Here is a 71,490-nt window from a genome sequence, read left to right as displayed (position 1 = left end):
GCCAATCCTGCTGCGAGTGCTGGCCTGTGCCTCAGCTCCCAGGGACCCTCGTCCTGATGCTCTTCTGCTCCTCAGGATCCCAGTGCCTTGTCTGCTGCCAGGGAAGGTAAGAGTTTTACTCAACTCACCGGACCAGCTCCCTGCTCCGGATAATGATGCTGCTTGCGCTCCTGGCCGCTGCTGCTTCTCCACAGTGGAGTGGGGGGGCCGACTGCCACCCCTAGCCTCCGGGATGCCTAGCACATCCAGCACACTGCAATGGGGCCTAGGGGCACCAGCTCTCTGCCCCAAGCCCTGGCTGCTGCTCCCTCTGCTGCAGGGCTGGAGACACGGCCAACTGCCACTGCCTTCTTCTCCCAGGGCCTTCAAGGCTCTTCAGAGGGGTCTCTCTGCTCTCTCCGCTGGGTCAGCTCACCCTAGCTCTCCTTAGACCTCCTGCATTGTTCCCCAGAGTCACTGTCAGCAGCCCCACATGCCAGTTCAGCTGCTGCTTTTATCCCCTCCGGCAGTCCCTCCCTGGCTTGCAAACCGGCCAACCAGGGCTCAGGGTGCCTGGTCCACAACCCAGGCCATCCCCCTTCCATGAGATTGAAAGAGGGATTGAAAACCCCTTCTTTCAATTGACTTCCCCTTCTCCATAGGGCAGGGCTCCCCTGCTCCACCCTTGGGATCACTCAGAATTCACCGGCACTGTTTCTAGCCCAGGGTAAGTATCTCCAGCCAATCTGGTGAGCCCACATTGGCAGTCTGTTACAGCCCTGAGTACCTGTTCTAGATCTTAAAGGCATCTCAAACTGAGCAGTACATTTAAGACACAAATAATTGCTAGCCGTTCCTGAAAATGTAAGCCCTATGCCTCTTCTTCTGGTCTAAAAAAGCAGTATGTCCACCTTACCTACCTATAAAACACAAACCCAGAGCTCTTAACAAAAAAATTACAATAATTACCAATTTCCTCAGCAAAAGGGAAGAGCAACTAATGTTACCTTGAAAATATGAGCAGCTACAATGAATTGTGAAACAGTTTCCAGATAATGCATCACTTATATATGGAAGGGAGAGGGTCAACTTTGCCTTTTATTTATTTTTTCTTTCAACAAAGGTTTACAGCCACTTAGTTGCTCTTCAGCAACGTATGCAGAATTTTCACATGGCTATACTACTATATTTGTCAAGTGACCTGCAGTGTGCTAGCTGATAAAAAGATGGTTGAATTTAAACGGTCTTACTATTTGAGATGTTTCAGGGCAGGGAAACTAATCTTTGGGTATTTTTTGTGTTAGCCAGCTTGGTTTACTAAGCAGCAAGGTTGCCATGGTAAAAAATAAAGGGAACAATACGTGTGAACAAATGAAATGAAACTAACAATAAATCATGACCTTTGGTTAAGGTCATGATCTCTGAATGCAAAACTTCTCTCAACAACAGCATTTAATACAGCCCCAGGAATCCCTAGAAATTTGTCAAATTGTACACAAACTAGCAAAGTTCATTGCTCTATTTTAATTATTACCGTGGTTGTTTAGATGATAAATAAAGTAATTCTTGGAAAACCAATATGCATTTCTTATTAAACCACCTATTGTAAAATGTAAGGCAAATACATTTATTTTTTTTTCTACATAATTAATTTTTCCTTTGGCAGAGGTTCCTAGATTCATAAGCAACAGATTTTTGGGTTCTATTGAGATGCACAAAATCTGGAAAGTATATCTGCATAGTTGCATGTTAACAATATACAGATGAAATGGAAGTAGAATACATCTGTGAATTTCTTATGTTTTGTTTTTAAACGATACACTCATGTTCTAGTGGTGAAATAAAAAAGTTAATAGAGAAATTTCATGACAGCTGGCAATTCTACGTTTTAATTCTCCCCCTACCTCCTTCTGTGTCCACCTCTGCGGTCTACCTTGGAGCCTCTCAGTCTCACTCCCACCTCAGGTACATAAGAATAAATCAGAATGTCATTGGAATCAGTGGAGTTATACTGTTGTGAGTAATGAAGATTAAACACATGGCTGCTTTCATTACAGTGGTAAGGTGGACACTATATACCAGGTTTTTATGTACCTGATACCCTATTATCTTTTCCACAGGGTGAAGTATACATCTGTAACTGAGTCAAGATCCAGGGACAGCTACGATGCCCGGGTGGCCCCATAACCCATTCCCTGCGCTGCCTCTAGGGTACCTTCCCCTTCTTCTCACCTGCCACGCCTTAATGTACTTATTGGATTGAAAGGAAAGCTGCCTAAGAGTCCTAGAGTGAGTCTTACTCTGTCTAATAGCCAGCAGGTCACTTCTGAACACTTTTGGCCTTGATCCTGCCCTTAAGCTACATGGACAATGTCAGCCAGTCTGTGCCTCAAAGTACCTATAAGCCTTCAGGGTTGATTACATGGCTCCATCTGCCCTTTATACCATGCTTATGCCTCATAGGTAGTATCAATCAGTCCTTTGTAGGGATCTTGGCATACTTGGCCTCTGTCCCTTTTCTCTTGCAGGGCCATTTAGCTTAGGATCCACTGTGTTAGATGCGACTTTTGAGCTCCAGCCTGCTGTCTTGCCTTCTTGGGCTCTAGCTTATGCCCTCAAGGGCTTCAGGCCCTTGGTCCCCATCTCTGCCCTGCTTTGGCCGCTGGGCCCTCTGGCCCCAAATGCTGCTCTGCTCCAAGGTATTTGCTCTGAGTATGCCTTGAGTCTGGCCCCATCAGGGCTCAAGGCAATTATGTGCCCAGAGAGTACTGATGGAAACACCAGAGACCACCCATCATTGTCCCACCCAAACTACCAGTCTAAGCCATTACCAGTAGATAAGCCCCCTGGCTGTAACACAAACTCTCCCTTCTGGGCAAACAAGCATCAACAAGAAGGGAAAACAGCATACTGCCACTTTAAAAGGGAAAACCTGCCCCCTACCTCAGGAGAAACAAACAAACACTCAGGGCAGTCCTCACTGGCATCCAGCTCTGGGTTATGTCCCCATAAGCTCCCAGAATCTTACTGGAAGTCCCACGGTAGCTCAGCAGTCCATCAGTCATGCCGTTGCAGCATTCCTAGCCAGGAGCTCCTTCCTGTGCAGCTTGCAGGTTGAGAGCACTTTCTTCTTCAGCTTCCAGGGCCACTACCCTCCTCTGGCTCAGGCCTTGGTTTATATTCCCCTGGGCCCTGCCCCTTTCTGGTCAGATGACTCCATTGGATTGGCTGCAGATGCCCTCTATTTAGGCTCACTACCTGGTCTCCATGGCAGTGCCTTGTCTTCCCTGTAGTGCTCCAGCCTGCAGTAGGTTTCCTACTCCTCATGCAGGCATAGTCTTATTGTACTACTGCAGAGCAATTAGCACAATAGGAACTATGTGTACTTGTGCCCCAAGTTGGCCACTCCTGCTCTAGGTCACAGGTCAGCAAACTGAACCTGAGAATCATAGAAAATTAGGGTTGAAAGGGACCTCAGGCATTCATCTAGTCCAATCCCCTGCTCCAACAGGACTATTCCCTACTATATCATCCCAGCCAAGGCTTTGTCTGCCTCTAACAATGGAGAATCCATAGCTTCTCTGTGTAGCCTGTTTCAATGCTTTACTAGCTCTTAGTGAAAACATTTTTCCTAATATCTAACCTAAACAACTCTTGCTGCAACTTAGAATTATAGAATAATAGAAGATAAGTTTTGGAAGGACCTCAAAAAGTCATCTAGTCTAACCCCCTGCTCGAAGCAGGACAATCCCCAACTAGATCATCCCAGGCAAGTCTCTGTCAAAACGGGTCTTAAAAACCTCCAAGGATGGAGATTCCACAACCTCTTTAGGTAACCTGTTCCAGTGCTTTACAACACTCCTAGTGAGAAAGTTTCCCCTAATATCCAACCTAAACCTCCCTTGCTGCAACTTGAGACCATTGCTCCTTGTTCTGTCATCTGTCATCACTGAGAATAGTCTAGCTCAGGGACAGGCAATTATTTTGGGTAGAGGGCTGCTTAACAAGATTTGGTGAGCTGTTGAGGGCTGCTTGGGTAGCCCTGCTCCTTGACAATGGCCCCACTCCCTGGTCGCCATCTTGGGATCAGAAGTCCCACCCCTAACCCCTTACTTTTGCCACTGGAAGTCCCTCGCCTTGTCTCGCTGGAAATCCTCCTTTTGGGAGGGACGGAGAGGGGTGCCATCTTAGAACCAAAAAAAACCAAATCATAAATTAAAAGTCAAACACCTACTATAGCATATTTTAATTTTATTACAAAAATATTTTTGTCATGATTTGTGTTTCTGTACTGTATACAGAAGTGATTGGATAATAACTCAAAAATAAATTCTTAGTCTTTTATATTGTGTAGGGATGTGGTTGGGGGGATGTGGGTGGTGGGGGTGTTTCTGTGTATGGTGAGTGTGTGTGTGTGTATAGTGGGGTGTGTGTGTATGGTGGAGGTGTGTGTATGGTGCAGTGTGGGGGTGAGTGTGGGGATGTTTATGGTGGGATTTGGGGGTTGTATGGTAGGGTGTGTGTGGTGGGGTGTGAAGGGAGTTTGTGATGGGGTGTTGCTGTCTGTTGGAGCATAGGGTATGTTGGTGGAGTTGTATGGCATTTGTGGGGTGTGGGAGTGTGGCTCTAGAACACGCTGGTCTCTGGAACACATGGTCCTCTCCTGCAGTCAATGCAGGCAACACTCTGTGTGTGTGTGTGGTGTGTGTGTGTGTGTGTGTGTGGCATTTGTAGAGTGTAAGGGAGGGTTGGAGGGGTGTAGAGACCTTCCCTCCCACTCCTCCTATGGCACAGCAGCAGGAGGGGGTGTTGGTGCCTGGCTCTAGCCAGTGCTGCACATTGCAGCAAGGAGTGCAACTCCTGCCTGGCCATCTCTATTGCCAGCACTCCCTGCACTTGCATGACACTGAAGGGAAGCCCCAGGCATGAGAGGGACACCCTAGACACTGAAGTCAGCTAACTTCTCTGCCCAAGCCCAAGGGGTGGGGGCTGTTCTTCTTGCCGCAATGTGCAGCACTGACTGGAGCTAGGCACCAGAGCTGAGCACGAGTGCCGCACTTGCTGCTGCTGGTGCTTCCCCTGCTGCCTAGCAGGGCTGTGCACCATGTGGGGAGTGTGGAAGGAGTCCCCACATCCACAACCATCCCTCACACCCATACCCTGTCCAGCTGACCTCCACACTGCTCTATCCCTTGGGTGCAGGCTCTGCACTGCAGCCAGCCCTAGCCCCAAGCACTCACCCATCTGCAGCCTGCCCCCTTCCCCTTCCCCAACTTCTGTAGCTGCTGCCCAGAGGGAGCAGGATGCTGGGGAAGCCTGCAGCAGCAGCCTTGCCTGACATTAGTGCTGCTAGGTCCTTTAGCCCACAAGGGTGGGAGTGAGACATAATAGGCAGATGTAGGCGCCTTGCTGCTCCCCTCTTGGGTGGAAAGGCTGGGTGGATACAATTCATTGGGGGTGCTGCGGGCTGGATGAAAGTGCTTGGTGGGCCATATTTTGCCCACCCCTGGTCTAGCTCCATCCTCTTTGGAACCTCCCTTGAGGTAGCTAGAGGCTGCTATTAAATCCCCCCTCAGTTTTCTCTTCTGCAGACTAAATTAGCCAGTTCCCTCAGCCTCTTCTCATAAGTTTATCACCTACAAGTTTATCAGGGGTGACCACCAGGATCTGGGGGAACATCTGTTCACCAGAGCGCCCCATGGGATGACGAAGTCGAACGGTCACAAACTCCTGCAAGACCGTTTCAGGCTGGACATAAGGAAGAATTTCTTTACTGTCCGAGCCCCCAAGGTCTGGAACAGTCTGCCAGCGGAGGTGGTTCAAGCGCCTACATTGAACACCTTCAAGAGTAAATTGGATGCTTATCTTGCTGGGATCCTATGACCCCAGCTGACTTCCTGCCCTTTGGGCAGGGGGCTGGACTCGATGATCTCCCGAGGTCCCTTCCAGCCCTAATGTCTATGAAATAAGTCATGTGCCCCAGCCCCCAAACCATTTTTACTGCCCTTTGTGGGACTGTCTCCAATTTCTCCAAGTCCTTTCTGTAGGGTGGGGCCCAAAACCGGACACAGTACTCCAGATATGGCTTTACCAGTGCAGAGCAGAGAGGAATAATTACTTCCCTTGATCTGCTGGCAGTGCTCATACTAATGCATCCCAGTGTGCTGTTAGCCTTCTTGGCAACAAAGGCAAGCTGGGCGCATCTATACGAGACGTGTTACTGTATCGTTGCCTGCTTTACTGCACTGTAAGCACACAAATGCTCGTAGTATGGGGAACAAGCAGGAGGAACTTACTGTTAGCTGACATCAACCCAGACATAGTGGGGCTCACAAAACGTGGTGGGACTCAACATACAACTGGACAGTGAACATCAAGGGCTATAGGCTGTACAGGAGGGATATGACAGGAGGAAAGGTGGGGGTGTGGTGCTTTATGTCAAGGAGGAATGCACATCCTCATCAAGTAGCACAAGGTCAGATGAGGGGCACACTGACCTCCCAGGATCGAGGTAAGACTAACTGGCCTATAGTTTCCTGGGTCCTCCTTCCTCCTTTTTTTCAAAATGGGAACCACGTTGGCCTTTTTCTGGTCCTCTGGCACCACACCAGAGCACCACGAGTGCTCGTAAAGCCATGCCAGGGGTCCCTCAATGACCTCTGCTAAGAGGGAACTTAACGGTGGGGGTCTACTACAGACCACCCAACCAAGGGGAAGAGCTAGACTGGGAAATCTTAAGTCAGCTCACAGAGGTAGTTAGGTCAAAGGACATGGTCATCATGGGTGACCTGAACTTTCCAGACATCTGCTGGGAAGAGCAGTCAGCCAGGTCTGAACGCTCACGTAGGTTCCTAGCCGAAATCCAGGACCTCCATCTAACCCAGGAGGTGCACAGTCCCACCAGGGGAGATGCTTTGTTGGACCTGGTGCCGGCCACGGGCGACGACCTGGTGAGGGGGCTGCAGGTGCTTGACCACCTGGGCGACAGTGATCATTGCCTGCTGGAATTCACCATCCAGTGCAAGGTGGCAAAGGCCTGCAGAAAGGCAGCAGCCCTGCACTTCAGGAGGGCGGACTTCAATGAGGTAAGGAGAATAGTTGGGGAGGCACTGAGGTCCTGGAGGGGATGGGAGTCGGGTGTCCAAGAAGAGCAGTCATTCCTTAAGGAGACAATCCTCCTGCCCAAAGGGAGGTAATCCCAACACAGATCAAAGCGGGCAAGAGGGCACAAAAGCCCCCATGGCTCACTAAAAGCACATGGGAATGTCTCCTAGCTAAAAGGGAGATGTACATCCAATGGAAGGGAAGGGCCATCACCAGGGAGGACTATACCTCAGTTGCTCGGGGCTGCAGGGGGGCAGTCAGGAAGGCCAAGGCGGAGATGGAACTGGGACTAGCTAACTGGATCAAAGACAACAAGAAGTCCTTTTTTTAAATACATAGTGGGTAAAAAGAAGGTACCGGGTAATGTGGGGCCTCTGCAAGACACGCTAAGAAATCTGGTCATCACACCAGATGACAAAGCTAACTTATTTAACAATTTCTTTGCGTCCTAAGCAGGACCGGGTCACCCCCGCCCCCCCATTAGGACCCCTGCAGGCCCCAGGGGAGGTGCACCCAAGCCAAGGGTCAGTGGGGACTTAGTCAGGGAACTTCTGGAGGGACTGGATGTATTTAAATCAGCTGGTCCTGACAATCTCCACCCCAGAGTGCTGAGGGAATTAGCAGAGGTCATTGAGGGAGCCCTGGCATGGCTTTATGAGCACTAGTGGTGCTCTGGTGTGGTGCCAGAGGACCGGAAAAAGGCCAACGTGGTTCCCATTTTGAAAAAAGGGAGGAAGGAGGACCCAGGAAACTGTAGGCCAGTTAGTCTTACCTCGATCCTGGGTAAGCTTTTTGAGAGAATTATCATGGCACATGTCCATGAGGGGCCAGCAGGGGAGATTATGCTTAGGGGAAACCAACACGGGTTCATTAGAGGCAGGTCCTGTCAGACCAACCTGGTGGCCTTCTATGACCAGGTCACCAAATCCTTAGATGCAGGGGTAGCAGTGGACGTAGTCTTTCTGGACTTTTGGAAAGCCTTCGACACTGTCTCTCACCCCGTTCTCATTAAAAAACTAGGGGACTGTGGCGTCGACACCTACACAGTCAAATGGGTCACTAACTGGCTGGAGGGCCGCACCCAGAGAGTGGCGGTGGATGGGTCATTTTCAACCTGGAGGGATGTGGACAGTGGGGTCCCCCAGGGCTCTGTCCTTGGGGCTGCACTGTTCAACATCTTCATCAGTGACTTGGGTGAGAGGGTAAAAAGCACCCTGTTCAAATTCGCAGATGACACTAAGATTTTGGGGGGGGAAGTGGGCATGCTAGAAGGGAGGAATAGGCTGCAATCCGACCTAGACAGGTGACAGGGGTGGGCAGATGAGAACAAGATGGGTTTCAATACTGACAAGTGCAAGGTGCTGCACCTGGGGAGGAAGAACCAGAACCATGCCTATAGGCTGGGGAACTCCCATCTCATCAGCGCAGAGGCAGAAAAGGATCTTGGAGTCATTATTGATGCCAAGATGAACATGGGCTGGCAGTGTGGGGATGCAGTCAGGAAGGTTAACCATACCTTGTCCTACATCCACAGATGCATCTCGAGCAGGTCCAAGGAGGTGATACTCCCCCTCTATGTGACACTGGTCAGGCCACAGTTGGAGTACTGCGTCCAGTTCTGGGCACCACACTTCAAGAGGGATGTCGACAGCATGGAGAGGGTCCAGAGGAGGGCCACTTGCATGATCAGGGGGCAGCAGGGCAGGCCCTACGAGGAGAGGCTAAGGGACCTAAACCTGTTCAGCCTCCACAAGAGAAGGCTGAGGGGGGATCTAGTGGCCTGTTACAAACTAGTCAGAGGGGACCAGCAGGCATTGTGGGAGTCCCTGTTCCCCTGAGCACCGCCAGGAGTGACTCGAAATAATGGTCACAAGCTAGCAGAGGGCAGGTTTAAGCTAGATATCAGGAAGCGCTACTTCACGGTCAGGGCAGCTAGGATCTGGAACCAGTTTCCAAGAGAAGTGGTGCTGGCTCCTACCCTGGAGGTCTTTAAGAGAAGGGTAGATGACCACCTTGCTAGGGTTGTCTGACCCCAGTACTTTTTCCTGCCTTGGCAGGGGGTCAGACTTGATGATCTGCTCAGGTCCCTTCCGACCCTAGAAACTATGAAACTATGAAATTTTTAATTGAAATGGTGGGTTTTATTTTTCTGTCCCTGTATATATGTTATTGTCCTGCAACAGAAGTGGTAAGGGGCCTGATCCCACCACATGAAGCCCCCAGTGTGGCTCTTGCCCCGAGTCCACCTCTAGATGCCTGGGTGTGGCCATGCCACATGCCCCAGTTCCACAGGGGCATAGCACTAGAGGTGCCTGGAGCAGTGCCAGAACTAGACACTGGCCTGGACTCCACCAGCTGGAGGGAAACCTGCCCACACCACAGGAGCACCAGCTACCATCGCCCCTGGGTAAGCCCCCAACTGCTGCAATTACCACAGCCCCCCAGATCTGTGGGGTAATGACAAGAGGCTGGGGTGGTGGCCACCTGCCCCTGGGCTGTGCCCCCTAGGCACCCCCACCCCGCAGCCTCCCATCCCAGGACATAAAAACACAGACTCTTGTGAATAGTTTGGAAACTAGGAAGAGGGTTTTTTTTGTTGGTGGGTGGGGTGGGTGGTGGACAGGCTCTTTTTGTTGGGGATGGAAGGACGAGGGGACTCTGTTTGTTGAGGGGGTAAGAGCTCTGTATGTTGGGTAGAGTGTGGTGAGGGGGCTCTATGTGTTGATGGAGATGGGTGGAGGGATGGGGGAATGAACTGTGAGGGGAATAAAGATGTGTTCTGTGGATCTGTGCTTGGCATGAGTGGTGCTGGGGGTGGGCAGGGGGTAGGGAATCTGTGGAAGGCAGGGCAGGCAGGCTAGAGAGGGGAGTGCTGTAGGAGGTGGTGTACCAGGGCCTCCCACATCCAGTGCCCTGGCTCCTGCTGGTGGGTGCACAGCTTGCCATGGCCTTACTGGGGGACCCACCACTGCTGCCACAGCTCATGCTTCTGCTGTCAGATTACCTTTGGCCATCATGCCTCCTCTGCCCAGGCCTTGCGGAACAACTCTCCCCAGGCCTTGCATATATTGTGCAGTGCACAGGCTGTGACGGTGACTTGGGGGAACCTGTTCTCACCCGCTTGGAGGTGGGCAGTGAGGGAGTGCTAGTGGCCCTTGAGGCAGCCTCCAGGATGGCCTTGCCCACACCAAACAAGTAACCCACATATCAGAGGCTGGTAGGAATGGCCAGCTTGAGCAGTGCCAGGGCCAGGCAGGTGTTGGCAGGGAGGGCCAGGTGCATACTAATGTCCTGGTGCTCCAGGTGGGGCCAGAGCTGGTGGAGCAGGTCTGCAGTTGTGGCCCAGGGCATCCAAAAGGCATTGATCCCCTGTTCATCATGCCAGTTCTGCTGCACCAGGTACTGCCACCAGTGCTGACTGGTGTGGTAGGCCCAGAGGTGGTGGGTCTGGAGGCCCAGGAGGATAATGGCAGTCCCAGTGATGGCGTCTCAGAGCCCCTTATTAATGTCACTGGAGGCAGCTGCTGAATGGCAGCAAGGGCCCTAGGAGGGTGTATGACGGGTTGACAGGAGGGTATATGGCTGTGTGTGGGGGAGCTGGGTGGGGTGAGGCAGCTGTGGGCCAGCCATTGATCAGTGCAGCAGGCCAGCAGGGTGACCAAGGCAGCCAGCAGGATTGAGGGACCCTGTTTCTCACTGCCAGGGCCAGGGGCTGGGGCAGCCATAGCTCAGGGATGCAGAGGGGAAACAAACACAGCTGCCACGTGCTGCCTTTGCATGTGCCATGCTGCTCCTCTGTGCATAGGAGCTGGTTGCCCAGAAAACACAGAGCGGGGCTGCATTTTAAAGATGGTTACCAACTGCTGGCAGCTGGGGCTGGCTTCAAACATGGCTGCCAGGTGCTGGCAGCTGAGGCCAGAGCCTGGAGCTCCCCCCTACTATGATATATTAGGAGTGCATGGCGAGGCTGGAGGGATCTGGCATCAAATTTGATGCTAGGTCCCTGCACATGTAGACGCTTAGCCAAAATCGCTAGTAAATCTAGTCACGCCTAAATGCATGTGTAGATGTGCCCACTGTTGACTCGTATTCAGCTTATTGTCCACTGTAACCCAGAGGTCCTTTTCTGCAGAGCTGCTGCTTAGCCAATCAGTCCAAAGTCTGTAGCAGTGTATGGGATTGTTCCATCCTAAGTGCAGGACTTTGCATTTGTCCTTGTTGGACCTCATGAGAATTCCTTTTGCCCAGTCCTCCAATTTGTCTAGGTCACTCTGAATCCTAGCCCTACCCTTCAATGTATCTACTATACCCCTACATCTTGGCATCATCAGCAGACTTACTTAGCGTACAATCCATCCCATCTTCCAGACTGTTAATGAAGATATTGAACAAAACCAGCCCCAGGACCAACCCCTGGGACCTCAAGCCACTGATCACTACCCTCTAAGCCAGATGATCCAGGCAGCCTTCTGTCCACCTTATAGCCCATTCTTCCAACCCATAGTTCCTTATCTTCCCTGCAAGAATATTGTGGGAAGCCGTATCAAAAGCCTTGCTAAAGTCTTAAAGTATATCACATCCACTGCTCTCCCCACATCACAGAACCAGTCACGTGGTCATAGTAGGCAATCAGGTTGGTCAGGCCTGACTTGCCCTCGGTGAATCCATGCTGACTACTCTTAATCAATTCCTTCTCCTCCAAGTGTTCAGAAATGGATTCCTTGAGGACCTGCTCCATGATTTGTTCCAGGATCTGAGGTAAGGGTGACTGGTCTGTACTTCCTTGGATGTCCTTCTTCCCTTTCTTAAAGATAGGCACTATATTTACCCTTTTCCAATCATCTGGGACCTCTCCCAATCTCTATGAGTTTTCAAAGATAATGACCAGTGGCTTTGCAATCACTTTGGCCAACTGTCTCAGCACCCTCAGGTTCACTGTGTCCAGGCCCATGGACTTATACATATCCGATTTTTCTAAATAGTCCTTAACCTGTTCTTTCACCACTGTTGTCTGTAGTAGTCTAGGAACTGACCTTGCCTGTGAAGACTGAGGCAAAAATGGCATTAAGTACTTCAGCCTTTTCTGCATCCTCTGTTACTAGGTTGTCTCCCTCATTCACTAAGGGACCTGCACTTTACCTGATCTTTCTCTTGCTGCTGACATACTTGTGAAAAACCTTCTTGTTACCCTTAACATCCCTTACTAGCTGCAACTCCAGTTGTCCTTTTGCCATCCTGATTTCATCCCTGCCTGATTGAGCAATACTCTGATACTCCTCCCTAATTGTTTGTCCAAGTTTCCACTACTTCTAAGCTTCCTTTTTGTTTTAGCTCATTGAAGAGATCCTTGGTAAGCCAAGCTGGTCCTCTGCCATACTTGTTATTCTTCCTGTGTGTTGAGATGGTTTGTTTTTGTGCCCTTAGTGAGGCCAGCTCTCCTAGACTGCTTTCCCCCTCAGACTGGCCTCCCAGGGAATCCTGCCAGTCAGTTCCCTGAGACAAAGTCTCTTTTTCTGAAGTCCAGGTCCTTCTGCTGCAGCTATTCTTCCTTCCTTACCTCAGGATCTTGAATTCAATCATCTTATGGTCACTGCTGCCCATGTTGTCATCCACTTCTGTATTCCCCACCAATCCTTCCCTGTTTGTGAGCAACTAGGGTAAAGAAGAGCATAGCCTCTAGTTTGCCAGTACAACACTTGTACCGGGAAGTTGACCCCAACACTCTCCAAAAACTTCTTGCTCACTGCTGTGTTGCCTTTCCAGCACAAATTAGGGTGACTGAAGTTCCCCATGAGAACCAGGGCCTGTGATCATCAGGGATACTGGTTTTCTCCGATAAAAATATCCCCAGTTTTCGTACTTAAAAAATTAACCCCAAATCCACATTTTCCATGATTAAAATGAAAACCACTAATACATAGACCTATATCTAGTGGTGTTTCATTTTAATCGTGGAAAAATGTGGATTTGAGGGGGGGTTTTTTAAGCCAAAAATTGGGGATTTTTTTTTTTAATTGGAGCAAACCAGGATCCCTGTTGATCAGGAAACTTCCACTAGCTGTTTGAAGAAAGCCTCATCTACCTCATTTTCAGCCTGTACCTCTAAGCTATTGCACAGCTTTTACCTAAAGAGCATCTCCTCCTCCTCTTCTTCCCTGCCTGTCCTTCCTGAACTGTAGTCCAGTCAGGAGAGCTATTCCACCACGTCTCTGTTATTGCAACATGGCATAGTTTCATGACTGCGCGATGACCTAGAACCCTATCTAACATTCTACTATTGCTGTTCTGGCTCACCCGTTCAGGTAGAAGGCAGGGTAGATGTGCATCTTACAGACTAACCAAAGTAGATATATAGCACAAGCTTTTGTTAGCAAAAATCAAAAGCTTGTGTTATATCTAATGTGGTTAGTCCATAACGTGTCTATCCTGCTTTCTACATGACTTCAGGCTAACACAGCTAACTACATCTCTTAATTTATTCAGCCCACTAGAGGTCAGGGCTGTACTGCTAAGGTAGTATAGTTGGCCACCAATTAGCATTCATTCTTCTAAGAAGCTGCCACAAGTGATAATTTTATCAGTAGCTTGCTTATACATTTAGAGACAAATGGAAATGTTTTGAAATATTGAATAAATCCTTGTTACTATAATGCAGTGAATGAAAAAAATAAAAAGTCTATTGCATTCAGGTGTAAGAAATAATTTTCATATAGAAAGTGTCATATAGAATTAAACAGAAAAAAATATATCCTCTCTATTTAAAACCCATTTTGTGGTTAGCAGAGAATTATATCCTTGCTGTAAAATTACTGGTATGGAGAATTTTTTTAAAACTATAAAGGGGTTATGAATCTAACATTTTTCAAGTATCTATTGTCCCTGTTGGGCCCTGTTTAATTCCTACTGAAACTTACTGATTTCTTCCTATGATTAATTTTTGTAGTCCTTTACTTGAAGTATTTGTTTTAAAAAAAAAAATCCATGACAAGTTTCTGAGAGACTACTTGATTCCAGTGAGCAAGGGATTAACTCAATTTCCTCTGCCATTTGCAGCAGTGCTGAGAAGGAGGGTGAGCTGTGGCTATTCAGAATGTGAAGGGTGGATAAAAATCGAGAAAGTAAGGTTCCTGACTCAGGGGATGAAGTCCGATTGAATCCTGATCTATGCAGTGGCACAGGTAGCTCCCTGATGATAAGAATTGACTTTTCTTTCTTGTAAAAATGAAGAAAAGACCAGCAAGATTGCAACTGGGGTTCTGCTAAGGTTGTGTCACTACACCATATTCTTCTACTAAAATTCACACATGTTATTCTAAAGGAAACAATGAACCATAAAGTAAATTGAAACAGGATAGGGAGCTTTGATCATAGCTTCCACGAAGGGGTAAGGACTGTGGAGACCACAATTTATCCAAGCCAGGGGAAGAGGGGGCAGCTGCCAGCAAAAGAGAGAAACTATGACTTCCTTGGCTGAGGGATAACCTGGCTTTCAATCTATTCTTCACTGAATATTTTATTATTTTATATTAAATATTTAGTGAACCTGGGACTGGGACTGGGACCCAGGTCTTATTCTTCCTAGTGGAGTGCCTTAATTTAAGGGACCAGGGCACAGGCAGTCAGGAATGGTCGCCTGATAAACAGATTCCAGAAGCTGGGTTTCCAGGGAGCCAGGAGTCAGGATTAGAGCTGAAATCAGGTGTCAAGTCATAGTCAGGATATGCCAAGCATCAAAACTGGAATCAGAAACCAAAGCCAGAATCAGGACTGAAATTAAAAGCAGAAAGCCAATGAGAGAAAGTGAGGTAGCACACAGAAGTCAGGAACAAGTACCTCAGTCTTTACCCAGACAGGGTACTGTAGGCTGGGTTTAGCTTTTAAAGGCTGGAGGGGGTGGAAATTTGCCTTTGGCCTCAGGGGATTAGATGCTCTGATTACTTCATTAGGACCAGCTGCACCCTGGTCACTGGTCTGGGCTCCTTGCAGATGGTTCCTGTTTCCCTGTAGTGTCAGTGGACGAACTGCCCCCTGCTCCTTTGCCCAGGGCTCTGAAATGGGTTCATTACACCTAGGACTGTGATGCCCACTAGTCTATGCTCTTTCTTCTTGCTTTCTGACTATTTAATTAGTCCATGCAAGGTAGACTACCTTCAACAGAAGCACACACCCCGATGCCATCAACACACTCCAGAACATCCTGTGCTCATATGGCTCCTTGGTTAGGGGACTATCTGAGAAAGTGGGGGCATGGATTCAAATCCCTTCCTCTCATTGTAGATGAGTGCCTGAATCACTGAGCTTTTGGGTAAGAGAGGAATCACAGAAGTAGGGTCAGAAGGGACCTTGTAGATCTTCAAGTCCGAACCCCTGCCTGGGCTGGAGAAAAAAACTGGGCTCAAATGATCCCAGCTAGGTAGGCATCAAGCCTCCTCTTAAAGACCCCCAGGGTAGGAGCCAGCACCACTTCCCTTGGAAGTTGGTTCCAGATCCTAGCTGCCCTGACTGTGAAGTATAATGCTCTGTTCTGTGTTTTGTGTAGACCTCAATCTTTTATGGCTGCTTGAAGCACATCTGAACGGTTGTGCCCAGCAGGCAAGGAAGGAAAAACATGTATTTTAGGAATCTTGATGGAGTTTATGCAAATAACTTGATGGCTGGAAGCAGAATTTTTAGAGGCTGGGGAGCCAGAAACCTGAGCATACACAGATCTTAGGCCTGTCTATGGTGAGTCAGCAGCTGAGCAGCAATTTTGGGGATCTAAATTTTGGGCTTAAGCATTTAATGTAGCAGTTAGGGCTAAACCTTCAAATGTGCCTAAAGACTGCAGACATCACACATTATTAATATGAGAGAGAGGAAGCTCTGAATCCCATTTAAAACTGAACAGGGTTCAACAGTGGTGGATATTAAAACCCCCAAACATCTTGAGCCAAGACCTTTGTTTCTATTCTCAAAATGCATTCAGAGCCCCAAACCTTTGTATTCTACAATGTTTAAAAATGTTGGATATGCCTGTTGGATGCGATGGTGCAAAACATACTCCGTATGAATAACATTTTATTTTTATGAACAAATTAAAGCAACTCTGAAATGAAGAGATAACATATTGCTATGGGGCAAAACATGGAAAAAGTCATACAGTAAAAAGGCAGAAAGTCCAAGTATCTTTGTGCACTGAACCTTTGTCAAATATGTCAGGTTATAATTCTCCTTTAGACTTTTTTGACTCCTTCCAGTTGTTGGCAGCTTCCTCTTTTCAGCTTTTATGGACTTTAAGTGTGATTTTAAAGAACAGCATTGATTCAGAGCCATTTGCTCTGTGGTACTTTTCAGGCAGAATTTAACTGCTGCATCCTTCTATCCTGTACGGCGGAGTGGGCAAAATGCAGCCTGGGGACCAGATGCAGGCCACCAGGCCATTCTATCCACCCCTGGCTGCCTATCATATGGCCCTCGATGGCTTGCTACAACTCAGTAAGTGGCCCTTTGCCTGAAATAATTGCCCACCCCTGCTGTAGAGGATCCAGACAACGTTCCAAATGAGGATTAGCTTCCTTTTAATTTTGAGTTTGTTATCTGTCTCTTCTCTAATATTATTTTTCTGCAGGTAGTATGCTAAATAGGAAATAAAACCATACCCTTGACCTCATACTGACATCAGATATCCACGACACCATCTCACATAATCTAAACCATTTTTTAACTGTGATGCTCAAAAGAAGAGTGTTGGTAGTCTGTGTTAATATATAAATATAAACACCTTGTCTCCACTTACCTTTAGCTACTGTCAGTCTTCTTGTTTATCGGGGAGGAGGGGGGAAGCTTCAGTGAATATGCCTCAGCTGCTTCATCCACACTTCCAATCATCATTAATGACTTATTGTCAAATCTTGCTCCTCCCCCACATTGGTCAAGTCCCAAAAGTCTCACCACGGTCTCAGAGTATCATCAGTATACTCAGTCTTTAGTAACCTTCTCCATTAGGAGTTTCAGCTCAGGGACACTTATAAAACAACTGAGGTCAAATATCCTCACTCCCTCACTATTTCCCAATTCCCCTCTTTGTGAAAGCATACTTCCTTACTGATCCCGCACTTTTCTTCTCCAGTCAGCCTGGGCAGCTCCCCTGAAACTGGCCAGAAAGAACAGCCTCTAGCAGAGGTGGATCCAGAGGGGGTGCAGTGGCATAGCTGCACTGCTCTCCCCTACTTTTGGATTGGAGTCTGCTTCAGGAGCCTTCAGGGACTTAAAGTCCCTAAAGCAGGTGAAAATCCCCCCACCTTTCCCCTTCTTTCTCAAAGGCATGTCCCTGTTCCTCCCCTTGTACCCCTTCTCCACCTGTCATTGCTGCTTTCCTGTTCCAGGGGCATGGGATGTTCCAAAACCACTTCTGCTCACCCCAGCCAGGCTGCACATGGGTTGGGCTCACCTGGGAATGGGGACAGTGGCAACAGTGTGGTGGGAGAGTAGTTTTCCTCTCCCCTCCCTATCCAGAGGCTCCCATGGTACCTGAATCAGTGGGGAGAAGGAGGGGAACTGGGGTGGGGTGCAGCCACCCCTGCAGTGAGGGTTGCTGCTCTTGCACCCCCTTTTGAAAAATCCTGGATCCACCCCTGGCCTTCAGCACCAAGTCCTGGGATCTAGTCAACATAACTACTCCTACCTCGGTTCTCTGGGCAGTTGATATGATTATATTTCCCTGTAGTGTTTTTGAAGGCGTACCCAAACTAGTTGCAACTTAATTACTTTGGATACTAATAATAGTACAGCAGCACAGAGCCAAGCATGGGCTGACAAGTCCACACAAGATGGTGGTTAAGTACTTCTGCAGCCAGGACATGCTGAGCTATTGTTTGCCATGGCTAGAGGGCTATCAGTGCCATAAGAAGCTGGTTTAAAACTACCTCAGGTATGTCTACACTACACTGCAGTCATAGAAGTAACTGTACTGTTGGCACACATACAAATCCTGATTTGTTAGACCACTTACTGCTCATACAATGCACTTGTTTACCTTCCTCTTTGGCTAACCCAGAATTGGCTAGCTAGCATCATTTCCAAAAGGAACCTGGGGGTCATAACAGACCATAAAAAAAAAAATGAATACAAGCCACCAATGTGATATGACAGTTAGCAGAGCAAAGAATATGCTGGCATGCAGCAACTGATGTATCTCAAGCAAAACTAAGGAAGTTATTTTCCCACTCTACTCAGCATTGGTGAGGCCAGAGCTAGAGTACTGCATCCAGTTCTGGGCTCTGCACTTTAACAAGGATGTGGAGAAGCCTGAGAGAGTCCAGAGAAGAGCCACTCACATGATTACAGGCCTGATTACAGCCATACAAGGAAAGGCTGACAGATATGGGACTGTTTAGCCTAGAAAAGAGAAGACTTCAGGGGATTTGGTGACAGCTTACAAATATACCGGGGTGAGCATCAGGGTGAGGCAAACAGCTGTTCACCAATGTACCCCAGGGGAAAACCAGGAGCAATAGTCATAAACTCCTAGAAGAAGGTTTCAGACTGGATATAAGGAAAAATTTCTTCACAGTTCATGGGACCAGACTCTGGAATAGACTCCCAGCGGAGGTGGTGAACACACCTACCATGGGCATCTTCAAAAGGAGACTGGACACACTCCTTGCTGGCCTTATATGAGCCTATCAGTCTTTCTCACCCAGAGCAGGGGGCCTGGACCCAATGATCTCACAAGGCCCCTTCCAGCCCTAAACTTCTGTTAATCTGTGAAGGGCTTTTTGCTCTTGAGTTGTCAGTACAGGTACAGTGGTCATGGCTAATTAACATGGTTAATCTCCAGGCCTCTAAAATCTTAAAGGAGCAGGCAGAACTGTTGTGCACCTTTAAAATGTAAGCAGTTATATTTGCCTCTGGTTTCTCAAATATAGGTCCTTTCTATATAGGCACCTTCTGAAACAAGGGTCAACAAACTGCAGCCTGTGGGCTAGATCCAACCCATGAAGAGACTGGATCTGGTATGTGGCAGAATCCCTTACGTTCAGTGGGGGCTCATGGGGTTGAGTCCCAGTAGCCCCAGTCCCCTCATCAGCCTCAGGCTTTCCATATGGGAAATCCCACTGCTTCAGAAGGAGGCATCGGCATAGTCATCAATCAAAGGATTAACACAGCTCCCCATCTACAGGTGCTGCCTTTCCAGTCACAGAATTTATCTTTGCTGATTGCTGTTGACAACAGGATTTGATGGTGGCTGCTGGAGGGAGGGGATGTGTCAGGGGGTCTCTATACCTGACAACTACTGTGTGTGTGAGGCTGATAAAGGAACTGAGACTATTGAGATACAACCCACACACTGCCACTGACAGCAGTGCATTGGGGTGTGGGAGGTCAGGGGGAATTAGGGCTGTGTGAAACAGGCCATATTCGATTCAGATTCAGCCTGAATTGGGGAAAGTGATTTGATTAATTGATTTGGATCACTGTCCCGATTTGATTCAGCCAAATCCAGATCTGAAGATTTGATGCTGATTCAGAGAATCAGTGATTTGACAAAGACAGCTTTATATGTTTTTTCTACCTACCTTTAAGTACCAGGCATGGCTTGTGAACACTACAATGGTGGGGCGGATGGAGTGTATCACATGCGCACAGGGGGGCTCCCCCATGTATTCGGCGGTGAAGCTGGAAGTAGACAGGAAGTACTTCCAGTCCACTTCTGGGTCCATGGCCAAGCATGCGGGGGATGCCCCCCGTGTCCCTCAGGCTTGGTGATCAGCTGTGGGGGACCCTGGGTGCCCCCCAGACCCAGGAGGCACCAGTCACTGAGTTAGGGGGTGAGGGGGAGTTCCCCTGTGCATTCCCCGGTGGACCCGGAAGTGGACCAGAAGTGCTTCTGGTCCACTTCTGGTTCTGCTGCTGAGCGCACTGGGGACCCCCCATGCTCCCATGGGACATTCCATCTGCCCCAGCATCTCAGCATGTAGAAAAAACATCTAAAGCTGTGTCTATCATTGAATCTTCCCAAATTGATTCAGAGGGTTCCAATTCTATTCAGAGATATTAAAGGGTCTCCTGATTCCATTTGGATTCGGAGATTTGGTTGCTGAATCGGACTGGATCTCCACCGAATCAAATCAGCGAATGAAGCTTCGCACAGTCATAATAGATAACCACTTAGCAAATAACAGACTTGTTAATCTTGATGTCCAGGGCATGTTACCATTTGGGGAATGCAATCTGTTTTACTAAATGTTACTGTTTATCTAGGTTGTGCATAGCACTCCACTGTATTCAGGTTACTTCACCTAACATCACCTTGCAGTTTCAGAAGGATATGGTATTCCAGTCATGCTATACTTTTATATGTTGTATAAATGTGCATATATATGTCTATATATGTCTATATAGATACATACTATACTCTTGCATATGCTATCAAATAGCCATGCGAGCATATAGGCAGGTCCCTTATTGTTCCTCATGTCGCTCTGTAGCTCACTGCCTCTCCCCTTCAGTTTTTGGGTCATATCCAACATTTTGGCTCCAGTCTTGCCCAGATTTTTAGGCATTTGCTTAATTTGATGTACTATGAGTAACCCCTTTTCAAGTCAATGAAAAGTTAAGCATACACATGTAGATTTTCCTTTGTGAACCCTTTGCAGAAAGGACAGTATCATTTTGTGTCTTCTTCTCTGAAGTGCCTTGCACACCTTTGAATTATATTAATATGTCACATTTTATCTTAATCTGAATGTCAGTTGTGTGTGAAGTGATTTTTAATAAAAAACCTGAAAAACTGGGCATGTCAACATGTATGCATTTAATACACATTAGCCCAATTTAAGTTGCAGTAAGGCTGTGTGTCTGCATGTGTCCCCTTAATGCTCCTTAAAAACTGTGTTTTAAGGTTATTCGAGCCTAAATGTGATACCTGGATAAGCAGGTATCAAGTTTATGCTCGAATAGTTAAATCACATTAGTGAACGTGTAGACATGCTAATGCACATTAATGCAATTTGTGTCCATTGACTTGGGACTAACTCTAGCCCCAGTTGGTACGCACACCTGTGCTAATATTCATTAGTGTGTGCACATGTGGATTCACACTTAAATCACCCTTAATGCACATTAAGTTTAGGCATGCATAAAAGCACCTGTAGACATACCCACTAATGACTAAGGGCATTTATGCACATACTTTTTTGTCCCGTGACACGCTGGAGATCCACTGCTCTGGAGCAGATTTGATTAATCGAGTCTGCTCTGCATGTGAGCTGATGAGCACTGCACTGCATCAAGTGCAGTTGTGTAAGTGGCAAATGCATGTCAGTGCACAGAAAGTGGCAGTGGTGCACTTTTGAACTGAAGCACCTTCTATGTGTTTTAGTTCAAAACCATATTTCATACTTATACAACTACAAACATCGCGGCACATGTGTAAAAATGTCCTAAGATATTAATGACTGAGTAACTTGGGGTCTTTCTAAAATCTGTATTTGTTACTTTAATAAAAATAGAGTTTTAGCAAAATATGTGATTCTTCAAATGCTATACGGCTCATAAATATTACATGGACCTTCTCTCATTACTGAGTTAATCTTCTCAGGCTTTCCAACAAAAATTCATCTGTATCTAGTAACCATTCAGGTCTGCACGTTTTGTGAACAGACTTAATTATAAAACCTGTCTCTTCTGCCCAGCAAATGTTGTACTGGATCATTAAAATAAAAATTCATTTTTTGAAGTTAGTCCAGCTCTAAGCTAAAGACGTGTCTGATCTAGTCCCTTAGCATTCCTGTCTGAAATTAATGCCCTCTCCAATAACTAACTTTTATATAGTCTCAAGCATCACAGCACAGCAATTGGTTATGCGTTGAGATGCAGCATTTATTTTACAGTCCATGAAAACAACACAGAGTCATTTATGATAAAAGAATGAAGCATCCACTTGAAATAGTCAGGAATTTAGCTAGGGAGAATGTCATTACTTCAAATTGAATTTAATTTAGACAGCTCTAAGTTCTTAAGTATTGTAATAAAAGTGGTTAGGTTTTGGTAGAATTCAGAATATGGTACCTTCAGAACCACAACAGTCACAATCATTTTCCTGGACCATTAGTTCAATATTGACTCACTAGCCTCATGTCCTGTATGATCTTGGGATTTTGTCTCTCAGCCAGATACTGTATCCATTTATACTTAGTTACTGGGGAATTAGTACATCAGTTTATGAGACCTGATAAGATTACAGGCCATGATGCCATGATTACAAGGAAGTTTGGAGGACTGGGAAAAGGATGATTTTGTAGTTAAGATACTAGACTTGGACCCAGAAAGCATGGGGTCCCTTATAGACAAAGCATCAGAATTTGTCAGTGCATTAGCTTCCATCTGTAAAACAGTTATAAGAATATGCCTTTTCTCCCATCTGGTTAAAGTTGTCTGGAATAATTTGTGTGTTAATAATTAGTGTTAATGGAGAGTGCTGGACAGCCTTCATAATAAGTTGTGCTACAAGTGGTACAAAGAGGGTGTCCTGAAAGAGTTTTGGAGCATTTTTCCTTGGTGTCCTTCATGCCCATCTCCAGGTGGAGCATCATTGGGTGCCACTGGCACTCTGGTTGAGTTTGAATGTCAGTGGGTGCCGTCCGGCATGCTCTGCTTGGTGTTCCCCCAGGGAGCACTTGTGCCCCTATGACCTGCACGTGCAGACCCTGATTTTTTATGATTTGTCCCCGGTAATTAGTTGAATTTTTAAGGCTCTGGCTGCCCAATTAGTGGCAGCCCACAGTTTTTTAAGTGGGTTAGGCCCACAGTTTTCTTAATTCAAATACGCCTGAAAAAGTTTTGGCATTGACCCAGAGTTTTGGCATCAACCCACCTGCATACCCATGTGACTGAGCCTCCACCACACTCCTCACTCTTTCCTTTCTCTTTTTTCTCCTTTTTCACCTCTTTCTCCCTTTCTCTTTTTTTCCTCCCTTTTTCTTTCCCACTTCCTTTCTCTTTCTCCCCCCGTACCCCCCTGCTGGATGTGGTCATCTTCACTTGCGAAGGCTGAACAACACAAGGTTCATATATATTGTCCTTTGTCCCAAAAGTATTGTTCTTGTAATGAGCTATAGAACCAATTCAGAAGGGATCCTCTTTTAAACTTAGGCAGACCAATGCACCCTGTTACAGTTGCCAGGATACATGTATATAAACCAGTAGTTCTCAACCTTTTTCGACTCAAGGCACCTCTTGTTAGACTCCAGGAATCCCATGGAAAAAGGCCAGCTCTTAGCTCTCACCTGTTTTTTGACTAGAGAAACATAATAGCAATTCTTTTGTTGCAAATAACTCTGAAAGACGACAGCATGTCAGAATGGTTTTAACACTATGGAGTCCTATATTTGAAATCTCTTGAGCTTATCATTTGAATCATGTTTCCATACCTAACAAAGCTAACGCTGCTTGGCATCCCAATGCTCTCTGATTGAGAATCTCCTATATAAAGTGACTAAAATGCACCTTTCACATAGGTCTAGATTCTTAAAAGTGTTGCATGCTTTCATAGATTTCTAGGGTCAGAAGAGACCTATTAGATCATCGAGTCTGACACCCTGCTCCGGGCAGGAAAGTGCACTGGGGTTAAAGTAACCCCAGCCAGGTGCTTGTCTAATTGCCTTTTGAACACCTCCAAGGTAGGGGAAAGCACCACCTCCCTTGGAAGCCCATTCCATATTTTGGCAACCCTCACTGTAAAGAATGTTTTCCTGATGTCCAATGTAAATCTGTTCTCCTTCAGTTTATGGCTGTTGTTTCTAGTAACCCCAAGGGGTGCCCTGGTAAACAGAGTATCCCCTCTTCCCTGCTGACCTCCCTGATGAGTTTGTAGACAGCCACAAGATCATCTCTCAGCCTTCTCTTGCTTTGCTAGAGATCACTTATTTTCTTTCCCAATTTCCCTATGTTCCACGCCCATTTTGTGGCTTGTCAAAAATGATTTACATTAGGAAAAAAAAATCATGAAACTGTTATGGTTATTTTATGTGCTGAAGGAACAATTCTCACTATATTTTGAAGGTTCTTGCAAGAATATATTTTTTTGTTCTTCATTTTGGATATATGATATGGTTTGCCTCCTGTGTTTTGGTTTTGTTAGGTTGAAAGTTATGTTTAAGTTGTCCTTAAACAACAAAGAATGAGGAAGAGATGTTTTTAATAAAAGAGTTTTATTTATGCAGTTCAAGAGTTGAAAGCAATACTCTCACAAGGCAATACATGAAAAATAAAAGGTTTATGATTACTGCTACTGACTAATGGTATGAAAATATATCATTAGGTGGAATGTGTCAGTGTTTCTCTCTGTATGCTTTACTTTTTACTCTAACCATTTTTAAATTGTTCTTATTACCCTGAGAGTCAAAATGCCTGTTGTGAAGCATTTTAAAATAGATCCTACAGGGCATAATTGTGTCGTATTTCCAGCTGTTATCTTGGGAAAATCTACTCGCCAGTCAGGCCCCCTATGAGAAAAACCACCACTGCCATCAGCTTAGGGAAAAATTAAAGTCAGCTCAGAAGTGAAGCGGAAAATTAAAATTACAGGAAAGGAGGGGAAAGGTTGCAATGTAAAGAAAACCATGTTGTTTCTTCATTGTGTTTTTTGATTTTGCTTCTGAGAGCCTTCCCTTTTCTGGCTCAAATGAAGTACAGTAACATGTGGCGTGCATTGCTGATTTAGTAGATATAGAGCAGAAAGATAGTGATAAAAACCACATCAACTGGGAGATTGACTACATATATATTCCCGAAGTAAATAACTTTTCAGTCCTGGTAGGGCTGGACTAAATGGTTTTATGCTTTCATTTTCCCCCTTTTCTCCTTTTTTCTTTTGTTTTCTTTTCTTTGTCTGAGAGTCTATACATACAGTCTACGGCTGTTTTTATTCCTCTGTCTGTGAGTCTATAAAAGCAGTTTAGGGCTGTTAATTTTCCGTATGCTTTCATTTTTACTTCCCATTTTTTACTTACACTTATATTTAACTTAATTTACTTATACTTATATTTAACTTTTCAAAAACTCCCTTTCTGACAAAGTAACAAAATGGGGAAAGAGGAAATAGGGGAAAGAGAAAGAAGAAAGGTGAGAAAAACTGTGGTTTTCATTCATCTTATTGTATTCAAAAGGCAAAAGAAAAGGGAAAGGGGAAAACATTCATAAACCTATTTTTTAAATGAAAAATTATTTCTTACTCTGAGAAATGAAATCAACCTTGACATTTTTCACCAAGCTGTTTCTCCATTTTCTGACTAGTATTGTTCCTTAGCAGTATCTTTGTCCTTTCCCCCACCCTTAATTTCTATGCTTTCCTCTAAATATGGTTTTCTCTAGGGATGCTCCAGCTTTTATTTACAGTATATTGTGTGTCAATACTTGCTTTAACTAACTCTGTTTCCCTGCATTCCTTTTACATAGCTCTTTTCAGCTTTTTGTGAAAAATTGCCTTATGGCTGAAATATCAATGTTTTCTTCATTGTTTATTTTCAGTGGGAAGGTAAGATTGTTTGCAACCCACACTGACAAAATTTCTTTTTTCATTTGTTCCCAGAGAGACCCACAAAAATTTACTGTCAATTATCCCTGTGTATATCTGACTCAGAGCCACCTGTGTCTTTCTCCTCTCACTCCTGTCACTGTGAGTCACTTCAGTTTTCAAACCGCCTCTGTATCTCTGAGTGGGAGACTATTTTGGCTGATATTAAATCACTATAGGCAGTACTGTTCAGTTCCTTCCGGCGTCTATGCATACTCTGTGGTGAGGAAACAGGATGCACTGGGAAAAAGCACCAGAAAGAGCAAATTAAGAAAATCTTTTTAATGAATGAAAAAAAACCACACATTAAATAGCAGTACTTCAAATTAACCCCTTCATCTTAGGTCCTAGCATGTTCTGTCTTCTCCGATTTTGTCCCTTAGATGATAGATTCCCTTCAGTTCAGTATAATCTTGCAGATTTACTGGATCTTAGGAAATTATACATAAGAATAAGGCCCTTATTATTGTGGTATTTATAGCCCCAACAGCATGTGGGCTTAACAGTCCATCTACTCTCTGTCCCACTTTAAGCCTCAAGGCCTAAATCCTAATTTGCCTTCAAAAATCTGCCTGCCAAAATTGCAGCCATTGGCAGTTTCATGTGGGCACATATGCAGTAGGTGTTTGACAAGGACTTACGGCTGTTAGCCTCCAGGAGACAAAATGGTTCTGAGACGAACTCCAGATGCCAGTGAATTTGACCGAGGGGGAAGGCAAAGACTGAAAGTCAGTAAAAAAGAGGTATAACTTGTGCCTCTGAATTAAAAATGTCTAAAGCAGCTAGTCAAGGTTCTTTGAGTAGATGTGATATTTTTTATTAGACCTACTGAGTAGTTGGAAAAAAGTTCTTAGCAAGCTTTCAGGCATAGTAACCCATAAAGCAACTAGTGAAGCTTCTGGGAACAGCTGGTCAAACTTTTGTACCATCCATTTAGGTATACTCTGAGAGAGTCAAATAGAGCTTGGCTACCCTGCTTCTTGTGCTAAGAAATATTAAGTCAAACACATAGGATCTTGGCCACTTACCTGGTGGCCTTAGTGACCAATCTTCAATCAGTACTGCCTTGCAAACAGTGGCTGCAAGCCATTAGTACTCCTCCTTGCAATGCATCTCACTCACACCTGTCCTCCCATCTTCTGCGCTGTGCTGAGTCTTCTACCCTTCTACTTCACACACCTAGGAGATTGGATGTTTTATGGGGCCCAACATGCAGGCCCAGTTACTGAGGGTGGGACATGGGAGACTTCTAGGTACAAGTTCCGTTTTGACACTTTTCATATTTGAAAGGATCAACATCTGGTGAGGAATCAAGTGGCCCTGGCCCAGCCTGCTCTTACCCAGACATAGCTGAACTTAGTTCTACCATGCTGTTTCTCCAAGGCTATTAAGGAAGTGAGAATTCTGGGTGTTAGCATACTGAACCTGATCCTTGTAACAGCAGAATGATGAGTTTTTTCCCCCTCAAGATGCTAATGCCTCTTCAGTGGAGGGGTCAAGCCCTGCTTGGGGCCTGAGGCTTCACAGTGTTCTTCACAGGACACCCCCAGACTCAAGATATTCTGAGCTAGTCCTATGCAGCCTTCCCTAGGGCATGATGTAACATCCAGCCTGTACCAAGACACAGCTGTGGCAATGGAGGATGAAATCATTGTGATTCACATGATCATTTTGATGTTCTCATTGTCCGCAATGTGGGCACGGTGCAGGCTATTGATGTTGTACAGAGGGGGCAGATTTTGGCAGTGCACTTGGGAGGTGGGTCCCCTCCTCTATATCAGTCATAGCCTGTAACTCCTCCTTGTCTACTTCAGCCTATATTGTTTTCCTCTCCCTACTCTTCATTCTTTTCCCTTGCTATCTAGACCCTCAGGCAAAGGAATGCCACTTTGTACAACTATGTTGTGCAGAATGCAGCAAACCATGAAAATCCTATTGGCTTTCAATGGGCTACACTGTAATGTGCTATCAGGTGTAGGGAGACAACGTCACTGCCCAAAGCTCTCTCTCTCACTGACCTGGTAGTTCTATGAGTATCGTTGTATTGCTGCTCTGCATTATTCATGGTGCATGCTAGTTTTAATCTGTACAGTCTGACTTTCACTTCCACTTGAATGCTTAATACCTAGGTATCTTAGCAGGACTTGTGGTTTGAGCAGGGAGATGTATACGTGGATGGCTAAATCTAATTTATAGGCAGCATTTACTTCTTTTTCAATTGCCTACTGTTTAAAGTTCATACACAAGATATGTGGGTTCCAGATACCCTCAGGCACAGAGGTATCCCAACAGAATACCCTAACCATCAAGCTAGAGAGCAAGCCTGTATATAAGTACACTTCTGTTCAAGCTAGACTACTGGGCAGCCAAGAGCAAACAAGTCATGGGGCTAGAAGCAGAGCAAGCAAGAGAGGGATTCACTGAGTTCTGGCTCTTGTTGTTCAGACAGTTTATGCATTTTACCCAATGAATTTTTAACGCCAAATCTATCACTTACACTGATGTTAAACTGAAGTAATGTCATATTCTGGATAGCACTTTAATATCAGTGAATGGGATCTGGTCCAGTAGAGTCACATCAATGCAAGTGAGAAAGAACTTTGGCCTGCACTGCGAAGGAGATTGCCAATACTTTATTACCAATAATTAGTATGCCCACTCTACTCTGCAGTGTCAGGTTGATACATGTTAAGTGGTGCCACAAGAGAAATATGATTTCAGGAGAAATTTGACAGTGGTGAAAGTGGGTTGGTATTCCAAAAAGTGGGGTGAGTGAGTGACAAGGGCTGGGAAATACTGAGTATTTGTCATGGATTCACCTCAAAACCAAGTTGCATTTGGGGTTCACCATGTGGCATGCTTAGATATTCTCCCAAATTAGATTTACTTCTGTAGTGTTTTGTCTTTATTTATAGTGAGTGTGATGATGGGTTCAGTTTTGCCATTTACACACCTATAGTATTTGATATAAATTTACTTTTGTAATGTCATGATGTAACTGGAAGATAATTAAATGAGGTATTTAGCGCATACCCAAGGCATAGTGTGCCTGCAAAGGGAAATCAACTCCTCTGTAGAAAAAGCATCTAAGAGAAATGGCCCTCCAGTCAGAGAGTGCCAGGTATCTCAGAGAGGCCAGAAATTTTTGGAGGATTTTGGTGAATCATGACAGGACTGAAGCCAAGAGAGGTGGACCTGAGTCACTGAGCCAGGGTTGAAATCCGGTAGCCAAAGAAAATGGAAGCTGATGCTGAAAGGGCTGACACCTCTACAAGGGACAGAACAATATTGAGTAAAACTGGTGAGGCATGAGCATGGCTGCAGGGGAGGTTGGAGAACATGAATAGCCCATACAACAACAGGTATCTGAGGCATTTATAGGCCAGAAGTACCCATCTGGCAAAGGACAGGATTAGTGGGGCCTGAGAGAGGAGCTGCTGGTAAAGGTAGGATGAAGGTATACTCTAGGAATCTTGGGAAGCTTCCCTTTGAAAAATCAACCATTATATCAAAGCATAGCAGGCAAGAGTAAAGGGAGGGTACTTAGAGCTAGTGCAGGGCAGTGGCTTTTGGGTCACCAGGGAATGTTATGGGTGCCCTTGGGGCCCAGTCCTGCTACACTTGGGACAAGGGGCAGTACAGTGTGCAGAAAATAGAGATTTTCAAGGTCTCTCATGGACAGATTTGTGACAGGCAGTATTGTATACATTCAGGATCTATTTTTCTGAAAGGAAAGAGAAACTTTGTGGTTTGCTACTAACAGTCCACCACACTTTGTTTTTCTCTGTCCAAATACATATACCCATTCCTTCCTGGAAAGAATTCTGTGTAATGTCTATCAACACCCCTAAAAAAGACTTGGCCTGTCCTTGAATGTCATGAAGATGAAGGTTCTCCATCAACCCTCCCCAGGCCAGCTGAACATCCCTTGCACTATTTACATAGATGGGGAGTCTCTGGAGCACATGGAGCACTTTCCATATCTCAGAAGCCACCTTTCTCAACAGACTACCATCGAGAAAGAAGTCCAGCACTGGGTCAACTGCGCCAGTGCTACCTTCTTCAAGTAGTGACAACATATCTTGGAAAATAGAAACCTTTGGAAGTCGATGAAGGTCCTGCTTTACAAGACTGTAGTGCTGACCACTCTCTTCTACTGCAGGGAAACCTGAACCATCTACCAATACTACATTAAGACCCTTGAGAGCTTTCACCAGTGGTGCTTGTGTCAATTCCTGGGGATCAAATGGGAGGACTGTCAGACCAGTGCAAGCATCCTCCATGAAATTGTGTCCACCGGCATCGAAGCCTTGCTCTTGAGGAATCAACTCTGATAGATGGGCTACTGCAACTGGATGTCCAAGAACCACCTGCCTCACCAAATTCTCTTTTCTCAGCTCTCCATTGGCCAATGCTCAAAGGAAACAGTACAAAGACACACTCAAGGTCACCCTGAAGCATTGGTGCATTGACACCAAGGGCTGGCAGGAGCAAGCTGCTGACTGTTTGGTGTGGCATCACCTGGTTTACCAAGGCATGCACCACTTTGGGCCCAATGACTCAATACTGAGATGGAATGGCAGAAGAAGGAGAAGGAGACCAGCCTAGAACTGTGAATCCCGCACCCCCATGCAACAACATGCCTTCATTGCCAAAGAATGTGTGTATCCAGAATTGGGCTCTTCAGGCACCTGAGGACCCATCAAGCCTGACAGACATCATCCTCAATTTTGAGGGGCTGCCAATGATGACCTGCATGAGGTACTATACTGAGGACTAAAAACCTTTTCAAATACTAGAGTACAGGCATATATTCCAGCCTCCCTGAGAGGCAGTTTCAAACAGGTGCAGTATCATGTGAAGAAGTCTGTTGCCTGCCTATAGTGCTGGTTATGCAGTCCTCCCTTCTCCCCCTGCAATGATTCCATGTTACAGAATACACCAATAACCCTGAAAGCATAGGTTCACTGTCCCTCTGCCAGTGCCCTGTCCATCTCCTTAGGCTAGAGAATCAGGCTCCCATTTGTGTATTCTCCTTCTGGTCCCATGACTCTTTCCTGCCTGGGTGCTCAGTAACCTGGCTTCATCAAGAGGATGCTTTCAGTCCTGTTTAGCCTATGGCTTTATGTTTGGAACACTGCTCTGTAATGCAGAAGCTCAGAATTTAAATCTGCAAAGAAGATGATGGGTCTAGAACCTAGATTTCGCTAGTCCTGTACTGTTGCCTTAACTACTGGGTAGATACCACTACCCGTTATACTGTGTCAAACAGTTGCTGGTTATGGTTTTTGGCTAGTTCTGTTACCAGGGGTTTGTGCATTATTTCTATACCTCACTGGCAAAATGGAATTGCAGTAAAACATAAGTGGAATCAACACCTCTTTAGCCATGCTGAGTTGCTTCCCTGCATGAGCAGGAAGGCAAGCTTAATTAAATTAGTTAAACCTCTCTTGTGTTCGTTGGATTGGTAGGGCTCCCACTGAGGGATGGCGGGGCCCCCGAGCTGGCCTTCCTCCCCCGCCGCAGCGTGCTCACCCCCTCCGCGAGGGGGGCTCGTTGGGGGGAGAGGCGTTCCTGCCCGGCCTGGGGGCCCTGCCATCCCTCGGCAGGAGCCCTACCAATCCAACAAACACAAGAGAGGTTTAACAACCCGAGGGGAGGGCCGTGGCCGAGGACGCGAGCCCTCTGCTGCGGGGTTGGTCCAGGCGCTTGGCTCAGGGGGGCCGCAGCCAGCCATGCCACGGGCTCAGGTGGCTCCACAGCGCTCCCGCGCCCGGGACCATGCGCCTCTTCCACTCCCCTTGGCCGGCCCTCGCCCCACCCGAGGGTGCAGCGGGGGTGACAGTGATAGGACAGGGGGTTTGGAGGGACGGGCTGGACAACGAGACAACGGAGGTGAGGGAGCCGCAGCCCGTGGGCAATGGCCTTCCGGGGCTCCTCTGCGGAGAGGGAGGCAGGGTCCCTCTCTGTCCCAGGGACCGCACGGGCAGGGAGTGCCGAGGGTGCAGGCACGTCCACACGTGCCCGCCCTCCCTCGGCCGACCTCCCTGTGGCCGCCCGCGCGGACCCTTCAAGACGCATGGGTCTTTGAACCTCCGCCCCGGCACCACCCTGCCTGCCCCGCCAAGCAGGACGAGGTGAGGGGACAGAGTGCTAGGTACCTGGTAACCTTGGGGTGAGGGAAACGGTTCCAAACTCCAGGTGGTCCCAATCCTGCCTTCCAGACGCCGCCTCGCCCCCCCGCCAGGTGGGCGGGTGAGGAACAGGTGCCGGAGGAGGACGTGGAGCTGAGCCTGGCACCCTCCAGCCGGCTCCGCAAACCCCACGAGGGGGGAGAAGCATCCACCCAGAGGGTAGCAGCCAGGACTCACCGCCACGGCCAGCGCCTTCCCGTCAGGGGGGGCCGGGGTTTCTCTCAGGTCCCGACTAGGTTTACTGGGGGCCAATGTGGCTGGGGCCACCTGCCTGGACGGGCCCTCCCCATCCCGCACGCCAGCTCCCCCCCCAGCCACCATGGACGCCCGCCCGTGGCAGCGGCCAATGGGCACGCGCCTCGCCGCCGTGCGCCCTGGGGCCCCTTTCCCACCCCCGCTCAGCCAGGGCTGAGGGGGCTGGGGAGGGAAACCCGGGGACATGAGTGAGGGGCGCAGACCAGCCGACCGGCCCGCCGGGGCACGCGGCCCGGAGGGAGGCTAGGGGGGAACGGCACAGACGCGGGAGCGAGAGAGGGCGCCGCCGCATGGAGGGGCGAGTGGCCCGGCGGTGGACCGATGCTGCCGAGAGACAACTGCCAGTGCCGGGTGGGAGCCCCTCCGGGAACCCCGCTCCTGGCCTCCCTGAGGGGGAAGGGGAGCGGGGGTGGAGAGGGCCGCCCGGGAGAGCCAGGGGCTGCCCTGGGGACCCACTCAGCACCTGGGTCCCCCTCTTGCCGAAGTGGGGAAGGGGGGAGTCCCATCCTGCACGCCAAGCATGGGGGTCCCGGGGCTGGTCTGTGCTTGGGGCCCGGAGGCCCAGACATGCGGCTTGCATGCACATGCATGCACGGCCGCCGGAGGCGGGGATGGGGGGGCACGGCCCTCCGCCCTGCACCTGCTGAGCTGGCACCGCATGCGGTGACCCCGTTAATGATCCTTCTGTAGGTTCACCTACGGAAACCTTGTTACGACTTTTACTTCCTCTAGATAGTCAAGTTTGACTGTCATCTCGGCGCTCCACCAGGGCCGTGACCAACCCCGGCAGGGCCGATCCGAGGGCCTCACTAAACCATCCAATCGGTAGTAGCGACGGGCGGTGTGTACAAAGGGCAGGGACTTAATCAACGCGAGCTTATGACCCACACTTCCTGGGAATTCCTCATTCATGGGGAATAATTGCAATCCCTGATCCCCATCACGAATGGTGTTCAACGGGTTACCCACATCTGTTGGCATAGGGTAGACACACGCTGAGCCAGTCAGTGTAGCGCGCGTGCAGCCCCGGTCATCTAAGGGCATCACAGACCTGTTATTGCTCAATCTTGGGTGGCTGAACGCCACTTGTCCCTCTAAGAAGCTCTCATGACACTCTGGGGTGTATGCTGAAGGAGATGGGCGTACAGGTGGTTTTCTCTTGTATCTTGCCAGTGAGTGGACGAGGCAGACGGCATGAAACATGCATCACGGAGACCAACTGGCGGCTACAGGAATGGTGCTTCAAGGAGGGCTTTGGCTTCCTCAGCCATGAGCGGCACATCACGACGAGAGACATGCTGGGATGGGATGGGCTCCACCTTTCCCCTAAAGGTAAGTGTGTGTTCTCTTCTAGGTTGGTGGACCTCCTCCGGCGGGCTTTAAACTAGGCTCATCGGGGGAAGGGGAAGATGAGGGCGGAGGAAACATCAGACTGCCAGACCAAACAGCACCCACAACTACAGCCCAGCCCAGACCAACAAGCGAAGCAAATAAACAGGTAAGAGATAGGGGCTAGGGTAACGCTGGGACTAGGGGGTCAGTACACACATCCACAGAAGGCCTCAAATGCCTCTACACAAATGCTCGTAGTATGGGTAACAAACAGGAGGAACTCACCCTCCTGCTGGCTGACACCAGCCCAGACATAGTGGGGATTACGGAAACATGGTGGGATGCAACGCATGATTGGGCGGTGAATGTCAAGGGCTATAGGCTGTAGAGGAGGGACAGGATAAGAAAGAGATGTGGGGGCGTGGCACTCTATATTAAGGAGGAATAGACATCCTCGTCAATTAGCAAGGAGTCGGGGAGGGGCACTCTGAAGTGCTTTGGGTTAGAGTACAAGGCAGTCGAGGGGAAAGAGACTTAACGGTGGGAGTCTACTATAGACCTCCCAACCAGGGAGCAGAGCTTGACCAGGAATTCTTGGGTCAGCTCACAGAGGTAGTGAAGGCTAAGGATGTGGTAGTCATGAGGGACCTGAACTTCCCAGACATCTGCTGGGAAGAGCAGTCAGCCAGGTCTGAACGCTCACATAGGTTCTTGGCCAGAGTGCAGGACCTCCATCTAACCCAGGAGGTGCACAGCCCCACCAGGGGGGATGCCTTGTTGGACCTAGTGCTGGCCATGGGTGATGACCGGGTGAGGGGGCTGCGGGTGCTCGACCACCTGGGCGACAGCGATCACCGCCTGCTGGAATTCACCATCCAGTGCAAGGTGGCAAAGGCTGCAGTAAGGCAGCGGCCCTAGATTTTAGGAGGGCAAACTTCAACGAGCTAAGGAGGATAGTTGGAGAAGTGTTGAGGTCCCGGAGGGGAGGGGAGCCAGGTGTCCAAGGAGAGTGGTCGCTCCTTAAGGAGACGATCCTCCAAGCCCAAAGGAAGGTAATCCCAATGAGGATCAAAGGGAGCAGGAGAGCACACAAGCCTCCGTGGCTCACCAAAAGCATCCGGGAATGTCTCCTTGCTAAAAAGGAGGTGTATACCCAATGGAAAGAAGGGGTCATCACCAGGGAGGAGTATTCTGTAGCTGCTCAGGGATGTAGGGGGGTAGTTAGGAAGGCCAAGGCAGAGATGGAACTGAGACTAGCTTCCCAGATTAAGGACAACAAGAAGTCTTTTTTTAAATACATAGGGGGTAAAAGAAGGTCCCGGGTAATGTGGGGCCCTTGCAGGACACGATGGGAAACTTGGTTGTCACACCAGATGGCAAAGCTAACATGTTTAACGATTTCTTCACCTCCGTCTTCCTAAGTAGGGACCAGAACAGCCACCTCCCTGCTGCGCCTCCCTCGGGCCCCGGGGGGCGGGGGGGGCACACCTGGGCCACGGGTTAGCGAGGATTTAGTTAGGAAGCTTCTGGAGGGATTGGATGTATTCAAGTTAGCTGGTCCGGATGATCTCCACCCTAGAGTTCTAAAGGAACTGGCCGAGGTCATTGCAAGTCTCCTGGCATGGCTTTACGAGCACTCGTGGTGCTCTGGTGAGGTACCGGAGGACTGGAAGAGGGCCAACATGGTCCCCATCTTCAAAAAAGACAGGAAGGAGGACCCGGGAAACTATAGGCCGGTTAATCTTACCTCAATCCTAGGCAAGCTGTTCGAGAAAATTATGCTGGCACACATCCAGGAGGGGCCAGCAGGGGACTGCATGCTTAGGGGCAACCAACATGGGTTCATCAGTGGCAGGTCCTGTCAGACCAACCTGGTGGCCTTTTACGATCATATCACCAGATCATTAGATGCAGGGGTAGCAGTGGATATAGTCTTCCTGGACTTCTGGAAGGCTGTTGACACTGTCTCTCACCCTGTTCTCATTAAGAAACTGGGGGGCTGTGGTGTAGACACCCACACAGTCAAATGGGTCGCCAGCTGGCTGGTGGGCCGCACCCAGAGGGTGGTAGTGGATGGGTCCTTCTCAACCTGGAAGGACGTGGGCAGTGGGGGCAGGGCTCGGTCCTCGGGCCTGCGCTGTTCAACATGTTCATCAGTGATTTGGACAAGGGGGTAAAAAGCACCCTGTTCAAATTTGCTGATGACACTAAGATGTGGGGGGACGTGGGCACACTGGAAGGATGCAACAGGCTACAATCAGACCTAGACAGGTTACAAGGGTGGCCGGATGAGAATAGGATGGGTTTCAAAACAGACAAGTGCAAGGTGATGCACCTCGGGAAGAAAACCGGCACCATACCTACAGGTTAGGGAACTCCCCTCTTGTCAGCACGGAGGCAGAAAGGGATCTGGGGGTCATCATTGACTCCAAGATGAACATGGGCCAGCAGTGTGGGGAGGCAGTTAGGAAGGCCAACTGCACCCTGTCATACATCCACAGATGCATCTCAAGCAGGTCCAAAGAGGTGATCCTCCCCCTCTGTGCGGCACTGGTCAGGCCGCAGCTGGAGTACTGCGTCCAGTTCTGGGCACCACACTTCAAGAGGGATGTTGACAGCATGGAGAGGGTCCAGAGGAGGGCCACTCGTATGATCAGGGGAGAGCAGGGCAGGCCCTACGAGGAGAGGCTACAGGACCTGAACCTGTTCAGCTTCCGAAAGAGAAGGCTGAGGGGGGATCTAGTGGCCTGTTATAAACTAGTCAGGGGGGATCAGCGGGCGTTGGGGGAGTCACTGCTCCCCCGAGCACCACCAGGAGTGACCAGGAATAACGGTCACAAGCTGGCAGAGGGTAGGTTTAGGTTAGATATCAGGAGGCGCTACTTCACAGTCAGGGCGGCTAGGGTCTGGAACCAACTTACAAGGGAAGTGGTTCAGACTCCTACCCCGGGGGTTTTTAAGAGGAGGTTAGATGAACACCTTGCTGGGATCGTTTGACCCCAGTACTCTTTCCTGCCATGGCAGGGGGTTGGACTAGATGATCTGTTTAGGTCCCTTCCAACCCTAGAAACTATGAAACTATTAATTGCATAGGGTGAGAATGCAGGCACACATGAAATGTAGACATCTTATTGTAATTCACACCATTATGCAGCATAAAGTATAATGTAGTTTCATGATTTAAATGCTTAAACAAAGTGTGGTAGTGCTACTTAGACATCTTAGTGGTGAAGTAGAATTTCATCCTTTGGTACAAAGGACTGATTCAGAGATTGAAGGGGAATGCAGAAAATGCATTGGGAGGCTATAATTGGCTTAAGTATCCCTAATATACTTTATAAGGCAAACAGGGTTTGTACCCAGCAGGTCACCCAGTTAATTTAGATAGTGTTAACTGAGCCATAAACCTGCTATCCTCTTTTCCTTTACAGCTTCTCTGAGAAGGCCAGCTGCTCAATGCCTCTTTGCTTCTGTCATCACCAAAAAAGGTAAACTGTGAACAGATGGTTAGCAAAATTAATGGAAACAAAGAGTGGGAGGGGAGACAGATCCAGGTAAGGAAAGAGGACATCAAAGATTATTTGAATGTTTAGAATGAACTCAAGTCAGCAGTGCCTGATGAAATAGATCCTAAGATGTTGAAATAATTACTTGAGATCTCAAAGCCATTAGCAAATATGTTGAGAAGTCACAGAAGCCAGGTAAGGTTGTAGAAGAGTGGAAAAAGGCAAACATCACTCTTCCTCCTCCCATTTTTAAAAATGTAAAAAGGAAGTTAGCAACTAGACAGTCTGACTTCAGGACCTGGGAAGTTATCTGAACAAATTCTAAAGAAGGGGTTGTCAACATCCAGCATGTGTGCCAGAGCATAGCACATGAGGCCATTATTCTTGGCATACCACAGCTGGCCTGGGCTCTGGGCAGCTGCCACCCACCATGGAGCCCAGACTGCTTGCAGCAGGTAGCTGGGAGGCTTCAAGCCCTGCTGCAAGCAGCCTGGGCTCCATGGCTGGGAGCAGCTGCCCAAAGCCTGGATTAGCTGCAGCCAGGGGGATGCAAACAGCTGCATCGGACTCCAGAGTCCAGCTGGGTTCTGTGGTGGCATGTCTGCATGTGCACCTCTGCGTGAACAGTGGGAGACGGATCAGGGTTGTGCTGCTCCAGGCCAGTCCTCTGCCATGGGGCCTGGCCAGGGTTCTGGAGTCCGGTGAAGCTGTTTACAGCCTCCTGGCTTCCTGCCACAGCTGACCAGGCTCTGGGCAGCTGCAGTAGGTAGCAGGCAGGCTGCAAAAAGCTGCACCAGACTCCGGAGCCCCAGCATCAGCTCCATGGCAGCAATGTAGGGTGGGGAAGGGGCCAGGGAAGCACAACCCTGGTTTCTCCCCTGCTGTCCTCCCAGAGGTGTATGTGCAGCTGCTGCCAGGAGTGGAGATCAGGCCCGTCACAGATCCCTTGAGGTCTGCCCCTGGTATGCCAAGTCAAAGTGTGGGTCAGGTTTGGGGTGTTTTTGGCACTCAGCATTGGGTGTTTTTGGCCAAAAACATTATTGACCCCTGTTCCACAACAAGGTATTTGTAAATATTTAGAGGACATAAAAAATCCTACTAGTAGCTTTGTTGAGAGGCAGTCATGCCAAATTAACCTGTTTCCCTTCTTTGAAATGACTGGATGGATGGATATAGAGAATGCAACAGACTTAACATGTAAGATCTTTAGTACGACTTGTAACAGTGTCACATGACATTTTCATATGCAAGCTGGAGAAATGTGGGCTAGAAAGATCTAAGATGCAATAGCTACCAAATAGGTGAGAAGACTTCAGACAACCAGTAGTAATCAGAGAATTGATATCAGATGAGGAGGAGATAGTGGGCATGTCTAAATGTACACTTTAATGTGCAGTGGCTATTTTACTGTACTTTAAAGCATCATATAAAAAAGTGCTATTATGCTAATGCACATTAAGCATAATTTAAAAACCATGCACATTCATTACTGTACATTAAGGCAGCCTAATGCACGTTTACTTAGTACCTCGCATTGGAGGTACTAAATTTAATGCACATTAGGAAAAGCACCTTAACGCATGTATAGACACGCCCATTGAGTGGAGTCCTGGAAGAATTAGTTTGGGGTCTAGCACTAGTTGGTCAACATTGTTATTTATTTATTTCAATGAAGATGTGGTGAGTGTACTCACCAGATTTGCAGGTAATACAAAACTGGGTGTGATAGCAAATACTTACAAGATAGAATTAAAACCTGAAATAATTTCACTAAATTGGAGACCTGGGTCATGAGTAGTACAACGGAACACAGCAAGGACAAACATAAGGTGTTTCACATAGGAGAAAGAAACCAAATACTCTAATACAAATCAGGGGATAGCTGGCTGGGCATAGCACTGCCAAGAAGGATCAGGGTGTTATAGAAGCTGACAAAATGAACATGAACCAGCAATTTGATGCTGCTGCAGAAAAAACAAATGTCATCTTTGGTTATATTAACATAAACATCTTGTCTTGGATCTAATGTATACCAATTAGAGAAGAATCAGTGGGGAGCAACAAATGTGAAGAGTGGTTTGGAAAGCAAGAAGTCTGCGGGGAAGTTGAAAGAAACAGGAACATTTAGACTGGAGAAAAGATTAAGGGGTAACATCACAACATTTTTCAAATATTTGAAAGGTCATCCAAAAGAAGATGACAAACAGTTGTTTTCTCTAATTGCTGAGGGTATGACTAAAAGAAGTGGGTTTAAACTATACAAAGGCAGATTCAGGTTAAATCTCATGACAAACTTCCTAAATGTCAGAACACTGAGTTATTGGATCAAACTGTCTATTAAAAAAAAAAGAGACTGGATAGGAAAAGGGATTGATAGATTGTTAGGGGCTAGAAGGGACCTTGTAGATCATCGGTTCCAGTCCCTCTGCACTAGGCAGGAAAAGACAACTGGGGTCAAGTGATCCCAGCAAGGTACTCCAGCTGCGGTCTCACCAGTAGGGAGTACAGTGGGAATATTGCTTCCTTAGTTTTGCATGAGATGCATGTTAATACATGCCAGCATATTGTTTGCCCTGCTGGCCACAGCATCGCACTGCCAGCTCATGTTCATATGATAGTTGATCCCTACCCCTAGGTCCCTTTTGGCTGTGGTGCAAGTCAAATTGTTGCCACCAAGCCGGTATGTTGTGGATTGTTTGGCCCAAGATGGAGCACCTTACACTTCTGAGTGTTGAACTTCATCTGGTTCCAGTCTGCCCAGCTCTTCAGCCTGCCCAGGTTTGCCTGTATCTGCAGCCTATCTTCTGGTGTGGCCAGACTCTCCCATAACTTGGTGTCATCCACAAATGTGGCCAGTGAACTTTTCACATCCAGATCATTGATAAAGATGTTGAAAAGCACCAGTTCAAGCACGGACCGCTGAGGAACACCACTGGCCACTTTTTGACAGGATGGATTATCTGACTCTTGTAGTCTCTGCCTTCCTATGATTCTATGATGAACAAAAGCTAAGAGGAAAGATAATTCATTGGACCAAATTTTCTGTTGGTGTAAATGAGCTAGGGTCCATTAACTTAAACAGATCTTTGCTTATTTATGTTAGTGAATAATTGATTCTTGTTGCTTCCTGTGATTCCAGACTTTTCAATTTAATTTTATTTAATATTTTCTTTTATGTTTTTCCTTCCTTCCCGCATTAAAAATTTATTATTGTTTTAATGAGAAAAGTTCATTTTGTTTTAGTAAAAATTTGCAACTTTGAAATTGTCTTTGTCATTGTTGGTGATCCCTCATGAATAAGGATGATCTTACCAGGGATCCTGGTTTTCTCTGACAAAAAAATCCTCAATTTTTAGATTAAAAAAAGTAACCCAAAATCCACATTTTTCCATGATTAAAATGAAACACAATGATATGTGCGTGCATGTGTGCATGTGTATATGTATATATATATATAATTTATATATTAGTGGTGTTTCATTTTAATCATGGAAAAATGTGGATTTTGGGTTACTTTTTTTAATCCAAAAATTGGGGATTTTTTTTTTTATCAGAGAAAACCAGGATCCCTGAATCAGTGATCACTCCCTCAGGTCAAGTAAAGGGTTGTAGGTAAGTCTGTTGATGGCTAAGAAGGCTGATCCTAGAGCTGCAGGCTCTCTGGCAAATGCCACAGGTGGTAGTTAAAAGGAGGGTTGGATCACAGATTTCTTGGTCTTGTTTCCTTTCCTTCTGTTTCTGTCATTGTTCTGCCTCCAGGGTGAAATGTTTTTTTTCAAAACCTTTTCTCACAAGGTTTCACCATGTAGCCCTGCCTAGGGTGAGTTTCTCCCAACTTGTGGTGTCAATGCCACACTTCTTAATGGTTATCTTGAGGGTGTCTTTGAAGTGTTTCCTTTGGGCCCACACAATGCCCTGTCCACTGCAGCTGATGTTGTATAATCAATGCTCCCATACTGATGGTGTTAGCATTGGTGAAGACATTAACATTTATGTGATGATCCTCCCACTTTATGCCAAGGATCTTCTGGAGGTTGTGCTGGTGATGTCATTCTAGGCTTTTCAGGTGGTCTTTGTAGTCTTTGTAGTTTACCCGAGCTTTACAGCTGTAGAAAAGATGAAGAACAACAAAACATCTGGACCTGATTGCTGACTATGAAAGCTATGAAAGCTTGGACCAGATTAAAATGGGTTTGGACGGAGCCTCTTGCACAAAAATGCAAAACAGCATCTGATGCAAGACTGGGCTGTGGTAACAAGCCCGCCACAAAGAAAATCAAACTCTACTAATGGCTTGCAACCCATTAGGCGTAAACAAGAATGGAGCTTGCAGTACCCAATACCAGACTCAGGCCATAAGTTAAGAACTGTCATGATAACAGTCCTCAACCTTCTACCACGCCTAAGCCAAAAAAATATAAGTAACCAATGGCCTTTGATCTTCATCTCTCCATAAGCCATTTGATACAGCTATTTATTACGCTCCAGTGTTAAAATAACTATTGAAAAATAGTATTCTGTGATTAATTTCCTAAAGGTACCTCATTCAATCAATATCCATCCCATTTGATTCTAAACTGATCAAAAGCTTGCAAACTTTACAAACACACAGACAAGATACAATTGTAATATGTTAATTCTGTCCTTGCCTGCTTTGTTTGGACTTTGATTAATCAAATATCAAGAGGGAATGCTTTGAAGCTATACAATTAAAACAGTATAAAAAGCAAGACAGAACTGCCAGCAAGGTGTGTGCAATCCAGGGAAGATCAAGAAGCTGTCCTGCTGCCACCCAGCCCACGAATGAAGGATCCATGCTCTGTAAAGCTGTATAAGACCTGCTTCCTGCTTTTTTGGGTAACATCTCTTGCAGCTAAGATAACACAAGGACTAACAGCTCACTTACTGAATATTAAGGAAAAATCTTTTGTTTTTCTGTCATTTAATTTTATAGTTTGTTGGTAGTTATTAAAATAAGTCTATCTGCTGTTAATCAACTGATCATTGTGTCAATTCTAAAAGTACTAGGTTTAGAATTCAGTTTCTAAATGCAACACTGATGGCATACCAGCTGAGGTCTTCAAATTTGGAGAGGAAACTATGACCAACAAGCTCCATACACTGTTTCTCAAAACTTGAGGAAATCCCTGCTGCCAACATTGTCACCATTCTCAAAAAGGGAGATTAGTCTGATTGCGGAAACTTTGAAATAATGTGGTCCTAACTCATAAAGGGCCTTAAATTAGCACTAATTCTTCAGTTGGTGCAGAAGTACATCAGCTGCTTTGTGAGTGTATTGGCATTTCTTCACTTTCATAGATTTCATAGTCCAGAGACTGCGTGCCATCAGGGACTGTGAGCAGGAGATAGACTCCTACTGCCAGGCCCTTCTCCCCCGGGAGCCACAGGGGAGAGCTCCGTCTACCTCTGCGACTAAGGAGGACTCTGGGACCTCCCGCTCTGCCCAGTCAGGGGCATGGACCAAGGTGGTCAAGGGCCTCAAGGCCCACCGCACCAAGGCCCCTCCCTCGCCGGAGCTTAGCAACAGGTTCGCACCTCTTACAGCCCCAGCAGAGCCCACGCAGTTGCCGGCTCCCGCAGGCCACCCAGGCTCGACCGCAGCTACTGGCCCCGCTCTCCCCAAGACAAAGTGAAAGGTGTTTGTTGTGGGAGACTCCATCCTGCGGGGCACTGAGGGGGCAATCTGCCGCCCCGACCCCTTAGCCCGGGAAGTCTGCTGCTTCCTGGGGGCCTGCATCCGAGACATTGTGGAGAGGATCCCGCAGCTCCTCCGGCCCACAGACCACTACCCCATGCTCCTTATTCATGTGGGCACCAATGGAGCACCCCCAGCCAGGTCATGAGGCGCTACAGGGAGTTGGGAGTGGGGCTTAGGGGTCTGGGAGCTCAGGTGGTGTTTTCGTCGATCCTCCCAGTCTCGGGCTATGGGCTGAGGAGGGAGAGGAGGATCCACGTGGTGAACCAAAGACTGCGGCGCTGGTGTTATCAGGAAGGCTTTGGCTTCCATGACCACAGCCCGCTCTTTGGCGAGAGAGGCAGCGAGCTGCTGGGAAGAGATGGCCTCCACCTCTCTCCCCTGGGGAGGAGGCTCTTCTCAGCCAGGCTGGCTGACCTGCTCCACCGGGCTTTAAACTAAGCCCGCTGGGGGATGGGGGGACTACTGCCCCTGCTGGCCCGCTGAACAGCCCTTGCAAAGCCAGCGGACCAAGGCACTTAAGGGGGCACTTAAGGGAGCCCACCCCTGCCCCAGCCCTGGCACAATCTGTGGGCAAGGCAAGAGCCCCCAAGGGCACGCTTGCCTGCCTGTACACTAATGCCAGGAGCCTGGACAACAAGCAGGACGAGCTCGTCCTCCTGCTCAGTGCAAAGAAATATGATGTCATTGGGATAACGGAGACCTGGTGGGACTCCACCCATGACTGGACCACGGGTATAGAGGGCTATACCCTGTACAGGAGGGATCATGTTGGCAAAAGAGGCGGGGGTGTAGCTCTCTACATTTTTAATAAATGAATATCTGTATACCAATTGAGTTGTCTAGGAGGCAGTCATATTTAGCTCCAGTGCAAGTGAGTTGCAGTACTGTAACACAGAGTGTATGAGTGCATGGCAAGCATCTCATCCAAGATGAAAAGTTAGATTCCCCTGACTAGCCCAAGTCTGAAGAAGACTTTCCTTGTCTCTACTGAAATGTGTACATTTGGCAGCAGTGAGGAATCCATTTGACCCCTCATCTTTCTGTTACTTTGATGGCGGGACATTAGAGACATTTGATTGATGATGAGGTCAGTGTATCAGCCAGCTCCTGTAAGTGCTTCCCTACTTACACCAGCACATCTGGTTTTCTTGTATTAAATCTAAGCCAACAAACTTTTTTTTAATCCATCTGCTTATTTCGTCCAGGAACTGGGACATTTTGGTAAAGCCAAGGTTGCACTCCTCCTCCAGCCACCAGGCTCTGAAACTGTTCTCTGATCAGCTCTGCCAGCCCCACGGAGCTCTGCCTGGCAGTGGGAGGCAGGCAGAGGCAGGGCTGCACTCTGCTCCCCACCGGCCAGACTGAGCTCCATGGGGCTGTGGAGCCGCTCAGAGCACAGCTCGGTAGTGGGAGGCAGGGAGAGCCAGAGCTGTGCTCTGCCCCCTGCCACTGGGCTGAGCTCCATGGGGCTGCAGAGCCACTTGGAGCACAGCCTTGGTTCTCCCCTGCCTCCCACCACTGGGCTGCTTTGAAACTCAAAACATTTCAAGTGCCCTCATTTTGTTTCAAAGCTGTTTCAAACCCCCAGTTCCTCTGCCAGCCCAGGCTGCTCTGACTGGGCTTTATGTGCTGTGCATGAATAAACTCTGAAGCAATATGCTGTGGAGTTTTTTGCTTCTGAATGCATGTTCAAACAGCGCACCCAAGAGTAAAAAAACTCTGGAGAAATAAGCTCCATAATTTTTTTGTGCACAATAACATTAATTGAATGTGTAGATGTGCCCACTATGTCTGAAGCTGGCCTTTCATCTACAGTAAGTCTATTGTGTAGCAATTACTCAGACTTATTGTGTTGCATTTTGTGTGGCTTAATATCTGATATAATAAAACAAAAATCACTCGGAAAAAAGGCCCACTTTATTCCTATTCTGAAGAAAACATTTTCAGTCTTTCTCACTACTTACATAAATTGATATAAATTTATCTCTGTCCTCAATTTGGCTTACATTCAGAAGAAAAGCCTTTAAGAGACAGGCTTGCCTATCTGGAATAATGGATGCTGAATAACTAGTGAGTTGATGTAGCTTTGAATGCAACCATTTTCAAAAGTTACCATTCCTGATAGCAGTATTACTGGAAGACAGAATTTGGTGGACAGTACAGTGGTGACCTTCCAGAATGAGAACATTTCTGTGGTGGCACTTCCTGAAAAGATATCACTGCTCATGTAGGAGGTGCCTCTGGCAGGTAAGTTAGGTACTTTTGTGAAAAATACATAAGTAAAAATATGTGTTTGGATATTTCGCTGTGTATGTGGGGCCCTTCATAGACATTAGACTTTTACCAGTATAAGTAATTGAAAACTGGTCTATACCAGTAACAGAACAGAAGTTCAGCACACATAGACTGGTTTAAAAATGGCAGAACCCAGTCTAAGGTTTGCCCCCTTTTCCCACACCAAAGGGTGAATGTGTGTGTACAGGCAGTCCTTGACTTATAACATTTCGAGTTACATTTCACACTTACAACTTTTATAAATTGACACATTGTTTCAACTTTATACGATCAGTTTTGACTTTACAACGCTTGATCCAATGCAACGCCACGCCACGCCAGTGAACAAGTTTGCGGCATCGCTCATCTCCCTGGAGAACATCTGTCCAAACTTCCTTGGATGCTTTCTTTAAGAAAGCAGACAAGACTCCAGAAAAACCTGCAGCCAGAATTCCTGAGAAGACTCCAGCCAAGAACCCTTCAAAAAGTCCAACCAAGAGCCCATCAAAACATCCAGCAAAGTCACCTCAAAGAAGTCCTTCCAAATCGATATGATTGCTATTTACAATACAAATACATTAATGTAGCCATATTACTCATCTATAATTGATCAAGTACAAAATTCTGGGGTATTTTGGGTGAAAATAGGGTATCGGGCCTTGGTTCAGGAGTATTGGGTCCCCATTTATAACCTTGTTTCTTATGAGAAAATTGGTTTCGAGTTACAATGTTTCCACTTAAGACCTGGTTTCCGGGAACCAATTTTGTCGTAAGTCCAAGGACAGCCTGTATTTTGTTCTTTACACTGCTTAAAACCCCCCCATGTAACTTAGATTAATTCTGCCACAGGATTTTTGAAAGTCTGTACCTAGCCCAGATATCCAATTTTTTCAGGGGAGGGGAATAGTGAGGTAAATATTTTTATATTTGACTTTTATTTCTCCCTTCTGTCTTCATGTAGTGCTCAAAGATAAACAAACCAGGTCCTCTGGGGACTCAGTCCTCTCTCTTTCTATGAAGCTCAAGCCCTTTTGGGCTCTTATGATTCTACAGGCTCTCCCTCTTCCTCTACTTATACTTACTTCAAAGAATAAAATGTAGTAAGTTCAGATCCTCACCTGGTATAAATTGACACTTCATTGAAGTCAGTGGAATCATGCTGGTTTACAGCAGCTGAGAACGTGGCCTAATGTGTTTTTTTTATGAATTAATGATCTCTACTCAGCAGGATACCACATCGGTTCTATAGTAATGTTGGCTCCAGTTTCTGCAGGAGTTTGTTTCCTGGTTAGAATAAGGGCTGGGGTAGTTCTACGCTCATATGTACCTGCTTGTTAAACAGTAGTATACTTGGGATGAAAGGTCTGAGAGGTCCGAAGCTTTCATTAGCTACATTTGGATCACTTGTGAGCAGGCCATTTCTTTCAGGGTTAAGTTTAGTTTTAAGCAATATAGTTTGAGAAAGTAGCTGCACTTCATTAATCTGAACTGTGGAACCATACAGCTGTTTTGTATTATGGATTCCTGATAATTCTTTTGTAGTGCTTACTTATTGGCTTTGTGTAAATCTTGCTATGGAAGAAGCTTAACAATCTGCTTTGGCACCACCTCCCCTTTTCTGTGCTCACTAGAATGAAGTCACTGACATATGGAAATAGTTAGATAATTGCACTTAAAAAACTAGACTGGAAATAACAGACATTTCCAACAAGCTAAGTATGCAAAGCAGTGACACATGAATGTTCTTTTAGAACCCCAATTGAGCATAACTGATGAAGTTGTTAGGGCAATTAACAACAAAAATGACTATATTAAAGAATTACTAAGGTCTGATACCATCAAAAGACAGTGTTATGGGGAACGATGTTATCATCTTATGCATAAAGAGCAGTTTTTACACTACATTATTAAAACTTTGCTTATTATTATTACATTGACTACGGTATTTTCTCAGTGTCCCTAAAATGATTTGATTAGGTTTTTGAAGGTGCAGCATTCACAATCCATCCAGTCACATCTGCTTATTACCCCCTTTGAAGGATGTATTACTGAGTATTGTTCTGAGAAGAAGACAGTTTGAACCGCTGCGCTATATAGAACAGGCTCGGTGGTGAAACCTCCCACTGTGTCTTGGAAACTGGGCATCAAAAAATTTGAGACATGGGACAAGAGAGATGGGGGGGAGACCCACTCAAGCATGCCCTGCCAAACTGCCACTGCTTGCAAGTCTTAGGCCCAGAGATGCAGTGGTGAAACTGCTTTGAGAATGTCCTTCTTTAGCTGCTCCTAAAAACACGGCCTCTGGGGATCTTTAGAGCAGACCAAGGAAAGCCCTGGGAGCAGCTTTGCTGCCACATTTCTGGCTTGGCACAAGCAAGTAGTCAAGGTAGCCTGAGAGCATGCATTCCTAGTCATGCTGGGAGAGAGCTTAACTCTCTCTACTCTTTATATATGGAGCCAGGGTACTTACGTCCCTCAGTTGCCTGTATTACGAATTAAGAACCCTGATCTGGGTTCTTATTCTTTTAGATATTGTAATGCCTAAGTAGAAGCTCCTGGGTAAGCAACCAAAGAGCTTCAAGCTCTTTGGAGCAGGGTCTTTCTCTACTTTGTAATTGTATAAGAACTTTCATGGTGGGACCCATAACTAATCTGGGATTCTAGCAACTATTTTAACAAAAATAATGTTAATTAACTAGTTAATAACTGTAGAGAGCTGTGGCAAAATACTATGTAATCTAATTCTTATTAACAGATTCTGTTAGCCTATTTCCAGAAGAACCAGAACTGCAGGCTTTAGGAGTGGTGTCTTCTCTCTGGAGCTGACTCTTTTCCTCACTTGATTTGAGGTAAGTCCCTGTATGGTGGGATGTCTCCCAAGCATTACATTTCCAGTTCTTTAGAAATAAAAGAGGGAAATCACTCCCAGTGGCATTAGATCTTGCTCTGGGCATTGAATCTAAAATCACCCTATTTTGGTCATCTCTACAGGATTCTAATCTTTCCATGGTGTGACCTCAGGATTCATTGTTAATTTATACTGTATTATTTTTATGATAACAAATAAAGAAGAGTAGTTCACTAAGTTCATGTAGACTTACTACAGATGACAACTGCAGCTAGTTGCATTAAAATTCTAACAAATTCTAGGATATATGGTCTCTGGGTAAGAAATGAATGTGGTTCATAGATGTGATAGTCTGACCTTATTATAATAAGCAAAGGAGGAGTATACAATAAAATATTTACCCGTGGGAATACTACGATTTGATGACTGTCCAGACCTTTCTGAAGTAGTCTGAGTCATCCTGGTTGCGTATTAGTTTTTCCTCACATGATTTCTTTTGTACTGTTTGACCTTGAATATAATTCCAACTAGTAAAAGCATATGTCTGAATTTTTATAATATTTATCTGCCTATGTAATAAACCTTGTTAAAAGACAGAAAACATTTTAGCTCCAGTTTCTAGCTTCATTTGCTGGTTTGCAGCTGAAAAAATACAGGTCACTCAGGATGATCAGCATTTAGTCAGACTGCAGCCTCTTTTGTGAAATGGAGAAGACAGTCAAGTGAGGAAGGAAAGTGGGAGTGAACAGTTATGTGCATAAGAGTGGCTCATTGTTAGTTAAATGCCAAGGTCAATCCAGATGTCATTTTTTCTGAACATAAAACCATATGTTCAGTAAAATAGGATTTTCTAGAAGACTAAGTAAATTGATTCCTAATTAAAAAATCATCATTTGTCTCTTTTAGTATGACATCAGCTAGTCTGGGTTTGCCCAGATAATAGGAATGAAATTTTTAACTTTTTATAAAAGGTTCCTTGATTTAAGCTTTTATATTAGGCATCTAAACTACCATACTGTTGAAGACTTTAAAAAATGTAGCATATAAAGCATTGACAAATGTATACAGAGAGGAACAAAAACATACACTAGTATGGCTTTGATCTTCTTTGTCATCTTTTATATTCACAGTCCATGAGACAGTATAGGAGAATACAGTACAATCTGTGTTATCTGGGACATGAGTGAGGAACACTGGGTTCCAGCTATGTAAAAATTCCAGATATCTAAAATACTGGAGGGGGTGGGGATTGCATACAGCAGCAGTGGTGGTATGGGGTGGTGGATGGCAGCGGCAGCGTGGGGTGGTTGCATGTGGCTTGCACACGGTGGCAGCAGTGGTGATGGCATGAGGTGGTGGATGGCAGTGGTGTAATGATGGTATGGCTGTTGTGCAGTGCTGGTTAATAGAGTTCCGGCTAGTAGAATGCTGGATAACAGGGATTTTACTGTAATATTAAAACTGAGTTATGGAGAAATTAAGGACAAATTTCGATGTCTAACTCAAACTGATATTTAAATATATAATTGGTTTTGAAAACAAGTTTGCATATGCAACTCTGGTTGAAGTCATGGACATTAATGGGAGATATTCAGCTTCCCTTCACAAACAAAGCTACAATTTTAAGTTCTATGTATAAACTTAGGTACCTAATTCAAGGCTCCCAAATTTGAGAATTTTGGCACATGTGACTTTTCAAGGTCAAAAAGAGTTCTTGGGAAAGCCAGAAATAGAACCTAGATCATTTTTCAGAAAAAAACCAAAGTCTTTTCTATCTCTACTAGCTTCTTTGATTCTGTGCCTTAATTGGTTTGTATCTAATTTATACCCATTTCTTCTGGTTATACTAGTTATTAACACCAGTTAGGAACCAGGGAATGAATAACCTGTTTTATGTGATGAGATTAAATGAGTTTGGCCTGTTTTACTTAGAAATAATGCAAGTAGAATGGGGACATGATTACTCTATCAATATATTTACAGGTGTCAGCACAGTATAGGACAGGGTCGTAGGGCCCACTGACCCTGCACCTGAAGAGACTGTGGTGTGGGGACATGAGTTCTTCCAGTCTTTGTGCTCAGCCTTGATTACCCAATTCTCTCTTGCCATGTCTTGGTGTTGTATTTGTTTTTGTCAGGAGATGGTCTATTTCCTGCTGTGTCAGTGAGTTTCCCCTCTCTATGAACTTGGAGGGTTTTTTTCTTATTTCTTTACAACAGTAATGAGAACGAGTAATTTAATTCAAGAACAGTACTGGCTCAAGAACAAATTTAGACTCCAAATTATAAGAAGGTTTTTAATGATCGGAGGAGTGATGTTTTATTTTTTCAAACAAAATAGTGCAGGTAAAAATTATGAGTTATTTCAAGATGGCACTTAAGTTTATGGAATGGCTAGCATGATAGGACAAGAGTGTTCATGGATTTGTAATCTGTGGATGTGACATTTGGATTCAGATATTTGTTATCCCCGCATGAGAACTGAAATGTAACTATCTCCACATGGGAGATGTCTGGTAACCCCATGCTCAGGTTTTCTCCTAGTGTCAGTATGAGCCACGAATGCTTTATTGGTTTCTATTTTGTTTTTTCCTCCTTTCTGCTAAGTATTGGGTGCTGACAAAACAAGAAGTGGGAGATTTAACTCAGGCTCACTGGTGCTCTTGCCAGAACGTAAATACCTCTAAGTTACCAGGATGAGGGTATTGGTCTTCCCCTCAGTGCCAAATCAGTCATTAGATTTGGATGCAGGAAGGAATTTTTCTGCTAGGTCAAATTAGCAAAGACTGGGGTGATTTGCTTTCTTGTGTAGCTTGGGCATGGTCCTTTTCCTATCATCTTATATTAACCTAATAATGCCCCACCGCTGCAATGGCAGAGAAGTCAGCAGCCCTCTTATTTTCCTTGCTATCTTCCTGTGAAGTGTTGTACAGTGTTATTATTTGGCTGTTGGATAGGGTTGTGTGGGATAATTTTTAGGACTCTCTGGATAAATTATTGCCTGTAAATGCAGGAGACTAGACCTGATGACCCAAGAGACCTCTTTAAGTTCTATGCCCCTATGACTCCTGCCCACTGGTCTGTTTTCAGTCAAAAAACCTCTGAAGTCAAAGTTGAGTTGAGTTATCTGGGAAAGTTTCTTGCAGTTTCAGAGTTCAAGGAGTTTTGTGTCCTTGTCTAAGGCAGGTTTGAGACATAGCTTCTTAAATTGTACCTAGCCCTAAGTTAAGTATAAGAAACCATTTAGGAAGACCTCCTTTTCACAAAGCAAAAAAAAAAATAAAATAAAATAACTGAAAGCAGAAAAGGGGGAAAAACAGATGAGTTATTTTAAAAAAGAGTAAAGCCTGTTTGCAAGCTTGATGTACATCGACAGCTATTGGCTTATAATGCTAGTAAACCATGCCAGGTACAAATATAAAACAAATTAATTGCTTGCATATGACTCTGTAAACTCCATATGTTAAATTAATGGGCTGCTGATAACTTATCACATTTTTTGTCTAGACAGCAGCTCAGACATATGAGAGCATTTTCATGTGATTTTTCCTCTAGGATTGTCCCCCTCTCCCTCCAGAAGCATTATTCTTTTTCACCTCTCCTTCTTCTTCTGTGATTCTACTCCATTGTAAAAATAAAAATATATAACTGGTAGAGGGGTGTCACAGGGAAAAAGAGAAGGGAGGACCCCAATATACCAGGAGGGAGCCCTGGGGACAGGAACCCACAGAGGGAAATGGAAAAAAAAAGCAAGGGTAAAAGGAAAATACTTACCCGCAGTGGGACCCACGGCGAAACTGGAAACCGGGGAGGAACCCACGAGAATCATCAGCCGCGCCTTTATACAGTCATGGCTAGCCAGTGATGTCAGTGGTGATCATTGGCCCGCGGAAATAAAATGGGCCGCCGGCAAAGAGGAAGGAGGGGGATTGATGCTGGCAAGAGCCCCAGCAGGAGGGGTCTCTCTAAAGCTCCTATGGGAGTGAGAGGAGCTGGAGGCTGCTTCTCCCAGTGGGGAAGAACTCTTCAGCACAAGTTGCAAGACAGAAACTGCTGGCTGCAGCGAGAGGAGCCGAGAACCGGAGGCAGCTCTCTATGACTGGGAACCCGGGCATAAGAGCAGAGGGACTGGAAAGGCTGACACATCTCCCAGCTCCAGACCAGGTGGGACCATTGAGGGCACTGGGAAAGCCGGAGAGGTGCTCTGGGTGGGACACAGGATGCCAAGGCAGCATGAGGGGCTGCGAAGCACAGCCATCAGCAGCATGGCACCAGTCCAGCAGGTGACGAGGGGACAGGTGCCTACCGGAGGACCACAGGTGGCCCAAAGAAACAAAAGGCTGGGTGATGAGGGAGAAGAGTTGTGGTGGAGTCCGCAGGCTACCCCGGCCACATATAGGGCCTAACATAGACCCATAGTGTGAAGGGGCAGGTGGCCAGCAACTAGGCAGAGGGGCCTGGCAAGGAGAAAGTTGGGTCCCTCTGAGTGTATCAGTGGTTTTCTTTGTATTTTATGTTTTCCCCCTTTTGGAGGGGCTGAGGGTCAGAGCTCTGGTGGAGCCTTATTGTTACTTAAACCCCGGGGTGGTTGCTAGTCTTAAGGAAAGTGTGGTGGCCTTGTAACCCGGGTAGGATATCACAGGCTGCTTACACTTTAGCAGGGAGGGCCACCCCCCCACGAAAGTAATCAGGGGCTCAACAGTCGGGAACCTGGCAGGGAGGACAGCCATGACCTGTCAAGGCTTGGTGTAAGGGTGAGGTAGAGGGGAGGTGGAGCCTCACAGAAGACAGCCAGATAAATGTTCTGCCATCGGGAGATCCCAAGCGATTGGACCCTCCACTGAAATAAGATTAAAAGCCGTGGCAGGCAAGATTGGGGAAGACCACTCTGGAATCAAACACCTTCTTGACGGACCACAAGGGATGGTAAGGCACACACCACCGAACATCCAGGCCAGAGTCACCTGTGACCGGATGTTCAAGGCCAGGCAGGCACAAGGGCTAATGAAAACCAAACTAAACATCACCAAAATATAACAGACAAACTAAAAATATCAAAAATCTCCCATGACTAATCAAGTACTGTGAAGCTTCAGGAAGTAGTGAGATGATACATGTTGATTTGAAAGCAGTAGAGTCCCTTTAAATGATCTTTCTCCTATTCTGTATGAGATAAACTACATTTCTATAAGCACATCTAGATAGAAGCTTGAGAACCTAGAACAGTAGTTTTTAACCTTTTTCATGTGCAGACTCCTAAACATTTTTTTAATGGAGGTATCGACAGACCCTTTTGGATCATAAATTCAGATAGTCACACATTTTTGATTGGTTGTAGTCATCTTTTGTGGACCCCATAAACAGTCGATAGGCCCCCAGGGGTCCATGGATTCCAGGTTGAAAACCATTGACCTAGAACAATCCATTCTTGTTTTCCATCCATTTTATGTCACCTGGATTGTACATGGGTTATCAGATAGGAACAGAAATTCTTCTGGTCTGAAAACAGATTTTTAACAATTTGGTTTCATATCAAGAGGAAGTTCCTCAACTCATATTTATTCAATAATTTTAAAGGCTGCCATAACTCTTCCTGAAAGTGAAAATTCTTCTAAAACAACAAAATGCCCACACCAAAACAAACAAATAAACAACATCAACAAAACAAAACCCTACCTTGATGCCTACCCTTAAACTCCATTAACCATCCAGCCAACAGAGAAATCCCACCTTGGATGTCAGTTCAAGTGGTCAACTTTCCATTTCTGAGTAGAAAAACTAGCCAAAGGCCAATTACAATCTCATTTAACTGAAGCCAATATTTCAGTCCAGTACAAGTGAGATTTAGGTCAGGACATGAAAAGACACTGCCTTCAAGGCACTGAGCAGAGATGAGTGGACATGAGCATGACATTTTGCTGTCTCATGTCCTGGAGGCCAGGGTCCAGAGGAATGCACTAAAATGGCTGGAGTCTATCCTGGAGGAATGAACTCAATGAGCTGTGATAACTACCTGGATCTGTAGAATTCCACAAGGAGAAGTTCTCTCCATCTGGTTCTTTTACATACTTATATGTAGTCACTAGGTGAACCATTCAAGGCATGTATACATGAGACTTTACATTACCATAACAATGATCTAGGGTCACATAGCTTGTTGCTACAGTGACATAGTGTTGGTGGGCATGAACCATGATGCTGATGCTGTTGCATAGTAACTCATTGTTACTGTGCAGTTGGATCAGAAACAACCTTTGCATTATTGTAACTGCACAATAACAGTGGTTACTGTGCACTTGGGGGCACATATAGACTCACCCTCAGCCAACAAGTCTCAGGTACCCTCAGTATGTCAACAGCATGGAGCTCTACCTGCTCCACACCACGTATGATCACAGCAAAGGTGGTCCAGTGCTTGGATCAGCTCATGGATGATGAACATCAGGCTAGAGCTGAACTCAGGTAAGACAGGTCATGTTGAGGGGCAGGGCAAAGCATCTTGAAAATTTCACAACAGTGGAGCACTCCTCTTCGGCTGAAGGTACACGTAATCAGGTAATCAATTCAGTCCATAGTTTAGCAGTCTTGGACTTTCACTGATAGTAAGGGTCAAATCCTAAAGTACTTCTAAATCTTTTCCACCTGAATGTTGTGTGTCCTGCTACGGAGTGTGATCTAAATCTATCTACAGAGATGAATAGTCTCCTGTTCTCTCAATAAGCAACTTAATGTGCCCCCTGAGCCCGATCCCAACCCACACTGTATAGATGCATGTAAAATGCATAGTCCATGTACAATTTGTTCTTCAAATTCAGACACCATGGTTTTTATGTCCTTTAAGGTGCATTTATGGTAACATACATCTTAGAACTCAGTAGACTCACCTAAGGTTTTATAAGGTTGTCCATCAGCGCACTCCTGGAATTCTTTCCAGAGAAAAGATAAACAAAACAATACAATTTGTCATTCTTCCAGCCTAATTAGAATGGAACGACCTTATGTTATTGTAACAGATAGTCAGATAGAGAGAAATGGCATAAAGTAAATAGAACTGCACTGATTTACACCAGCTGAGGATGTACTCCATTGTTGAGGTTTTGAAGAAACCCGTCAGCTTCATATTGGGTTTCCTGGAGGATAAAACCAAGTGTTTTTTTTATTCTTGTTAACACAGAGGAACCACGTTGCCTCTGGGAGTGAGATCTGGGGCCTATATAGGCTCAGGCATCAACAGCAACATTCTTCAGTTCCTTCCAGCCTCATATTTTTATTTCTAGTTATGATCTGTGAATAAGAGAGAATCTAGCTTGACTTACACCACAACGTACTCTCTATAGTTGCTTGCAATGCTGGTTGCTAGAAAAATATGTATTTTTTCAAATTATTTGAACATACTTGGCCAGGAACTCACTGAAACATTAAATACAGAAGCCCATAATATTAATTTTAGGATAACTTTCTCAGAATGTAACCACACTTTGAGAACAGTGACTTGTCAGGGAAGATACAATCAATGTCTCAGTTTTCTTCTTGTCTCTTGGATAATTTGTAAAGGAATAAACCTATGCAGTAGTGCTCTAGCCTTTTTCCAGTGCCTTCCCCTTTCATTTTGTTTCCTCCAACACAGTACTCTAACTCCTGCCCAGGCTTCTGTCAGATATATGTATCACAGAAATCTGATTTTGAAAACAGTTGTCAAAATCTTGATCTAACACTGATTTATAGTCACACATCTCAGTCGTTGCTTTAATTTATGTGAGATATGTCACACATCTCAGTCGTTGCTTTAATTTATGTGAGATATGAATTGCCTGGGTGTATCTACACATTCATTCATGCTAGAGGTGCACTGACACATTGGTCTGATATCGGATCAGTACTAATATAAAGAAAATTGACTGTATTGGAAATTGGCCTGATGTGGCCAATAATTTGGCTGATAAATGCTCGTGTGTGTGCGCAGTCTCTTCTGAGAAGAGCCCAGAGCAGTCCTGGCTCCAGCCTGCAGCTGCAGCTGCAGCCCACCCACCCGCTCCATCCTTGTGCAGATCCAGGGGTACACCTTACCCTGTGCCCTCCCAGAGTGCAAGCAGCAGAGGGAGCAGCCCCCCTGATGAGCCATGGCTTTGTCTTGTGCTCTGCCTCGCCCCACCCCGCTCCAGCTAGGCAGTGACTGCCCCTGCCCTCTCCTTCACCACGGGGAGATTGATTTGCCCTTCACACCCCTTCCCTCCCCACTCCCCTTCCACCACAATGGATTTACCAGCTACATGCAGCTGAATTGGCTATCAGTGTTGGTCCCCAAAATCTCTATCAGTGCACCCCTAATTAATACACTGTGACAATGACATGTTAAGTTTAGTACCTATAATAACAGGTACTAACTTAATGCTCTGTAATTGGTGCTACTGTGGATTAGTGTAGATGAATGTTTTTTACATGAAGTTAATGAGCATTTGACTAAGTCAACTGAGTATTAGCACAGTTTTTGCCAGTTGTGCTAATGCACAGTAGGATTAGTTTAATGCACATTAAACACCTCATGTAGAAGAGCCCACCAAGGCCTGTTTCAGTCATTCTTTGGGCTTGAAATAAAGAGCTGAATGTCTTTCTGGCTTAGCACTGTGAAAGTCAGTTTTGTTCTTATTGCTTTTGCCAACATGGTAAAGACATCTTACAAGAAGTATCACTCATTTACTTGGAAACAGATTGAAAGAGCTTGAAATAATTTCATGTCTGGGCTAAGCATAGCTGAAATTTGTGGTTGACACCATGGCCTCTGGCAGACATTACATTTATTGTGCAACTAACAAGTTAATCATGTGATAAATATGCAACAAGTTATGAGCCTCTTGGCACATTCTGAACTGGGTTCAGTGCTTGTAGTTTTTGCCAGGAATTTAAAAACCTAGATTTAAGTCAAGATAGTGCATTGCTACTTGATTAATGCTTACCATAAACTCCTAGTCTGCATCTGTTTGATCTCTAACAGTCAATAGTGATTTTAAGATCGAGGTCAATGAGATGTTAGACTTGCAAATTCAGCTGTGTGTGGACATCTCTGGTCTATAGTTTCATATATTCTACTCTGCTCTCAGGAGAAATACATTTTTGATAGAATTCTGTTAGGAAATATATACTGTTGGATAATTTGCCATTAGCACCATAAAACTAATTGTCTTGTTGTATGATGATAACAGGCAGGGATCCTGGTTTTCCCTGCTAAAAAATCACTAATTCTCAGCTAACCCCCCCCCCCCAAATCTGTGATTAAAATTAAAGGTCCCCCACACAACCCCTCAGCCCTGCTGATACCCCTCACTCCTCACCCACAACCCCCAGGCTGTGTGCAGGAGGCACGTCACCCGGCATGGCAGGGAGCAGAGTAGCCACACAGAAAACCTCTGTGCTGCTTCTTGCCCCCCTGCTGCCTGGTGATGCGTCTCCTGCATGCAGGACTGCAGTGAGGGCAACAGCACAGGGCTGCACCCCTCAAAGCAGTGGCAGGATCTGGGAGCACATCATCAGGGCAGTGGGGGGGAGGGGACACCTCACAGTGGTGAGGAATCCCTGTGCGGCCCCGCTGTCCCCAGCTGCTCCGGGTCATGCCTGCCATCTCCAGAGGCCCCAGGGGACGGAAGCAGGGTGGGAACATGAGCCCACAGCCTGTGCCTTCCCTGGTGCGGATCTTGGGGGCACAGTTTCCCCCAGAGAAGGAGCGTGCCCTCCCCTCCCCCTCATGAGCCACCTGGAGCCCCATCCTGCTCCCATGCATTGCAGCCCCAGGCCCCAAGCCTCACCCAGCTGGACAGCAGCCCCAGCCTTGCCCAGCTCCCTCCCTACAGGTCCTCAATCCCCCTCTCCCCCCACACTTGCCTGCTGGAGCTGCCCTGGAGGCTGCCTGGGGACACATGCCCCCTGTCTTTCTGCCTTCCTCCCACTCCCTCCCAGCTCCCTGCAGGCTGGAACTCTGCCAGCCTGCAGGGAGCTCATTACAAAATGGCAAAATCCATGGGTTTCTCTGATAAAATGAGAAATACACATTTGCCTCTGGTAAAAGGCAAAAAAGCTGTAGTTTACTCTGTTTTTCCATGGGAAATGGAAAACCTGGATCCCTGATAATGAGTGCTCCAAAAGGGGACACAGAACAGAGCATACCAGCCAGCACCAACTGGCTCTTGAATGAGTCCAAGGAGCCAGTGGACACTGCTTAGTGAAACTCTGCCTGGAGACATGAGCAGATGAGGGCCTGGAAGATGGCCTCACAGTCACTGGGGGCCCCCTGGCCAGAGACTCCTTCCTGCTTAAGTAGGTGGCCAGCTTAGCTAAGGCCAGGAGGAGGTTGACCAGGAGGTCCCAGGACTTGTGAAGCCATGGATGGGAAGTGGATAAATGAAATGGTGCACGGAGTAGTGCAGCCAGTAACTCAGCAAGAGGTTCTTGAGGAGGTGGTTGAACCTGGTGTACTGGAGGTATGTGTGCATCAGGGTCTTCCACTCCTAAAAGAAAGGGCGGGTGTTGGGGCTGTCCTTGAAACACACCAGATACAAGCCTGAAGAGACAGATCCATGTAGGAGCTGCCAGCTGAGGTTCCCAGTAGTGCTTGGGATAAGGATGGAATACAGGCTTGTCCACCAGGGACCTTTGCTGACCCTGACAGTGTCCTGCCACTTGGTGTCTAGGCATAATGTAAGAATAGGATGGACTTTTTGGAGCATGAACATATAGACCTGTTGGCAACTGACTATTTTGATATCCAAGGGCACCTATACACATACCTGAAGCACAGTCCAATGCATGCAAATTAACACATGTCAGAGCAGACTCGATTGAGTCTGCTGGAGTGTGATAATTAGCATGCTCCAGCTGCCACAGTCTTACATGTATTCAGCATCCTCATGCTTCAATATGGTGGCAGGAGTGCTTTAACTAAAATTCATTTGATGAGCTTTAGTTAAAGCACTTTCGCTGCCATTTTGAAGTGCAGGGACACTGAATACATGAGATGCTGTGAGTACTTTAATGAGAGTGGCTCCCAAGAGCTGCTTTAAATAAAGCACCACTCCTCCTCACCCTGAAGCACTTGTAAAGATGCCCCCACAGCCTGCTGAATAGGTGTGATGGGGGGTGCTGTGGGGCCTGCTGGAGAGAGGGCTTAAATGAACTCTAGGGGCAGGAACTGCCCTCACACAGGACCTGTTGAATGTAGGCATGGGCGGTGTCTGGCAGGGCGGCCTTGACGTCCTGGAGTAAGTGGCAGGGTACATGCAGTATGGGTGCTCCACGTGCTATGCCAGCACAGAGGGATCTGCCAACCCCTGCCTGGCATTGTACAGGAGGTCCCTGATATGGGTGATGTTGGCTAGGATCATCACACCCAGAGCATCTCCATTGCTGCAAATGTGGGTTTTTCAGGAGGGGCATGGCTAGGAGGTCTGTGCCCTGGGTAACCTGTTTTGGGGACCTGGAGGTAGATACTAGCCTCCAGGCCCTGAGAAGGTTGCAGAGGCCTTGTATGCATGGTGGGGTGGGGTGGTGTCACCAGTAGAAGAACTGCTAGTCATATGAGAGACATTGGAGGCAGCAGAGGAAGGTGTGTCCTATCAGGCACCATTCTGCCTGGCTATCAGCACCATGCAAGGGGAGGCTCAGGACACCTGCAGAGACCTAGTGCCATCCTGGCCAGAAGAGCCTCAGTGCCCATCTCTTGATGCTGGCTAGGAGCTCTAGGGGCTGAAAGGGAACAGCTGTGGGTTTTAGCCTGGATTCTTTCTCCTGGCTGCTTTTCATCCAATAATTTCATCCAATAATTGCCAGAAAGTAAAAGTGTGAGATCAAACCGCTTCTGGGTGAGGGGGCTTAGAATTTTAATCTCTCACTTCCTGGAAAAGTGCCTTAATTGCTAAGTTAAAACATAAAGGCCCCTTTCTCCATGCTTCTAAAGTCTTAATTTTTCAGTGATCTCCACACATATGAAGCTCTACCAAACCAGAGTTCACAGAAGGTCAGTCTTAGAGTCCATGTTTTGAGTTAGGTCTGACAAAAACTGAAACAATTAATTTACTCCTTTTAAAACAGTTGACTACAAATCAGGTTTTATACCTATAAGAGAACAAGTTTCACATGTGACAATTTTGCCATTCACATTACTTTGTGTCAAAAAGATCAATACAATATTGATCATTTTTGCAAAGCGAAACCAGAATACATTTCTAATCTTCACACAAAAGTACCCAACCTGCCAAACGTATGCTGTTATGCAAAGCTTTAGGTGATGTGTGAATTCTTCATAAACAAAGAATGCAGCTGAGACAGAGACAGTTATCTTATTTCAAGGAACCTCAGCATATCATTTTTTCAGCAAACCTTAACAGGAAACAGAATTCACTTAATGTGAAACATTGACTTTTTTTTTTTTAGAAACTTGAGAAGTATTTGAGTTGCCTGTAATATATGGTGGCTACAAGAAGTGAATGAGAAAATGAATCTAAAAATTGACTGGTTCTTCTTCTCCTTTACAATTAATAAATCATTGTAAATAATGTATTAGTAATTGATCAGTTAAAATTGCTACTACAACTACCACTAATTTCTAGTGAAGTAACACATCTGAACCCAAGTCAGGGAATCTGACTACTTTTGTATTGGGCAATGTGCAGTATAGCAAAGGGATTCACTAACTCAAAAAGCTTTCAGTTTTGATTAAACTGTTAACACATCAGGAACAGAAATTCTCTAACCAGATCAGGAGGGCTTAATTAAGAAGGTAAAAGTTCAGATCTCACGAGCAACCCACCACAGATTTTTGGGGGTCAGTTGAAAGTACAAGAAGAACAAAACAGGGTTTTGCGGGGTTTGCATAGCTTCTGTGCCTTGGGGAAAATGAGGCACACCCAGTGAAGGAGGTACACTTCGTTCACTCAGTCTCATTCATTCATTCACTGGTGCTAGGGAAGTTTCACATTCGAGGTTCCACTGAGTCCCAGAAGGCCCATCAGGGTAGATTTGTGAAGTCACACCAGCTTCTTGAGCCAGTGGTGCACAAGGGAGAGGTGACAGCAGCGTAAGACTGACTTTGGCTTCTCAGTCCAAATGAACAAGGTACCCATTTATAGCTGGGTTGACCAGGGGCAGCCTTTAACATGAGTTTGGTAGGAGGTTTAACTCTTATCCTTTGCTATGCAGTAAGGCAGATTTTCTGGTACTAAACTTCTCAGTAACTATTTTAGAGTTATAAAATTCTTTCCAAAAATGCATCCGGATACAGGTGCTTGTCATGTTTCATCTGCCTTGATTTCCTCAAGCTGAAGTGATTTACTTAGCATATTTTGCTCCTGCAGATTCAGGTTAGGAACACTTATTTGATGCAATTTTGGTTCCATTACTATCCATTCAGTCTGTTCTGTACAGGATTTTTATTGAAAGGGCTCTATTTAGCCCAGCAGGACAGGGTTCACTTGACTGAAATCCCTAACGACATCATTTAATTACTTTGACTCATAAACCATTTTTCCTTTCTCTGCAATGTTGTTTGAATCCCATTAAGAACCATCCTAAAATTGCAGCAGAAATTGACACATTTTTCTGGAAATGTACTAGGCCAGATCCTTAGCTGATGTAAACTCTTGCACCTGTTGGAGTTAGAGCTGTGCTGATTTACACTCGAGGAAGATGTATACTGTCAGTTTCACCAGTTATTTGTGGTCTTGATGAATGGGAAAATGAATTAGCAACAATTTCTATTTACCATTCCAAACCAACTTGTAAATAAATATCCATGAAAATGTCAAGTAGGCTGTTTTCCCATAAAACATAATCTAAAAGTTAATAAAAACAGTACATGCCTTAAACTCATTGTTTGACACAGCCAAACTAGCAATGTTGTCTAGTAGCAGTTTGTTTTTATCACTTTTTATCATCACTTTCCTTCTGATCTGTCAGCCATCAGAGCTGGAAAATATTTCATTTCAGGCAAGTTCCTTGGGCAGCTGTGAATGTTAGTGAATTTGCCTTGCCTTTGTTTTTTCTCCATGGCAAAGGTGATTGTTGTTGCTGTTGTGAGATGCCTGCTCTTCTTTGGAGATGCTTTTTTTTTGTATTCTTTCCTGAGAGAGATTGTACAATTTATGCTGTTCTTCATGCTACATGAAGTGTTTCTTCTTTCCTAGGAAAAAGGCACTTATCAAAAGTAACATACTGTCATTAGCTGATCTCATTGTAGCACACATTGTACATTTGTATGGGAAAAAATCCCAGCTTCTCCAAGGGAATACTTAATTATGTTTCTCCTCCTCTCACAAATCTGAGAGACAATTGGTTCTCTCCGAGATGTGTTATGGTTTAGAACCTCTGGGTGCTTTGTCTAGAAAATAAGCAGAGTTCATTCACAAGAAAGGTACACACCATTTTTGTTGTTTGCACTGAATCATAAATGTGTATAATCTACAAAATAACTAAAACATTTGTTTCTGAATTGAACCATAGCTTATTTTGAGCAAGAATCTTTTAGATCTTCCCAGCTGGGAAGGGATATCAAAAGTAATGACATGTTGTGCTTAGCTAGTCAGCTTATTTTAAAAAGACCCCTGCAGATGGCCTCCTTGCAATACATTAGATTTTCTGCTACAGAAATGTGGGAAACAGCTTCTCCCTTCCCCTTATTTCACAGGGTCTTTACATACTCTTGTCTGAAAAGGCTACTGATTAACATTAAAAGTCCTAGATCAAAAACTAGAATATATTTTTAAATATGGAAAACTACTAGAAAAAATCTCTTTCCTTCTTGGGCAGTTTCTTTTGTACAAAAATCATCTGTTCTTAAGAGATCTAGTTGAAGACCCAAGGTGTTGCTATAGATTGTGGCCATACATATAAACAACCAAAATCATAATTACGCTGTAGTTTCTGTTTTAAACTTATTGATACCATTTAGTGAATTAGGCAACTTCATTTAGTTTATGAATTACTGTATTGTCACTGCGCTGTGATGCTAAAGTCTTGACCAGTCTCCCAGTAGCCTCCATGGCTATTCTTGATGAGGCTAAGAAGTGCTAATAAACTCTGACCCTTTGTTAGTTTAAGTGTCAGTCAAGAGAGCAAGTACATGTATTGGCTACTCTGTGTCATTCAGCTTGGGAAGCCCCAGTTAAGGCTGACCCAGCTATGAGAGAGAAGGAATACTCTTTTATTAGCAACCAGGCCTCATCTAACTGACCTTTTCTAACAACAACTCAGCTGAATAGACTCAGAGGCCTAAAAACAAAGAGCTACCTAGAATTTCTAGCTTAGAAATACTTCCCCTACAAAAATTAATCTCACATGGACTTTTGTCCACTTTTACTGTATTTTTTCACCACAGGAAGAAAGTAGGAAGCTTGGTAAGAAATTCATAACTTGGATACTTATATATGCCAGGCTTTCTGTTGAAGCACTGATTTTTTTAGTGCTACGCAAATAAAGTCCATTTGGATTGTGCAAATAATCTTCTATTACAAAAGAATTAAGAAGCAAGGTCCTGCATTTAGGATGAGACAACCACATGCATAAATACAGAATGGGGAATGACTGGCTAAGCTGCAATACTGCCAAAAACATCTGGAGGTTACAGTGGATCATAAGGTGGTTAGAGTTCCTTCTAACCCCCTTAGAAGGAACTGGAGGCTACTTCATTTTAGGGTCTGGAGGACCCAGGTGATTAAGCAATAAGGAAGGACTGTTGTGCCTTGCTTTTGCACTTAGGTGTCTAAATTCCATTTAAGTTTTTTTTTAACACTTAAGTCAATTTTTGGAACTGGTCCTTAGGTTTGTGAATGCCAATCCTGAAGCCATGTGCTTAAAAGCTAAGCACGGTGACGAGAAAGATGTCAAGTGTCAAGCCTTTTGTTCACTCAAGCCTCAGTTTCTGTGCATCTCATTTCCCCATCTATTAAATGGGAACATTAGTACTTTCCTACCTCACAAAGAGGGCTGAGATGATAAATAAATTAGATCAGAGACTCTGAGTGAGGCTATGTAAATGGCTTAGGTAGCCCCACACAAGATATTTTGGTTTGGTGGGTCCTGTCCTGACCCACCACACCAAGATGAATTTCAGCACATTTATATTCATCCTTTTGCTTTAGAGACTCTGTAAATGAGCTTTTCTTTCTTTCTTCCTTTCAAAATAGCCTCCGACAGGACTGTTTGCTCAGCGGTCTGAAAGCTTCTCCCTGTTTTGTGAGTCTTTGTCCTCTTGTTTTGTTTTCCCTCCCCTAGACAATTTGACCCCTTTCCCACTGTAGTCCCCCACTTTTCATTACTTTTTTCCTACCTTTTCTCCCTTTTCTCAGCCCCTTCCCCTGCAGTCATCCTCTGCCCCTTCCCTCCCCCTCCCTCAGATTGTTTTTTGTCTTCCCTCCCTCTCCCTGCAGCTTTTCTGTTGGTTATTGTTTTTCCTTCCCTGGCCTGCCACATTGCTTACCTTTCTCCTCTCTCCTGGGGTTAGTTTGTTTGTTTCCAGTTTCTTTGTTCCCTTCCTGCGACCCCCAACCGCCCCCTCTGAGGGTTGCCCGCCCCCCATCCCCTCTGGTTCCTTGCGGGGTTAACCATTTTTTTGCCAGAATGGCTGAAGGCAGCTCCCAGCAGTTCACTGCTGGGGTTTCAACCCCCCTGGACTGGAGCTTTGGTTTTTGGCTTCATGCCTCTTCCTCCATTGGAGTGGAGGAGTGTGCTGCTGCTGCGGGGGCACTCATAGGCTGCAAACATGTCCTCTATGCTTCCCGGGAGAGTTCAGTCCCCATCATTTTCCTCAGCTCCCCTACTTTAGTGAATGAGGTTGTGGTAGCAGGTGTGCTGGTCAGGGGTGATTTTTGCCTTGCAGTGCCTCTAGACACACTGACTGTTCATGTGGTAGCCTTGAACAGGCCTCCATTTCTCTTGGACGATGACCTCACTAACCACCTGCGCCCTTATGGCATGGTTACAGGGCCAGCCCATAGACTGCTGCTTGGCAGCAAGGTCGCTGAGCTCTGGCATGTCCTGTCCTTTAACAGGCAGCTGTTCGTGCTGCTTAACAGGGAGAGTTGGGGTTTGCCTCAGTCCATGTCCTTCATGATCTGCCTCACAATGGAGGACACCTCATGTTTTCGCTGTGGTAGCAGGTCCCACCTGGTTACCCAGTGCCCAAAGAAGAACCGGCCATGGTGGAGCCACCTATGGCTGTCCCTGATGGTGATTCATCCAGCTCTGGTGAGGCAGCCCCATTGGGTGGTGGAGAAGGACCTTCCTCCCAGTTACTCCCTGTTTCATCTGAGTCCGCTAGCTCTGTGGCAGTGGACCTGGCTCTCCATTTTCCTCCCCACTCAGGGGTGAATTTAGCCCCTCCAGCTGGGAAGGACAAATCCCCCAAAATAAGGTCGTCTAAAAAGGGCTTGTTATCCCCTCGAGACCTCCCCACCACTTCAAGGGGAGATGAGGTTCGTGAGCAGGCCCCAGTCCTTTCTGCCTGCCTCCTCAGCATCCTCCCCAGACCCTGTGGTCCTTGGGGGTGACCTGGGGGTGGGGGAAGTAGTGGTGGAGTCTAACAGCCCTCCCCCCCACCTCTCAGCTCCTTGAGGATGATGAGGTTGATATGGAGGTTGGACCCTCTGGGAGCAAGAGTGCCGGACCCACGAAAGCGCCCCACCCAAGAGATCAGGGACTTATGTTCCCCCCCACCAGGGCTGCTTGGAGGACACTGCTCCCACAGGGTCTGATGCTGAGATCCTGGTGAGAGGACAAGTGCTCCTCCTGGGACTCAGTGGGTCTCAGTGCCTGATGTGTACAGCACCTTCTCCTCAGGGGCAGATTTTGACTCTGCCTCTGTGGATGAGTTAACAGAAGTCCTGTCTCAGGAGATGGCATCCTCTGATTCAGCTAAGGTACCCCTCTCAATAGGGAGCATCCCCACCATGGGGGTGGAACCTATACCTGCTTCTGAGGAACCTTCCTGTGTCAGTTACTCGGTTGAAAGCCTTATTAAGTTTCTTGACCTGACAAAGCACCGCTGGAGGATTGCACAACATGTACAGAAATGGTTCCCAGATCTGGAGATGTCCATGGTGTCTGCTAAGGCCACAGCACCAGTGCTGCACTCCACTATGGAGATGCAGCGATATAGTTTTTGCCTAAGCAAGATTGTGGGTGATGTTGGGTGCTTGTTGTGAGCAGTGCTGGCTAGCAAGCTGTAGGCCTGTTTTTTTCTGTCCTGCATGCTTCCTCCTCTCTGCTGTTCCTCTGTTACCTTGGCTTTTCCTGTCCCCTTTTTCTACACCCTTCACACATGGCTGCCATAACCTTTGGTTCACTTAACACTAATGGCTGCAGAGACCCTGTGAAGTGGATGGCACTCTTTGATTTCCTGAGCCAAAAAAAGCTGGATGTCACCTTTCTGAAAGAAACTCATACTGATGCAGCTAGTCAAGCTGACTGGCATGCTGCCTGGAAGGGCCATATGTTTCTAAGTCATGGAACCTCTCTCAGCACAGGAGTCACAATCCTCTTATTGCCGCAGCTGACACCTGCTTTGGTGGTAACCGAACTGGTCATCTCTGGCCGCCTGCTAACTGCTCATATCACATTAGCGCAACATCGCCTTCTCCTAATTAACATCTATGTGCCCACTGCCAGGTGACAATGGGCAGCCTTCTTTTAGACCCTGGATGACTTTTTGAGGAGTGCAGCTGACGATGATGACCTTCTCCTACTGGGAGGGGACTTTAATTGTATGGTCAATGAACAGCATAACCAGAATGGGCCATACCCCCATCTGTCCTCAGCCCGGTGATTGTGGACAGCCTTGGAGGCAGGGGACCTTGTGAACATCTGGGGCCATTTTCATACTGAAGCAAAGCAGTACTCTTGGATAAAGGCAACCACTGGTGGGATTGCCATGGCATTCCTTGACTGCTTGTACGTTGCCAAGCATTGCCTGCTAGTCCTGCGTGGCAGCTGCATTATTCCATCCAGACTCTCAGATCACAGTCTTATTTGCTGTGAGCTGTGAATGTGTTCCTGGGCACCCTACTGGTGTTTTAACACCAACTTGCTGCCAGGCACTTACTTCTGTGAATGCTTTGCCTATTTCTGGTGCACATGGGAGACTGTGAGAACCACCTTTTCCTCTTGGAAGCAGCGGTGGGATGTGGGGAAGGCACAGAGCAGAGCTTTCTGTCAGCAATACACATGGCCTGGCAATGAGTGTTGGAAGAGGATGTAGCAAAGCTCAAGGCAGCCCTATGTGATGCTGGCAGAGACACAGGACTACTTATGAGCCTTAAGCTTCAGAAGAAGCACCTGTGGGAGCTGGCGGAGGGCACAGCTCAAGGTGTGAGGATTTGTGTTCACTGCCAAGAGCTGGAAGAGGCTGATGCCCCAACCCAGTTCTTTTTCAACTTGGAAAAGTAACGGGCCCTGGAGAAAATCTTTGACCATCTCAAGACTCTGGATGGCTGGATACTCATGGATCCTGTTAAAATCCACCATCACACTGTAGCCTTCTATCAAGACCTGTATGCAGCTGCACCTGTCAGGCCGGAGTCCACTAAACGCTTACACAAGGGCCTTCCCAAGCTGTGCCCAATGGTGGTCAATGAACTTGAGTGAGAGCTGTCCCTGGAAGAACTCGTGGAGGCTCACCGTGGGCAAAGCCTCAGGGCTCGACAGGCTGCCTGCCAAGTTTTATAAGACCTTCTAGCTCCTCCTTAGCTCCTAGGTCTTGCACATGAGAGCCTCGCTGGTAAAATCCTGCCTGTCAGCTGTCACCAGGCGATTCTCACCCTGCTACCAAAGACAGGAGGCCTTGGTTGCATTAAGAATTGGTAGCTGGTATCCCTTCTGTGTGTCAGCTACAAGATTCTGGCCAAAGCGTTAGCCAATCGATTGTGTACTGTCATTGCCTCAGTCATCAGTCCCGAACAGAGCTACTGTGTGCCGGGCAGGACCATCCAGGACAATATGTTCCTGCTTCATGACCTGATGACAGCCACAGACCTCTTTGGATTGAATGTTGGGCTCATCTCCTTGGACCAGGAGAAAGCCTTTGATAGAGTTAGCCACAGCTACCTTTTTCAGGAGGCCTTTGGTTTTGGATTGGTCTTCACCTCTGCCCTCTGGGTACTGTACCACGACATCTCTAATCTTTTGAAATTAAACAGAGTGTTCTGTGCTCCATTCCTGGCTCACAAGGGCATCCACCAGGGATGCCCCCTCTCAGGAGTGCTGTACACTCTGGCCATTGAGCCCCTGCTTCACACACTAGGCCTGGCTGGCCTTGTTCTTCCATTGTTCTCTGGTTTGGTTGGTGGCCTGCTGCGTATGCGTATGATCTGACCATTCTCCTTAGCACCCAGAGTCATGTCCAGTCACTGGTGGACTATCAGCATGCTTATGAATGTGCTTCCTCAGCTTGTGTTAACTGGCCTAAGAGCAGCCCTACTTCTCAGTGCATGGACCAATCATCCCCCACCCCAGACCTGCCCAGGGGTCTCACTTGGCAGCACGAGGGCCTTAAAGCTCTGGGAGTGTTTCTTGGTCCATCAGTCTTCCCAGCCGAGGAAGGTCAGGGTTTGGTTGACCTGTTGTCCTATGGGGCCAGGCCAACACTCAGGATCTCAAAATTGCACTGTTACTTGGGAGAGTGTGACACAATTGCACATATACACACAAAAATCAATTAGGTGCATACACGCACCCCGGGCCGGCTGACTTGAATACGTCCAACCCCTCCAGAAGCCTCCCTAACTAAATCCTCGCTAACCTGTGGCCCAGGTGTGCCTCCCCCGGGGCCCGAGGGGGGCCCAGCAGGGAGGTAGCTGTTCTGGTCCCTACTTAGGAAGACAGAGGCAAAGTGCTTGGTAACTATGAGGGGGGAAACAAGAGTCAAAGATTTCCAGAAGGAGGGGGAAGAAGGAGATGGCTGGGGGTTAAGATGAGAGAAGGGAAAATAAGAGAGCGAAAGCTGCTAGGGCTGGGATTAGAACCAGCAGAATGGAGGGAGCTGGTGTTACTTGAGGCAAATGTGCCCTGGTAGTACTCAGGGTCACTTGGTGCTAGCATGGAAACAAGGGAAAAAGCCCAGTGGCAAGGGGACAGCCAGGAAAGTGAGAGGCAGAAAGCTGGGAGATAGCCAGGAAATCAAGGAGGAGAGTCAGGAGGTCAATAAGACAAGAACCCAACTTAGGGTTTCAAAATAACAGGTTTATTAAACAGACAACACACTACACAGCCCCACAAAGTTATTGGTTCCTACACCCCCCTGATACAATGGTAGCAGGAGAGAAAAAGGCTTGGTGGAGGGATTGAAGTTAAGGTGTATAGGGACAGAGTCCAGGTCCTTTGCTTGGGGAAGGAAGGTGGGTGATAGCTACCTATCCTGGGCTGTGAATTGATCCTCAATGGCCAGTTAGGGTCTTCTCCAGCAAGGTGTTGTCCAGAGGGGGTCACCTGCAGGGCCTCTGGGTAGATAGATGGTGTGGCATAGTGCTGGTCCAGGTGGAGAGGGTGTCCCACTGGGTCTGTCTTCACAACTGCTTTTTATAGGGGCAGACCTTCTATGACCCTAGTGGCAGGGGCATGCCCAGGCAAAGATTAGACTTGGTGTACTCAGCATGTGTGCTCCAGGCAAGGATGTGAAGTTTCAGTTGCCTGTGTTGCAGTAGTGGGGTGACTGATCCCTGTAGGGTCTTTGTCTTTCAAATGCTGGGTCCCTAGTTCCTGGGTAAGTCAATGGAAGGCAATAGTCCGGTCATTGAGCTGATGGTCCAGTCATTGAGTAGAGTAGAGGCCTTTACCATTGTATCTCAAGCACCCTCATTCATTCCCATTCATTCAGGAACCAGTTTACATAGGAGGGGTAGGTATAAGTCGCAGTTGCTACATATTGTATAGGGCAGGGGACACAAGATGGAAGCTTGACATTACATTACAGACACAGACCTAAATGGTACAATATTAATATGAAATAATAAAAATAAATGCAAAAATGATAGGACTACAATATAGTACAATGTAAAACTCAATACAAACATACCTTATTACAATAATAGCATACAAGAACTTGTCTTAGCTTACTTAGTACTACTTGTAATCACTTATAAGGGATAGAGAGGGCAGAGAGAAAGTCAGAAATGGTTGGGGAAGGGGAGGGAATGTATTTTAAAAGAAAAAAGAAAAGAAAAAGAAAAACTGGGGGTTTTGCTACAGACCTGGTAAGTAGAGTGGCTGCTTTCTGCCTGCAGACTCTCTAGAGACTCCTTTATTGTGAAGACTGCCCTCCCTGGCAGCAGCTGGCCTGTGTGTTTCTGCACCAGGCAGGGAACCTCAGGTTTGATCAAGAAATCCTGGATCCTGCCCTCCTGGACTGGGGCACCCTCCCACCCTTCTACCGCAGCCTGGTGTGGGCCTGGTGGACTGCCTTCCATCTTCAACCCTGGGCCAGACGTCTGCAAGTTCCACAGTTGCTGCAGGAACCACTTGTCTACAACCCGGCCCTGCAGCACAGATTGTTGAGCCTCAGGTCTGATAGCCTCACTGACTGTCTCATCCAGTTACATACAGTCCGGCTAGGCCACCTTCTTGATCTGGACCAGTTGAACTGGCTCTCAGCCAAGGCTCTGGATGCCCGGTTGGGCATGCATTCAGTCTGCTGTGCTGCCCATCTCTTGAGGGACATGCAGACCACCTTCCCAGTGGAGGCAGTGGCTGCCATTGAGCATTACCTGTGAACCTGGTGGGACATCCATCCTGGAGATGTCTCTGGAGAGCCCTTTCTACCACTGCCCATTGTCCCGGCCGTGGATAGCAATCTGGGTGGATAAGGCCTGGCACCTTATTGACTCTTCCTGTGCCTCCTGACAGCAATGCCAGGATATGCTTTGACGTGCTTCCCTGGAAAGCCCTGTACACATGGGTGGTTTGTGTCCGGCATAGTCATGTCCTTGCTACTCAACCTGACATGACGTGGAGGTGGCATTGGCACTCACATCAGCTTGCCCTGCATGGTTCACGTTTTATAAACTACTTGTTGCCAAATGGACTGGTGACCTCCAGTGGCAGTTGCTGCATGGGATACTGGCCACTGGCACTCTCATCCTCCACATGGGCCCGATTGCATCAGCAGCCTGTCCTTTTTGCCCAGGGGAGGTAGAAGAGGATTTATTCCATGCCTTTCCCGGGTGCCCCTGGCTGCTGTTACTCTTTGCTGCCCTTGGCACCTTGTTTGAGGCACTAGCCTTGGACCTCTCAGAGACAACCTATTTGTTTTCCTTCCCATATTGGGTGGCAGAGGGAGGTGTCATCTGCCTGCGCAACTTTTTGCTTGGTCAGGCTAAGATGGTCATCCTCAAGAGCTGCTGGAACCACTTCATTGGGGCTGGCTCTAATGATGCCCTGAGACTCTTTCAGTTCTTGGTCAGGGCATGCCTGACACTGGAATTTGAACATTCAGTCCCCCAGTGGACAGTAACCACCTTCCAGGCACATTGGGCCATTCAGGGAGTGCTCTGCACTGTGATACTGCTTGTCCTTTCCTGGGGTACCAGCAAGGGTATGAGCAGACTGTAGTTGGACTAGCTGTTTTTGCATTTTTAGACTGTGAGGGCAGAGCTTGCAGGTCATACCCCTAGGCTCTGTATGTCTGAGCCCCTGCATAGGCAGTTTTTTGTTTGTTGGGTTTTTACTCCCTTTCCCTCTTAAAAAACCTTTATAAA

At 46.4% G+C, this 71,490-nt stretch overlaps 1 long non-coding RNA gene across 1 annotated transcript; it reads left to right on the top strand.

Moving 5' to 3' along the window:
* Positions 1-33,545: 33,545 nt before the first annotated feature.
* On the top strand, positions 33,546-39,613 carry LOC149875079 (uncharacterized). Its single transcript, XR_016440056.1, has 3 exons — positions 33,546-33,586; positions 36,852-36,908; positions 39,562-39,613. It is a non-coding gene; the product is annotated as an uncharacterized LOC149875079 (long non-coding RNA).
* The last annotated feature ends 31,877 nt before the right edge of the window (positions 39,614-71,490 follow it).

Source organism: Crocodylus siamensis, chromosome 1, assembly GCF_052110815.1.
Source record: "Crocodylus siamensis isolate JL-2025a chromosome 1, ASM5211081v1, whole genome shotgun sequence".
Classification (NCBI taxonomy): Eukaryota; Metazoa; Chordata; order Crocodylia; family Crocodylidae; genus Crocodylus; species Crocodylus siamensis.
Note: the sequence above shows the minus strand (reverse complement) of the source record. Positions and strands in the feature narration are given on the sequence as shown.